The sequence below is a fragment of the Copidosoma floridanum genome, unplaced genomic scaffold (genome assembly GCF_036245765.1).
Source record: "Copidosoma floridanum isolate Cflo_tuat_1 unplaced genomic scaffold, Cflo_Japanese_pri ptg000030l, whole genome shotgun sequence".
NCBI lineage: Eukaryota > Metazoa > Arthropoda > Insecta > Hymenoptera > Encyrtidae > Copidosoma > Copidosoma floridanum.
In genome coordinates, this window is record NW_028321907.1 from 14,631,739 (window position 1) to 14,692,887 (window position 61,149).

A 61,149-nucleotide genomic window follows, 5' to 3' on the forward strand; every position below is an offset into this window, starting at 1 on the left:
CGCCAAACAGATGAATGCATCGCTTGTCGCCATCGTGACTGCTCGCCTTTCGCTTTCATATATGCTAGCATCCGGTCGACAAAAAGACACGAACGTGGTCGCATACAATACGCATATAACCAGTTGCAAGTGCAGTGTACAGCGACGATGATGACGCCCGCTTTGCAACCTTGAATAGATTGGGAGGTACCCTTTCGCCAATTCTTGCAAGCACGTTAAATACCAATGGCTCTCGATGATTCTCTGCAAGGACTGCCTCTGGCGCAGCGAGGCATACTACACGTTGTATATGAAAATTCCGATCTGGCTCTCAGTTTTAATTTATCATTCGAATCTCTCAAGCGTTTGTACGTAAATCAATATTGCACTTGTGAATGAGTATTGCCTTCACATGTTCTACATAAAATATGATGGTCAATTCATACCTCATCTTTTTACATATATGTAACTGCACACTACTTAGTAATATTTAAGAATACTTGACGTTGAAAAAAACTATTATTACGTTGATGTTTGCGAACAATATTGATTTTTTCATTAATTATGCTTCGCTTATACTAATAAAATAATTATTTGCATATAGTTCGTATGTTTTGGAGTCATAGTTTCTTAGAATTCATGAAAACTAAAAGTCGTAATAAAGAATTGTTATAGTAATGTGACATATTAAAAAAAAACTCCTGTCGAGGGTGAACGGGGCCTTTATACACGTTCGGGAGCTGTAGAGTAGCAAAGCTAAACAAAATTTTTATTGGGTCAAAATAAAGGAGAAAAAAATATAACATTCTTTCATCTTATGGGTATGATAAAGATTCTGGAATGCTCCTCCACAAATCCAAATAATATGAAAAATCCAAATCACAAGAGATAATGTACTGCATTAATGATTCAAGGAGACATTTAGGAACAGTTCAACTTTTATTAGCTAAGTTTCACCCAAGTTGTTGACAAGTGATAATTTTTTTTACTTTTTTACTGATTTATAAATTGTTATTTATTTCAATATTAATATAATAATACTAATATTTTTAGAATCACATTACAGCTCTCACTTGTGTTACTGAGAATGTGAGAAAGTAAAGCCCTAAATAAACGAAGTGGAATATCGCTTCTAATTTATTATAGCTAAGATTCGAAAATATATTTTGATAAAACTAGAATTTCGTAGCATGTTATTTTGTTTCTGAATTCAATTGCATATACGTTGAATAATAATCATCGTACACTAACAATGATACAGCTACTACTTATTAACTACAAAATGTTTGAAAAAAAATCTGTTTCTTTTTTCATTCCAAGTATTAACAACTTTCGTTGAAATGAAGCTAGATTGTAATCAAGTAAAGAACCAAATGGCATTAGAAGGGTTACAATTCAGTTGGGTCACAAACATATTTGACAGGGATACTATTATACGTAATTCAATGTAGAACAGAGGTACTGATACGATTATTTGTTTCCAGGTACTACTGCAGGCATCGTTGACGTGGGAGAAAGGTTTGGCTGTACCAGTACCTGTATCAGCGAAAAAAAACGATATTTTGGCTGGAACAGAATTTTTGTCAGTTTTTATTAACGGTGCTATGGCTCCACGACCGACACGAAGACGTTTAAGTCTCAGACGTAATACAACGGTTCCGATGGACAGTGTTCCTGCAGAATCAAAAAACGATGAGGCTAATATTTTCCGGATATCTCGAGTGCCACTCACAGTAAAGCCTACACCAGCCAGACCTCGAACAACTCCAGTTAGAGATGAAGGAGTACGTTACTATCCCATAAGTCATAAGTTCTTAGACAATAGACATCACAGTTTAGAGACTATAGTAGATGATTTAAATAGGCCTGGTGATATATCTTCAAAATATATTGCAAAGTCAAGTGATCCGGTTACGAAGCTAAGCTTTAGTAAAATGTCTAATAAATCAGCTAAACTTGTAAACCAAAAAGTAATAGGAGTAAGTGTTACGTCGACTGTAGAAGAGACTCCTTATAAGGTCAGAGTTGAACATTATGATTCAAATGATTTTTTAACCACTCGGCCTCCACCTGTAATGGCAACGACAAATAATGCCACCCCTGATCATCGGTCGTCTTCTACAGTATCCCAGACAAGGGTAACCTTTACATCTACTGGAGTTACGTCTACGCCTGCAAAACTAGTAACAGAAGAACTTAATAACATCGTTTCTGAGTCAAATAGGAGTGAATTTTCAGTTGAAGAAGGAGCTCCCAAAACCAGCTCACAGTATGTCACTATGGTCACATCAAAACCTATTCTCAGACAACAAACAATGCCCTTAGACATTCATCAGGATTCCAGAGACTCGGTTGGAAGTAGTAGCAACTCAGAACCTATAGAACAAAGATATGAATTTCCAGAACAAAATCAAGAGACGAAAGAAGTGAATCATGAACTACAAGAAGTTCATAAACCTTTACTGAGAAGTCAAGGACGTAAAGTAGGAAGGCATTTTGATGATACAACGTATAACCAACGCTCAAAAATCTATAACACTCGGCAAAATGGAAATGCTTACGACAATCAGCATCCAAAAGTCTTTAGTGAACAAGATAAAGTTTATGGGGAACCAGAAAAAGTGTATAGTGAGCCAGTCAAGGTTTACTCAGAACCTGCTAAAGTATACGGTGAACCTTCAAAAGTTTATAGTGAACCATCAAAAGTTTATGGTGAACCTGCCAAAGTTTATAGTGGCCCAGAAAAAGTCTACTCCCAACCAGCACAGGTGTATTCTGAACCATCAAAAGTTTATTCTGAACCAGCTAAAGTGTATGGGGAGCCATCAAAGGTTTACAATACAAATGGCCAGGCTGTTGGTGAGCCAGAAGAAAAAAACTACGAAGTGGACGAAGCTGTAAGTGTTGGAAGCAACGGCAACGTACATGGGCCCCAATCTTTCACCGAGGCTACGAACATCGATGAGGATGGACACAAAGTTGGTTACGTGGAGGAGGGTCGTAATTACCGGAAATATCGTGTGGAAGAGAGAACGCCGGATGGATTTATTGTTGGGGAGTATGGTGTTGTTAGTCATGATGATGGGACATTAAGAGGAGTCAGATATACTGCCGATGGAACAATCAATCCAAGACTCATTTATGACGCCCTAATGAAGTTCCTCGCGCTCTGATTTTATTTCATTATGAAAATCAGTAAACATGCAGTGATGAGAAAATAAAAGACTTTATAGGACAATTCTCAAATACTTATTGTCAAAGCATGTATTAAATACATCCAAGCTCAAGCCTTCACAGGATAGACAATGTAAAATACAAGATCATAGAGTATCTGTGACAAATTTTAATTTAATCGGAAGATTTCAATACATTTTATAAAATATTTTAACGAACTATCTTATAGAATCATGACAACACTTATAATACATAAAAATTGAAATAAGTAAATTGTACTTTACAAGATTATTGTACACGATTTATTACGAAAAATAGCTTATTCATGTAAAGGTTTTTGTTCAACAACTCTATAATGTTTTTGAGAAATACTTTTTTTGCAATTTTATTGCCATTGAGTCATCATGACTAAACGACTGATTCTTTTTCTTGTTTTCTAATAATTTTTATTTCTCTCTTGCCAACTCAACTGTCTCAATTTTTATTTTTAGTTTAAAATAAGTCAGTAGATCGCTAGATAGTTTTTTAGCAGTTAAAGTCCTTTGTAAGTTGTAAGTGAATTTTATTGTTACGGTATTTATAAAAAATAAAAAGACTAAACATACCTTCGATAGGTTTTTTACAATGATAAGTTTTTAAAAATAAATTTCAAAAAATGTAATCTATATTTATTGAGTAACTCAAAATCATAAAAATATTCTTTGTAATTAGTTCTAAGTATTATTACATAATTTTATGCGTACATGCTATCCAGATGATGTTTGTCAATGCTAATACATAATACATTTTTATACAAATGCTTCCGAATGTTTTGTATGTAGCTGATTATTTTATTTTATTTTATTATTATTATTTTTTTTTTTTTGATGAATTTTTAGTCATGGCTGTAACTGATCATCTAATAATAATACGTACGAAAATGATTCCAATAAAGGATCTTTCGAATACTTTTGAACTTATGAACACTCATTTATAAAAATAACTGTAAAATTTTTAATTGCGTACAATCAAATTGTGAGGCAGTTGAAATTTTTTTTAATGTAGCATAAGCAATTTCTTCAGTGACGAATATACAAATTTTGCACATACTACAGCGGCCAGAGTCTTCTGGATTTCTGAAAATTATTTAATAATTTTTCCTACCTCGCGGCATTTTTCATGACATTTGGATTTTTACTACACCCTTGATAGAAAAATATTGTTTTGCATGTAAGCGCCTTTCAACCAGGGCTACCCTTCTGGTTTCTTGGACCCTGTTTCTCAGATCTCTTAGACCAAAAATTAGCCTTGGTGACGATGGCGCTTCTGTAACGAAACCTACTATTCATAAGCCATAAGAACTGGCATATCAAAGACTAATATTTATTTTATTGATAAAATTTTTAATACATTCAATCAATTCCGTGATAATTTAATAATTGACAGAAATTGTTAATGAAATAGCTCCATTAAACAGTATCATAGTCCTATATTCGAGTGGAGACACGAAATCCAGAAAAAGTAGGCTCCGCCGCTACAAAAGAGATCGTGAACTTGTCACGACAGCGTTACTTTTGAATTAGCATGTCTTTATATTCGTGTATAGTTGTCACTGATGTTTAAAACAAATGGGTTTTAGGTCATGTTATTCATTAATGTATAAGTAAGTCTGTGTGATTGACTGACATTACCGATGACAGAAACTGCGTATCATTAAACAATGTTATCTTGATATGTAAGCTTTTTTATACATACATTATACATTTAAGAATAATACCTTTATTTTCAATTACCTCATGTGCTAAGATAGTTCCTTTTGTGCGATGCTGCTGAATGTTATCTTCTTCTCAACATAATCCTGACCACTTTGGATGAAGCTAAAGCTAAATTTAGTCGTTTGTTAATCCTTTTCACTCGTTTTACTGTAAGCAACTTAAAATAAACCAATGTTAAAAAAAAATTTAACATTCATATTCATTTTCATGTTTTGTATGATTATGTGAGTTTTTACCGTGCCTAGAGTAAATGTACATCTGTTATCGTATTATCTTATAGCGCGGTAACGTCAGGTGGCTAGTTTACGAAGTAGACGAAACCTCAGCGACCGCGCTACTATTTACTTGAGGATAATTATATACGCTTATTACCTTGTTATTGTACTTTATACGTTTTTCATATTCATATGGTCATCGAAGCGAAGGTGCAATGTGTGATACTTGTCATTTCTGTTTCACATGTCATCAGCATAAAATATAAATGATCATTACTTTTTTGCTCAAGCAGAAGTTTATTGTAATGTTAACGATAAAAGTGAAATTATAATTTATCGACCAATTTCTTTTCATCAGATTTACATTGAAGTCACTGCATCGGTCACTCGTCCGATGTTCATGCATTATGTAACAAATATAATAATTTTTTTTTTAATTGTAAAAAAAGCTCATTTAAGACAATAAGGGCGTACACTACCATGATTTTCAAAAATTATAATTCAAAGACAGAAAGTAAAAATTTAATTGGTCAAGTATTCGCATGTAAAGCGCTGCACTATATGCTGTCATTTTTCAAATGCACTTTTGTAATAAAATTCATTATTATAATATAAAATGATTTCTTTCACTTTATTCACCTTTGCTACCATTACATTTATGATTCAAATTCAACGTTTTTTTCATTAAGTATCTTATAGAAAACGTAGTTTGACGAAAAGATACAGATTTTGGAAACGATTTTTCAGTTTGGATACTAAATAGTTTTAAGAGTTAGTTTACAAAACAGCTAAAGTATCAGCTTTTTCAATGGCTTCAATTAAATGAAGTGGACATCTTGCGTTTCCATAATATATGCAATACTCCAAGACTAAGACACTTAAAAAAAATAGACACAAACATTAACATTAATGATATACGGTGACAAATAGTCATGAAGACGTTTTCTGGCTTGTCAAATGAATAGAATAAAGGTAATGAAATTCAATTCAATTTAGTAAGTATCCTACACTGATAGAAGTCAAAGTCTGCCTGAGCTCTGTGAGCTTGCTTAATTGTTCAAGATAATTTTATAGTAATCCAACGTACAATTATATCAAACTCTATGATTTTTTTTTTAGACCAAGTTTGCTCTGAAAATGAACTCTGTGCTCCATGAGCACTTATTTCACTAATAATCAGCGTAAATAATTTAATTAACTTTGTAATATTGACAAAACAGTGTCATGATGTTAATAACTCCAGTTATTTAATTGGCTGATAATTGTAAACCAATGTGAATGTGAATAGTGAGAAATCCAACTGATATCCTCACTAAAAGTATTCATAGACTCAAAACAGATCTCAGTTATTCAAACTGTAAATCATTAATGAGATCTATAAATCGTTGAAAAATAAAAAATAGTTAAGACCAACCATGTCTTTTTGAAAATAAGAATACAGCGATATCCAAGTTTCATTTGCATACGTTGGCAAAAAATTAAGAGAGTCACATCGAACGTATTTTCTGCCATATCCCCTGAACCAATGCTTATCCCATCTTGACAGTGTACACAAAGTTGCCTAGCCGCAGGCAATTCTTCGGTAACTGGGCTCTGCTTTTACAAAAGCAATGGGATTTCCCCTCACCATTTCTGAGTATATCCAATATTATTTCTTCTGTCTTGTTTTTAAGTTTATGCAAGCACAATTTGATTTTATAAATTTTTTTTTTATTGTTTTCGATAAATTGTCCTCTTACTTTCTATCTTGACTTTTGGACATACTAAGAAAATAATGCCGTACGGAGCAAAACTCTTTTGTACTCACCTGTGAACGACGATGAATAATTTATTTTGAACAAACATCTAATTGTACCCATCGTTTGGAAAAAAATCAAAAAACGTAAATAACTTCACTATTTATTGGTTGCAAAAAAAACATCTTTCATTATAGTTCATATTTTCCACGTAATAATAAAAAAATGTTTCTAATAAATATACCACTTTGTTATAACTTCAAAACATTAGCTATACTATTACTATTCGGCCTTGTATAATTATTAGTGCCCACGCCTTCAGTATATATAACAGTGAGTGACCTTCTTCGATGCTCGTATTGATACAGGCACTGAAATCAGGCTCTTCCGAATTGACTAGTAATTTATTTTGGCATGTACTCGTTTTGTATCTTGATGGCCTGAATTATACACTCACGGTTAAATGTAATGAAGATGCGCTAGTAAAAGGATAAACATTTTTCAATGCTTCGTACATCTATTTTATAAAGTTAACAACTTTTAGTTGTTGCCTTGATTAGATAATCACACGACTAACCCAACGATCGGCAATTATTTGTAGAAGTGACATTAACTTGCAGTGATTTACTAAATGTCAAATAAATACCCATTCTCTTGATATTTTATGTAGAATTCAGTTGAAAATAAAAATTATTGAAAAAATTTATGCAAGTAATAATTACAACACAAACAAGTAAGCTCCAACAATGCTGTCCACAACGAATCTAAAAAATTTTTTTGAAATCGTCTAAAAGTCTATCAAAATAAAATATCCGGTAAATCCCTACCAACGAGATGCGGTTGAAGGGTCTGCCTGGTAATAATATACACAGGGGTAGCAGCAGTGGTATAAGGCCGGTGAACTCGAAAGAGCTTTCTACCCCCTGGCTGTCGAGGGTTCGATGGGCAAAAGACAAAGGGTTTAAAATCAATTTGGGTGTTCTCACGGGCCTAAAGCCAGGGTTGTACTGGCCCTCTGCAGCCGAACGTGCTTTGACCGGTAAAGCAGGGATAAGGCTTTGCCGACTCTCGGTCGGATTACCCTCTGTTTCCTTGTAATCTTACGTCGTCGGCGACGAACCCTCACTCGATATAATACACACCAATCCAGCGCCTTAAGAGACGCCAAAAGCGACGTCGCTGTCGCGTAAACACAGCCACGTGCTGCCACTTGAGCGCGCCTCGTGCATTGTGCAAATGATTGAAATACTAATCCATGAGCTGGTGGGCCGATGTACTTTCACAAAATGATACATACATACATGTACGTATGTAACAGTAATAATCGTCTGAAATAGACTATTGTTGCTGCTACCCTTCTCATCTCTACTGTTAAAAATTGGATAAGTGCCAGTCCAGAATCTGCGTGTGTAAATGCGCAGTGTGGTGGCGTGACACTCTACGAGTAAAACAAATAAGGATGCGATGCGACTCCTCTCTTCATCCCAACCCTCTTAGCTACGTACTATAGTTCCGAAAGCGTTGGCGCGTGCATATGATGAAAAATAAGAGACAATGAATCTCCCTTGTGGATCACACGTGACTTTGCTTGGCCGAGATTTTTCGGCTTGACGCCGACTGCGCCCAATTTTTGTTGACGTTTCAAAGACGTATCTTTATTATTTTCAAGCGCAATTGCTCCAGGGCTTCGAAGTGACGGTCGATTTAAAGTGGAGTTATGGGAGTTGTCGTTAACGTTTTAGTGATGCAAACCGAGACTGTTGAGATAAAGCGAGTTTTTGACTGGTTGACAGCGTATTGCAGCTCGTACTCTGCCATGTTGTGATTTTTATATCAGCAACATAAAATTTTTGTGCATACGATAAGAGATGTCTACACATTATTTCGTGAATTTAATTTCACACAGTGTACTTGTTGAGCTTATTTGACAACGCAAGTTGGTATACTGCAGTTCTCTTTTCTATTTTTTAGATAAAGTTTGTCCAATGATTGTATTTTCATCTGCTGATCTAGAATCTATTTATTTTATTCTACACTATTGAGTATAAATGATATCTTCAAAACAAAAAACAATAATCAATTGGACAAACAAAAGATCAGTCTCCTACCTCGTAGTGCGGAATTGAAAACCGTCTTTGTAAATATACATCCTCGAGAATCAAAGATATCCCTCCACCTCTACCATCTTTCGGACCACCGTATAAAAGCATGTGCGTGTACACTGGAGCTGCGAATAAACAGGTATTATTCAAAGAAACAGGAGGGTAACACATTTCCATCAGGTTGTCTGGAAGAGAATAAAAAAAAAGCAAGTGATCTGGAGCTCAATGTGGTATATGTAAAAATACTGAGATAAACAAAAACATGAGAAGTATAAAGAAATAAGATGAAGAGTGTGAGAGAAAGAACTTGAGGGGGGTAGAAGGAGAGCCGCTAATGGAAATACAATGAAGAGGTGAACGAGGTTACAAACCAGAGGGGATAAGTTGGGGGAGTAGTCGAGTGGTCTCGAGAGAAAGAAATTAGTGGTGGATGCAGGTACGAAAACAAGCCTCACCTGTGGTCGGTGGTACATATTTATATTTATTACCCCTATTCTCTCACCTTTTCTGCATACTTGTGAGAATATACTATATAGGTGTGCTTTATTTTAATAGTATAGGATCACTTTATTTTTTTTTTTTATGTCTTCGATACTCTGAGTATATCTTTTTTATCTGTAAAAAATAGCTTGGAAAGTAAAATATGATCGTGATAAGACCCTGTTAAGTGTGCTAAGAATAAATGAGCTAATCACTGATACGTATTAGTAATTTTCTAGACTTTATGGTTTAGAAAACAATTAGGGAAATAAGAAAAATAAGAAAAAGATGAACAAGTAAAAATCGAGTGCTTTTGTTCTGTAAAAAAGTATAACACACTTAGTGTGACAAGCAAATCAATGGTTCAATTATTTCTCAGACGATTCTACAAATTTTTTTTTTAATGAAAAGTTCTCCTTACAAAACATACCTTTATAATGCACAAGAAAAAAGAAACCTTAGAAACCTTCACATCTTTAAAAAATCAAACAACAACCTAAGATCAAGTCTAAATAAAAGACACATATTCCTGAACAAAGTCTGACTAACAAAAGCGAGAGGTGCACGTGTGAGTCTTTCTTTGCTTGCCACTGACCTTCGCTAACCAGTTCTCTCAAGACACACAATTACCCTCTTCAGAATAATAGTTCTCGATCTCTGTAACTTTATTTTATCCCCATACTATTGTGTACAGCGTATACCCTCGTGAAGTTTGTAGTTTGTAACGCCTTGAAATTTGTCCTGCTCTTTGCTTGTATGTACAAAACATACGTACCTCTACTCGTCACTCTCGCATTCTAAATGCTGGGACACACAGATCTTCGATAACACATTGTTGATACATGCCCACAGTCCCGTATTTTTTTGCTTAAGAAGAGATTCATCCAGGTTTCACGTTTATTCTGATAGAATGTAGAATATAAAGCATTTATACTTAGTATACTCCAAATGTCACTGCACGTTTTTTTTGTATAGTCATTCACATAATTGTGAAGACATTGAGAAAGTAGTATTGGATACAGCATCTGAACGTGTGAGGGCTGTCCATGGATAGATCCGTTCTTGCAGATTAGCCTGTATTTTTTGCTAATGATTTTTTAAAGAATTTTGAAATTATTGCGTAGATTTTTTCACTATGGTACTATATTTTCTGAAAAGAAAGGAATCATTCAGTTTTAGAGGAGTGGCAATGTTTGTGACTATCATCGTAAAATTTTTCTTGTTTTGAAAGTGACTGATTGTGAGTAAGCAATAGATTTTACAGTTTTTGCACGTGTATGATATTATTTTCTCATGTTTTAATAAAGGGAGTCTAATGAGATTGGCGTTGAGACGAACGGAACGTTGCTCAACATTTTGATCCCTTGACAGCTCTTAACAGATCGCGTGCCCACGCATAAGAATCCACAACCAATTATTTTCTTTAACAATAATGTTAATTATGTGAAAGTATCAAGGTATACGTTTAGTGGTAATGTTGGTGCACTGGAAATATATTTTAAGTATTAGTTCAATGCAGTAGTTCTGGAAATTATACTGATTTTGTTTGAAATCATTAAAATAACAGTAGAAGTGCAGTTGTAGTGTTTATTTGAATAAAGTGATAGTATTTGTAAGGATTTTAGTGAATTTTAAGGACTCGTGTGATTAAGTGATATTCAAAAATCTTAATGTTTAGTCCTATTATTTGTAGCTTTATTAATACAAAATTATAAAAAATAGTTACAATGACAGAGTATCAAAAAATTGATCACCAGAGCTTTATTATTCAAACAACGTAATACTCTGGAATAACAATATCATGTGATATTATAATGTATTTCAATCATGTCTCTAAGGCATACATTAAAATTTGTATATATTCGGGGAAAACCCCCCTCCCACCTACTTTTGATTCAACCTTGCTTCGGAGTTTTTGACAGAATGGGTGTACATAAAAGAAACCAATGGAAGCATCTTATCACACGATCATACGTAATAAATAAAGTTGTCACTCAATTTTAGCTCCCGTAAAGGAAAAGAAGCAGCTAAGCTCTTCGTCCTGTCTTGTAGTCATATTTTATCAGAAAATTTTTCAAAAAGCAAGGTAAGGGACGAAAAGGGTACCATTTGCTCTAATGGAAAATGATTTGTCGTGCTGTGGTTCAAGTGTTAGGTAGCCCAACCACTAACGACGCCACCTCAAGGACAACAACAACGGAACGCGCGCCAAACGATTTGTCTCTGTCAACCTTCGACGCTAAATCCCCATCCATTATCATCTTGCTCTTCCACCCAAATAAAAAGGGAAGCGTGGCCTTCTTACGATCTTCATTATATTCCAAGATTCTCATCGTCCATCCGATGCGCTGATGTACATTGTTTAATTTTTCATTTGCTTATTTTTTTCTTTTTGTTGTCTTTCTTAGACAAAAAGCACGGTGGAGTAGATAAAAACTTTCAATTGAATGCCATGTAATATCATCCGTTACCCTTGTTCGATGAAAAAAAATCTGTTGTCTCATTCGAGTGGGTTGTAATTCAATGAAGGCATGTCCTATTTGAAGAGCGTCAGCCAAAAGAGGAGATCAAAACTGAAAAACTAAAGACACATGTCGGCCGAAAAGAAGATACGTAGACAAGAGCTCTCTTGTTTCTGTTATAATACTATAAAAATTAATCTAGTGGAGTCTGCTGAAACTTTCGATAAGTAGTAGTGTTTACCTGATAGTTTTAGCAATCAATACTAAAGAGTGTAGTTAGTCTAGTGGCTGTCACCCATGAGATTTCTTCTCTAGATAATTCCTGGATAAAACAGAATTGGCGTTGATTTTTAATTTAAATCTATCTTTATTTACAAATAATGGGAGCGTAATATGTAATTTACTGGTAATCAGTGTAATAAAAAGCTTTATAAAAGAGCCTCTTCCCATTAAATACGTTAAAGTGATAGTTAAATTAAGAAAGTCAAAACAACAGCTCATCGACGGAAAAAAGCTACATGCTGATAAATTACAAATTCACTGAATATTGTTATATAATAAGATTGATATTTTTATTAAGAATAATCATCATGTATAACATGTAGTCAAAGAGTAATAAAATCTACCAAAATAGTAGAGTAATCTGACTCAAGAGCAGGTTCGGAATTTGTACTCAAATGACGTTAGTAGACTTTACCAGAATTTTTTATAGTATTTATGCATCTTCTCTTTTACGTCCATCAGAATGACAGTAAGAGTGTATCTTGATGCACGACGTATGCACAATGACATCACGAGAGAACACGGAAATATTTCCCACAAGTTACAAAAGCAGAAAACATGCGGGTCAACGTCCTTCCTATAGGCACTGTCGAGTGCACGCAATCTCCTTTGTCTCTAGAGAGCAGACAAGAGATCATACTCTAGGACTTGTCTCTTGAATACTGCCGTGTACGCCCGTACGTTTCTAAGTACATATACTTACAAGCATGGAGACGTATTAATCGTTATGAAAAAATAGTGTTACAGGTAAGAAGACTACAACAGCTCTCGCAGTTCTCCACTTTCTCTTTGGCACCTTAAGCGATAGTAGAGGAAGCAAGGGGACGGTTGAACCGTAATTTCACATCGAGATATTTATTTTCATCCCCCCTTGTTAACCACTCACCCAGAAGAGTACTCGGGGTGTTCAGGCTACGGATCAAATATTTTTATCGTAAGGGTAAGAAGATAAGAAAAGGCAAGCCTGTCGTGCTATTGTACGGTCTGATTTTTTTTTGCTTTTCGTGCAATGTGTGTGGTACCTGATGTGTATCTGGCTGTACTCGAAATTTGAACTTAAAAAAAAAATAATAATGTATATGGACACTTGTTCGATGCGAATGATTTATTACTATTAAACAAATTTTCCTTGTAGATAGATTATTCACAAAATATATTTCACAATATATTATATATTTCAAAATATATATCACAAATAAAGATTTTCATTTTGCGAAGTAATTAGCTGAGAGACGAAAACCACGCTTGTTTCAAATTACAATACTTTCAAGATTAATGGTTAAACAGATACATCATAACACATATTCTTTGCATTTATTGATTAATGCAATCACTTTTTTCCGAAGAATCAAGCATTCATGATGTAACCTGTACATTATCTTCCATAGACCATTACCATAATTCAGTGCATTACTGTAGCTTAATTATCTTACAAAGACAACAAGTAAATATAGATCAATCATCAGCCCGAAAACCGCATCTAACTATTCTCAGCACGTTTCACCTCACTTGATACATATTATACTGAGGGAAAAACCTCGTGGATATCATCCCCTTCGCGTAACACACGCATCCCATGTAAAATGATGCACTCGTATGGTAGTTGGGGGTGGTGCTGATGCTCATGTGGGTTTCTCTCTTCCTTTTTCCCTCGGCGAAACAGGTAAAAGCTCGCTCAGTCATTGCCCTGCATGAGTAATGATGGAACGCGAGAGCTGACGCATTATGTGAGTTCTCATGGATTGTATGTGCGAACTGACAACCGTTCCGTGACGAGTTTGGCTAATGATTGAGACCCTCGACTATAGTGACTCAGAGCTTTGTTAATTAATCAGGTCACTTTTTACGGTGATTCTAAATTTTGGGGTGGCTTGTCAGTGTTCCGGAGTAGTTGTTAAAAACATTTTTAGTTGAATAGCCACTTTTTGTTTATTTTTTCAGCTACGAATGTTCTGAGTTAAAATTGTACGAGTGTAAGTACGAGTATTATAAATCCTACGAATTCTATCAAGTGATTTGTGATTATCATGGGATTAATTTTTCCTCGTATTTTTCAGTGAGCTGTAAATTTTGGTTTTAAAAATAGCAATGCAATATTTTTTGAAAGCGTAAAAGGACTGATGTATTCAAAAGACTACTATCTATTAGAAGCGTATTCAACTATGTAATACAGACCTCTAGAAGATCATAAATTAGAGCCAGGGATGTAGTCGTTAACACATACTTGAGCTCTGTGATTCTTATAATAAAACTATACCTACATGAACAAATATGAACATGGAGATTTATATAACGTTGACAATAATTTATAATTTTGTTGAACGATAAAATAACGTTAAAATATTTACATTTAAGGGTACAGTTATAGTCATTCAAAACTTAGTATTTGCACCAACACTAATGATATTTTGTAGTTAAATTAAACGTATACTAAATAAGTGAAGTATTACTACCTATCGTTGTTAACTGTGTTCACTTTGTCAAGACAACCGAAGATTATTATCTGGAGAATCCGGACAAATTTTTTTTTTTTTCTTAATGATAATATGAGATTTACTCAAGACATAAGTTGTGTATGTGCAAAGGATAAAGGATAAAAACAGGTAAAGTTACACTACATAGCCATGGTTAGCCAGGTTGCTCAATAGGCAGCATTTATAGTATTGTTTTTTTCACAATCACGTAATGCAGCTCAAGCTGTGAACTCCGAAATTTTTTCAAAATCAGTAAACCTGGGACACCCTTTGCATTTATGAGATGTTCATCGGGAAAAATTTCAAACTGGTACAATGGTTACGAAATAGGAACGGTAGCCAGCAGCCTTACTCATACAAGTTATTGTTATAATGTCATACTTAAGTAGTAGCCGAAAAATTTTATATTCGTATGGAAAATAATTACACCAGAAATGAGTGGCAAAGATTTTTCTCTATGCTAATATTATATTTTATCTAAAAATATTGGAGCTACCGAAAAAAAATTGATAATTTTACTACTCCAAAACCAAGTCGTTTCCATCTTAACTGTATAATCAGCAACAAGAATTTTACTAAGTATAAACGCTCCTAACAAAATTATTTAGCCTAAAAACTGCCTTGTGGAAATACCGTTGTGAAGCTTAAATTCTGTCGGCGAATTACGCACAATTTTTTAAAATATGATTTAACACGTGTATCGCGCCTCACTTCCAATTGGTCAAGTCGGGTACTGTGGGCTCTCTCTCACACACTGATTTATACTAGAGAGAGGCGTGGCATATTCACGATTTCTACATACATAGCAGAAAGGTGTTTCGCTGGAAGATCGAGTAAAACCTTCTTGCCGTACGATAAAAGAACAAAAATTAAATTGAAAATATATTCTTACGTTTAGAGTGATTAGGACTTCAGCTTAAGAAGCAACTGACAAAAAGCATAGCATCGCCTTTATCCTAAATAAACTGGAGCATTATCAGCCAAAGTTAAGGGGTAGAGAGCAGTAGAGACTCGCCCGGCATCAGCCAGACAACTATTAGCAGCACGCATGCGGGGGCGACGATGCTCCCTTTAGGCGGAGCTGGTCAGCCGAGGGCGTGGTGTAGCCGCAATGTCTGACCCCCTCTGCTTCGGCTTCGTGGGTTTACATGTGAACAGCAGCGTGATGTTATGAGTACGTGAAGAGACTTATACGTACACCTATGGAACTCTATAATATAGTACATACCGCTTGTCGTATTTAGTACACATGGCGTGCACGTAACGACAATGAGCTGGTCAAGTGGATTACACTATCAAAGTCAGCAAAGTTGTAGAAGAAGGATAAAAGATCTGTAATTATCGGCAACTTTATAGCTCTACTGTTCTTCCTCTGGGTGAAACTCTGGTGTATAACGAATTTATATCATAAAGAAGGATGAAAATGATAGTATAATGTATAGCTATGTTAATTGTTTATCCCCTTCAACCACTAATTTTTAATTTAAACGAATCTCAAATTAATCTTTACTTTTCATATTTCTCTGTTCTTGGACTTACTCGTCTGTGCGACTGAAAGTATAACACATCCATGATTTTAATCATAAAAAGTCACTTCTACAGCTTACGTGGAAAAACCTCGCTACGTCCAACATTAATAACCATAGACAGAATAAAAAAAAATCAAAAAGAAGGAACGAAAAAGAGAAAATGATCGAAGATCAAATTTCGTCACGTTTATTAAAAAGAATACAAGAGCTAAGCGAAAAATGGCCGGTGCCGCAAAACGCCTCCTCTCGTTCTTTTTCCCCTCGCCGATCTTCCAATACACTGGCTCAGTTCTCTTTTTGAGCAGCATAAATCGTGGGACGATAATGGAATTCTCAACGGGGTGTCTCTCATTCTCTTCCCCCTCCCCCATTGACGAATGTCACCTCTTCGCCGCTTATCTGTTGTAACTCGCGTCTCTTGTTCTGCATCTACTCTATACTACACGTACGTATGTATATGTGTACGATTGTACGGGGTCAATTTTCCGAGGTAGTGAAAGAGAGAGAGAGAGATTGCTACTACGTTGGCTCGCCTAACAAATGATTTAATTAGCGGTGATGGCTGAGCCCCTCGTGTGAACTTTTGTTCATCTACCCCCTCTTGAGAGTAGCAGCTCGTGTTCGATACTCGATTGTCCAGACTACCACTTCTGCTCTACTAGATTACCGTATCTCTGTTGATACAAATCACGAAATGCACTGACGTTTCTGCTGATGTTGGATTAATACTACGTACTTAGTGAGAGAACGAACTGACATTGAGACTCTGTTTTAAAGCTGTTTTTCATTTGACCGATAATTTTATGTATAATGCATTATCTAATAAGAAAACAGCATGATTTTAAGTTCTTAATTATTTTATGGTTTACAAGCGTTTAAAATAAAATTATCAACGATTTATCTTTTTTTTAAAATTAAAATAATAACTAAAAACTAAAGTACTTTAATCGAACAAATCTATAGAGGGCGGGACAAGAGAAACAACTAAAAAGGATGTTCATTCGCGAATTACCGATTACATATTCTGAATTCAAGTTACTATGATCAATATTCATCAAAACATTTAAATAAAAATCAGACTTTAGATGTGAGTCTCATCGAATACACACATATTCACAATAATAAAATTGTAATGGAAAATATTATTGTTAAGTCATACGTATGTTAAGCTGAATTTCAGATGAAACAATGTATTTTTGGTATGAATAGATCATAACTTGAAGTAAACTATTAAAAACGACGAATGATTATCGATAAAATCATTATAATCAATTAACCAGTTTACGGTTGGGTGATTAACACATAAAAAGTTGCGATAAGCCATGCTGCTAAGCAAGCTTGTGAAGAAGTGATATTTAATGATAATAATCGAAATTGCGATAAGCAACGATAAGTAATTGATTAATGTTTAATCATCGTATAAGTGGTAAACAATGAGAAGAAAAATAGTGATACAGTAATAATCAATGTTTGACCAGTAAAAAGTAATCATAAGCAATTAAATATCTCGTATCTGCTTGATGCATTCTTACATCATTGCAATATACTCTCAATAATTTACCAATTTTTTTGCACAAACCGCTATACAGTTAGAAATAAAAGATTAACCAACTCCACTCATTTAAAAAAAAAAAGGAAAACTGTGACTAGGCGCCCTACGAAAAAGACATAGTGTCCTCAAGAGGTCACTCTTCATACCTCACCGATACGTTACACCAGCAAGTGCGAATGACAGCTTAATTTTTTACTGCTGTGTGGTAGGTTAGAACAAGACCGAGCAAGGCAATTCGCGGCGGTGGTGATGACGAGCCGGCCAGTGCCACCGACCCCATAATATAGCATCGGAATACGTATACCTTCATAAACGACAAGAAAATCCCTAGTTCAGCGCTCTGAGCACGTACCAACGCTACTCTCGCCTCATATATATATATCCAGCCTCACCTTATGGACAGCTAAAGATTTACATATATTCGTCGTGGTACAGATCGATCGTACATGGCTGAGGGGTGATTCATCCTGGCTGACAGCCTATGTCGAACTCGCACAAAAGTGCACATACAAGGTCAAATTAATTTGCTTTGATTCTGTTTTGTTTTCATAAGTTTTTTTTTTTGATCAGCTGCAATAAGACTTGTACCAAAAATAACTAAAAAAGTATTCCATCTACGTCACGAGATAGAAGATTGGCATATTTTTCAATGGATCATTTTTACTTCAAGTCGTGGAAATAGTAAAACTTAAATTTTAATCATCAAATGTAACGTACTTATTTGTAGAATATTACTTGTTTTGCATCTTGTATATAAAGAGTACGTTTGGATCACGGATACGTTTAGTAGAGAGGTGAACATGTTATTATCAAGAAGATTAAGTCAACTATGTGGTACCAGTATTATAATAAGCTCAATACAAATATGAACATAGTATTCACTATAAAATATATCATAAGGTTAAGAAGTTACGTCAGTTACAATAATTTTACTTTGGTTTCACTACTATCTGTAAGAGATGATGTCCACTTTCCTAAGAGTAGAAACTCTGCCTCTGGTTAGGACGTAGTTACTCCATTCTTCGTAAGAGACGAATAGCAAATGCTTGCTGGCTGCAGGTGCATAACATTAATATTACAGAAATAAAATAGATAATCCATTTACTTTTTAGGCATTAATAATACATTTCTCAAAGATAGTGTACACTCTACATTAGAGAATAAATATAAGGCAAGTAAATACGTAGCCATGCTCCTACAAAGTATTATATTCTTTGTAAATATTCTTGTTGTTCTTGAAAAATTGTTATTTTTTATTTCCAGTTATGTAGTTTGAGTTTTTTTTAATGGAAACTAAAAAGATAGTTTTCCGTAAAGATAACATACAAGCTCTGTAAACTACATTCATTCAAGTGGTAAATTTAAATCTTGAAAAAAAAGTAAAAATTTCCGGCCCGTGATTTCAAGCACGGGAGAATGACTATAATTTTAATAAGTATCCTGTAAAAGCCTTTCTACCCCGTTTGCACGAATCAAACGGAACGTGACAAGATACAAGGAAATAAAGCTTAAGGAAAAAGCTTGGTAACGAGCCAAAGCCTGAAAAGGGTCGAGCGCCGTGCACAAACGTCAAAGAGCTGGGGAAAGCGCACGGAAAACCAAGACGGCGGCACATTGAAATCAAATCAGATTATCTGGCGCCACGATCCTGTAACTGCTGCTGCGGATTTTTCCTGTTCTCTCGCGCACTTTTACGTTTTGCCGGGACTTTATAGCTTCCAACGCTTTGCTGAGCACTCGAAAAAGACATTTCAAGCACGAGACGCATGAAGCTATTAAGATCCGCCTCCTTTTTTCCTTTGACGGGCTTTTTTTCTTACTCCACGTTTATAAGTGCATTCACATTACTACGTTTTTTGGCTGAAGCACTTTTATGATCCTTTTTTTTATCACCTGCAATGGAATTTCTCTCGCAAAATTTGTGTGGGAAAGTAAAGTTTTGGAATGAATTTTTAGCTTCTTAATCACCCGTTGAGATTTTGTAGCCTCTTTGGAATTTCATTTTTCTTTTAAGATAGATTTTAAAATTGCGGAACAAAAGAAAAGACCATTTTGGCATTGAGCATTTTATTAGTGGCATCAAGTTGCTACTCTAAGCTTTCATGTGAGACAATGAGCCACATCTCACAGCGCAAGTGCAGAAACGCACTAACATTAATAGTGGCACCTTGTACCGCACCATGCACGTAGCGTTTCATGGTGCAAGGTCTGTGTGTTAATTACAAAGAGGATTCAGGTGTGCAAGCACCAGGGCGTAGACATGGATTGTATAGTTTTCGATGTCTCCCCCTCGCGTGCAGCGTACCCACACGTGAACAGGCAAGAGCTACCTGCGCATGCACCTTCACCTTGAGACGACGACGCAAAAGGGCGCTGTCTTAGATGGGAGAAAAAAAAGGGAGAGGGGTACAGCGGGTGGTAGGAGGTGTGCGGCATTTGTGAAAAGGGAGTAACGAAATCTCTCCGTACATGGGTAAGTCGTCAAGGCGGGGTCTTTCTCCGGAAGCGCTTTGTGCCTCCTCGACGACGACGGCATCAAGACATCGTTACGCTACTCCACTGGGCGGGATCGCACCCTCAGATGACGATTCGTGCGCAGCGTAAGGGCAAGCAGAGAGAAGTCTATACTTCTTCCATCGAAAAGAAGAACTGCGTCAAAAGCCGACTCTCTCCTCCCGAGTACATATACTGTGTACACACAATATGCATGTATGTTCTTTTTATTTTAACGTATATGTGTATACGTTCGCGTATACTTTAAGATCTTGAAAGCAACTTGCGCGCTCGCACATTCACCTTGCGACGTGAAGGTTGATGACAGAGAAAAAATGGTGACGGCAAGTAATTCGAGAAAGACGACGGCGAGATGAGGATAGGGTAGCTGGAAAGAGAGTGCGGGCCCTCTCCTTTTTATTAGACGGGCGTAGTTTTTTCAGAGGACGAAGAGGATGAAGTACAAAGCACACACGGTTCACTGACAGCGACACTGTTGGTGCTCGTATACCCATATACTCGATGCGACAGTGGAGCGAGATGCGGGGGCAGTTCTTCTCCTGTTACGTCATCCTCGATGCTGCTACTGAGGACAACAACGCTGCCTTTCTCTCGTTTTCCTCCTTCATTGGAGGCTGCAAACGACCATTCAAAGTACTCCACTGCATACGTGCGCGTAGGAACATTATACGTCAAATGCGCCGAGCAAAAGCGTCCTCTTGGAGTCCCACTCCGACAGCCCCTTCTTGGAGGAACGCCTTCTCGATCTTCTCTTTTTCTTTGCCCTCTTGCTGTCTTTCTTTCTTTATGTTTCTTTTTTTTTCTTTTGGTGTCTTTCTTACGTGTACATAAGGGCACCCGTCATTTAGTACGTATAAGTGTACAAGATGGACTACTCTCATTCGCGTCACTTTGTGATTTTTCTGGTGAACATGCGATCGAAGCATGAGATTGGATTCTCCACGCTTCCCCTGTCCCTCTACCGCTTTTTAAAAGCGTCCACCTTCTCTTCATTCTTATATGCCGATCCTCTTTGCTTTCATTTACCCACTGTTAGCCTCTGCCTCCCTGATGCCGCTATTGTTCGCCAACAATGCCGAACTGAGATAATTAATTTTTTCGTGTGTATATTGTATGCGTATAGAAAATAAACAGCGATCGGGGCTTTATTTTCGTATGTTTCTCACATGGAGTAAGATAAGTAGAACAAGAGTTGGACCTGCATGCCTTTAAGAGTTCTTTTTTTATAATGATTGTGTAAAGTGTAATGAATTTTCATATCTAGAGAGATTCTTCACTGGAGTCAACCTATTGTAGCATAGCTCTGTCAGTAGAGTTAATATTTTATACAAGGAATAGTTCTCGATTTCGAATAGACACCCTTTTTTTACCAAAAAACGTTATTTTATTGTTTATCCGTTGTAAAAACAAAACAAAAAATATCAGACACAAGCCAAATATCTACGCACTATAGTTTACCTATAAATACGTCTATTCTCATGGTGGTAAAGTCGTGCTATGAAATTAACCCACATTTCACTTTTAACGCTTGACTGGTGCTTAGAACAGAAAAAATACAGCGCGCATGTTAAATCCTTCATAGAAACTAAATGATAAGCCAAACAAACGTCTTGTAGCAAAGTGGAAGAAAAAAGTAATGTGGGATCAATTTTCGAAAATGGTAGTCGTAAAAAGGGAGAAAAAAAATTACTCAATAATCGATTCTTACTTCTTTGAGCCATAACGTCATTAAACTGTTGTTACGTTAAAAAGAGATGACTGTGATGATAGTGTTGAAGAAGGGGAAAAGAGACCGCAACCTGTTGCAAAGCTCAGTTCACGCATGGAATTTTGTACGTACGTACATACAACGCGTGTATAACATTGTTTTGACGTAGGTATAGAAAAAAAGAACCATATCGATACACGCGCTTGTACAATTTTTCTCGGGGGTGGATGTGATATATGGTATACATGGTACATGGGAACTCACGAGCATATGGCTGTTCTGTATGCGTCGATGTATCGGGTAGCACGTCAGATCGTCAGTTCTTACAAACTATTCACTGTATACCCACACTCCCTTTGTTCCTCCCACCCGAAAAAAGCTACACCCGTAGGTAGATGTACCTGTGAATTGGGGGAGGACGAGCGAAAGAGAAGCGCAGTGAGAGAGGGAGAGAAAGCGTGGGTTAGTCTTTCTCGTTGTCGATCGGCACTGGCTGCTTTTTTGCCATATGCTGTTGCTACTGCGAGTAAGCGAGCATGCGTGAGTCCATGCGTATGTATGCTCATGAGAACTCGTTTCTCATCTCATATAAGCTCGCATGCGGCCACTCGTTACAGTTTGACATGGGAATTTTTCTTTCTATCGCGGGAGAGAAAAATGATAATGCTGATGCACTCGTCAGATCATAACGTACTTTGTACCGTAATACATTGTTAAAGAGATGAGGAAGCTGGTTTCCGGGTTTATTCGATTTTAATGGAGCATTAAAGAGCAGATAGGTTATTGATTGAAGCCTCTCGTACTTTCGTTTGATTTTAATAAATTTTTTTTTTTTTTTTTTAGTTGAATGATAATACTTTTGTATCCTTTTTGTACGTAGAAGATTATTAAGTTATTTTATAATTTGTTAGTAGTATAATGAGTTTTGTGGAACAATATTAATCTGTACTAAGCTGACCAAAAAAAAAACCTTATTACTTTTATAAGAAATAAAACAAGTTTTGTACTTCAGTGACTTATAATAATAATAATAATAATAATAATAATGATAATAATAATAATAATAATAATAATAATAATAACAATTATTATTATCATTAAAATTCTTATTCATTAGAAAATTATTTTTACTTTTGTTGTTACTACCGTTCTTATCACCGATGTTATTAAAATTATTGTTGTTGCTGTGGTTTTTTTGTTTTGTTACTTGTTTAGTTCTTTTAGTTACTTTTATTTGCATTATTTTAGCACTTGATAATTTTTATTATAATTATTCATTTTTCTTATTATGGGCCCAAAGTGCAACTGCCGCTTTGCGCCCTCGGGTCACACTTTGCACCCTTATAATCACATAAATCCCACGGATAGAAAAGTTTTTTGCGCTCTCCAGACCCAGAGAACTATTCTTCACTGGGGCCAAAAGTGATTTACTGAGCGAAAAGTGTGCCCACGGGCCCAAAATTGCACTTTGCTCCCTCGATGAGAAAAATATTATACGCGACTCAGGCATCAACGTACAACAACCGTGCCCTTCGGACACCCATGTTTGTATTTTGTGCCCTAGTGACCTATTGTACCATTTATTTGAACTGATTTAAATACCTATCTATTTAATAAAAAGTTAATCACATCCATCTCTGTTTTAGTACACGAGATATCCACTTATTCCTTAATTTATTTTTAGTTATCTTTAAACAATTCGCAATGTAATGAAAAAAAAACCAGTAGCTAAGTTGAGGAAAATGACTATTTTTTAGCACACCTGCGTAGAAGTAAATTTTTAAGTTTTTTAAAATGTTGTATGTAAATAATATGTACATAACAAAGTTTATACAATTCTTATAATTTCTCATAGAATTAATTATGTACAATATTACCATGAGATTTTTTATAAAAATCTCTTCGTGGTATAATCGATTAAAAATTGTTATCAAAGTTTTACGTATTTTTATAACTAAGTATGCACATAATCTATTTATGGAGCCGTTTATAATCCCTTCGTTATGTTCTTCTACGAAGATATAAGAAAATTTTATCATCAGAAAAAAAAATTGTGTTCCCTATAAAAAATACGCGCGTGTGCAGAAGACAAAAAGCTAAAAAATACATCGAATTTACTATCAGAAGCAACAACGACGCACCAGTATAATAAGTACATTGAATTCATGATGCGACAGCTGTCGCGAGTGAAAAATCGATGCCATGGAGCTTACGATGATACTGAACTAGAAAAAGAGGACTGCTACCGTTTCTGTTGGCACGCTAAATGTCCGTTAGTCGGCCGGAAGTTCAATGTTATTGAAATCAGGGTGGCATGCTGTCTCATTGCTGTAGGAACGAGTTGACGAAAAAAATGGGAAGTCCCTGAAAACGAGTCGTAACGAACTTTGGCCCTTGCACTCCTTGCACGGGTTAAACGAGCGAGGGTATCGAAGAAAAGAAGCTAAGACGTTTCGGTCGAGGTCAAGACGTTGATGACGAGGAGCGTCGCGACATGCTTAGCTGTATAGTGGTACTCACGGGGTGGGTTTTGCAAGACCACAGTCATATGGCGACATATTGTAGATTAAGAACGTGGGAAACTTGGGAGTTTGGCGATTTTTAAGCCACTTTAAACGATTTTTGTAAGTTTTTATAATCAATTGCTCTGCTTATCGACAGTTAATGACTCGGTTAATGACCAGATTGAAATACCGTTAACTTGTACATTTATTACCTGCTTAGCCATTGGTCCTAGCTTATTAATTAAGAGATGATAAGGTGATTCAATCATTATGCAAAATACAAACAATAAAAGGTTTTTTTTGTTTGAGTCAGTGAGAAATGCAGGTTGTGCGTTTAATCAGAGCAAGCTTAAGGGATCCCTCAGCCCTTGGGCCTGGCACTTATCTTAGTAGACTTGGTACGAAATCTATTATCAAGATTTGTATTTTCTATGCCAAAACTAAGGTTGATAACAAAAAGTTTGTTGAAAAATACTCGACGGAACCTTGTCATCATTGAGGAGTTTGTGGTGTTGAAACCTTAATCCTACAAGCAGGCGTAATCCTCAGGCTTAACGAGCATCCACGGCACAAAACGAGAACAAAAAAAAGATGAAACGGAGCCAAGAACCAGAATAAGTCGCAGTAAACTGTCCATGAGAACGTTAGAGAAAACGAAAGCAACAATAAGGAGTGCATCTTCGTTTAGTGGCAGCGCGCAGCTACACTCGGCAAAGCTGAAGAAGAAGGAGGCGGTTCTCGCAAGGGGGTGACAAGTATATTAGAGGAGCGTTCGCGCGCCCAGAAATCAGAGACTCCTTGCCCAGCATCAATGGAAGCTTCAGACTCCATTGGCTCTGTTGCTGGTGCCTACTTGTCTGTTACATTTGCCCCTGAAGACATCCATCCTGGGCGGATACATCCGGTCTCCGGTTACCCGCGTCCCAGGCCTTCTTTCTCTCTGTCTCTTTCTTCGCTATTCACTTCATCTCGTGGCACTCTCGCTCTCGTTCGTTCGTTAAAGAAATGAGAATAACAATAATGCCTTTATTGCGAGGAGAAAGAGACCGAAAAAATAAATGAGAGTGGCTCCGCGAGAGAGCCAGCTTTGGTGGGAACTTCTTCGAGACTCTGACTGTGGGGGCTTACAGAGACTGCATATGTGGAATAGAAACAGGTACACTTAAAGTCGTAGAGTTTCGAGCTGTTTTTCAAGATAGTCAAGATATTTTAGTAAAACTTAAAACAATACAATCTTAAATAAGTTATCAGTTAAAAATGTTTGCAGGTCAAGAAAATGGACTGAACAGATAAAACAGTAAGAAAACATGATCAAATAATGATGTGAAAGAGGAACTTCAAAATTTTACTTAAAATTATTATATTACTCAACAACGCAGCCCATTTATTAAAGTAACTTGTCACATTAGAGCCGTAGCTCTACGCAGTTAACTTTTATATTGAACTCGCAAGTAGGTGCATGAATTTTTACAAATCAGAACAAAAAAATTATGCACTACTGCTTAAGCCATGTAGTTTTTCACGGCATTTGTGAAAAATTGATAAGGTCCTTCTTTCAGAAAAAATTATCACCTCGAAATGTATCAAACCTCACTACTTTAAACAGAAGAGTATTACAAAATGTCCAAAACTCACTTTTTTCGTTCCTTATTATTTTATTACCTCTGAAGAACGTCTGTACATATTGGATATAAATATTTTAGATGAAATTTAGTAAAATAATGTCGCACTGTCACGTGGCTTTAGCGGGTTTTAGGCAGTCATTGATTTTTTTGGTTTTTATATTAATCAATAACTATTAAGACAGTTTAATGGTCTAAGAGCTGCCTTGAGGCTCTATTCTATTCAAAATTTAATAACTTTTTATTCGATTGATTACTAGCTGGATTCTACATTTTTATTGTGTAGTTAGGTAATGAATAAGCTGAAAAAGTTACCAGTAAATGAAAAAAAACATTATAAGAAAAATTTGTGTCTCTCAGGTTTATATAGAAAGCTACAAAAAAATGTCAAGTTACTAATCTAAAAGTAATAAATGTGTGACATTTCATACATTAAAAGGTGATTTTTTTTCCAGAAGGAAAATAATTTCTGTTTCAATTTTTACGAAAACTATAAGAAACTACATGATCAGTAGTAGGTATTAGATACTTTTTAGGGGATGATTTACAAAGAATTATGCAAGTACAAGCAAATTTTATATAAAAGATTACTGAGCCAAGCTATTTGTTCGTCACTTGATATGGTGGAGTCATTGTAAGAGATAGTCAAGTGTCATATAATTAGCTTACGCTGGATCAAGTCTAAATTTCAAAACAATCTGTGGAAGAACAATAGCATCCCTTAAAAGGCTAAAACAAAAATAAGATATTTTTATCCTCAGATTCAAAAAGTGGTCACTGTACGTTTTTCGAATTTACAAGACAAAAGGTTAACGCTAAACCGAAATCGTATGTTTTCGCTTTATTTCCATAAGCCGCAGTACGTCTAGTCGCCTCGACGCCCCTCTACGCTCTTTTCTGTCTTTCGCAGCCACATACCTCTTCGCCACCTTGTTAAGTCTCGCACTTATTTCCCCTTTCCCCACTTCCTTCCTTCCTTCCTTCCTTCTTTTCTTGATCTTCGAAGGCACAAATTTTTGCAAAATTGGGTTGACATTCTTTTCCGTCCCTATTATACAGCGAAAAGCTCTTTTTTTTCTTCCAACAGCTGACACGCTGACGACGCCAAGGTGAAAGAAAAACGGAGTCGCAGTAATCCCATGGGGCTATCATGCGCCTGACTGCTCGCGAACTATTGAGTTTGAATAATAAGGGAGGTGGAGAGAAGATGCAGCAGCACTAACTAAATGGGAAAGCAGGGCCCGGGGACCCAGCGCCAAAGTCTCGCCGCGTAATGGAGGATAAGCCGGGGGCTTCAGACTGACTCCACGACGCCGCCCGACTATATCCATCCCGGCTCTACTGTTGCTGCTGCGGTGGATTCCGCAGTTGCTTCCTTTTCATTATCCGATGCCCATAATGCAACCTTCTGTTCGCCTGAGCTTTTTGCCGCGGGCATTGTTGTGTATTAATGGCTTCTCTCGGATACTGTGTTTGTTTAGGCATGCGTTGTTTAACTGTTTTCAACGAGTCTCTCGATCTTTTCTTCCTTTTTTTCTTCTTTCTGTTTTTTTCTCTCCATTCGATATTCTTTTCTCGCTTTCGTTGCATATGAGTTTTGACTGATGTGCGTTGACAATCGACTTATTTAACGGGAACGAGTGTTTGTATTGATGGCTTCTTAAATTTATCTTTTATGTTGCGATCGAAATATTTACAATGGAAAGTTTCTTTTAACTTTTAAAGTAGTCTTTATTTTACAGTTCAGTCCGTTAAAGACAAACTCAAAGCTCTTTTAACTAACAGTTAACACTTGTGTCAACATATAGGCTATGAAGCAATATAAATAAACAATGGAGATGTAAAACTAGTACACAAAAGAACTATGCCTAATTTTTCTGGGTAAGCTGTAAGTAATTTATAATTATTTTGTTTATATATTTTTAAAACAGAAACAGACCAGCTCGACCATATCATCGGTCATTTACAAAATCTATACTTTTTTTCAAGAATGTTTATTGAAACAAATAAATAACTTTGCAAAGGATGAGAAAACATTTGAAAACATCCACGTATATGTGACATTTTTTTTATTAACGTTTCATCAAATAGATCAAGAGTCCATAAATTTATCAAAAAAATACAAAAACATTTCGAGCTGTTTTTCACTATTGGAGGTAAAAAAAAAAATTTGAGGTGGGTCACTTTGCTTTAGTTCTGCTCCTTCCTTTCTCTCGCATCGTCTCTTACGTTCCTTCTCTCCAAATCAAACTGTCAATCGCCAGTCATTCAGCTGTGATTATAGATTTTAGAAAAAATAATGATTCTCGTTTACAATAACACTGGCTGGAGCGCGCGAAAAGCTGAGATAGTGTACGAAACTTGAAAGAAAGAGAATAAAATCTTTCGAGATATTGGAGTCGAAACGACATTGACGTTGAAAGGTCTTTTTTGGCCCCGAAGAATGAAAACGAGGTCGAAGTGGGCTTTTTCTTTTTTTCCCTGCGTTTATGCACAGTGGAAAGGTTTTTCTTCAATATGGGAAATGTATATAAAGTCCCTTTTATGTAGTCACTGGAATAAAGATCGGCTCCAAGCTACAAATACAATGTGTGGAGTTACTTAGTGCTAATACGTTCTGTTTGAGGACGTAGTTCTTGGAATGTGTCTGCTGGTAAAGCTTCATGTTTTTGTACCTTTTATGGCGATTAAACTGGATGTTTTTGCCCAGTATTCATAGACAATAGCTCTATTTTTTTATCGATACAACCAAACAGCTGACAGCTGCAGTGTTATACTGCTCTAAGGACTCTATAAATATTTAAAAACGCTTTTTAAGCATCACACCAAGCTCTCTTCACGCTCGAGTCTCAATCGACCGAAGGTTTGCCTTTCCAAATTTAAATTCACCGAATTTGAATAATGGGATGCCAATTAGTATGCGTAAATCATCCCCTATGCGAATCTACATCGTTAAATCATACATGGTCAATAACCGCAGTGGTTCAGCTTGCAAAGAAGTTGCGAACGAGCAACAGTAACAGCAGAAATGGCAGCAGATGAGAGAGCTCGTGAAAAGTATGAGCGCTGACTTAATTGACCACACCTATAGGTGTTGGAGCAGTATTTGCAGCAAAGCGAGCAAGTAACTCGGGTTTGGTACAGTGGCGAAAAAAAAAACCGCGCCGAGGGAACCGGGTGTCCGCCAAGGGTGGCCCCAGCTTACGCATGCATTATTTCACGCGCTAAGGACGGGCTTTTCGAGTGCAACAGGTCACAGAAAAGAAATTAAGACGGAGCTTCATGAGATGCAGTGCTCACCTACTAGTCGATCAAGGCACGATGTTATATTTAGGGTGAACAACGACTCTCTTTTCTTTTTTTTTCCGAGAGTCCTTGGAATGCGAGAGACACGCGCATGTACACAGATTCTTAAGCCTAGATAGCAGTGTCACGAGGGGGAGAAAGGTTCCCGGCTTACCTGAAAACTAGCTTGGAAACGACGGTATTTTTCTTCCTTGCACTAAGTTTTCCCCCTTTTCTCTCCGCCAACGCCAGATCTAGTGCTGTATACGCCCCGATGATCCCTGAGTTCCGGTCCTCAGGAGTCCACTCGGCCTTATCTATTATAACCTATCGATCGCGTATCCGTACCTCGTGTATACCAGTCGTGGCTTTCTCGTCTGGCGACACGTGAGTTTTTGCAAAGCTGGGATCCCAAGCCTGTAATTGACCACCCGTGGACAACACACCCTTTGGGTGCGCATACGCTTATATAACCACTTTTGCTGTGAATAACATAGCTGGGGATTTTCATTATTGCCCTTTGTGTTGGAGCTTACGTTTTCTCCATGCGACATATGATTCTATTAGGACTGCAGAGCTCACTTTTTTTCTGTTACAGCTTCCTCGACGAGCCTGGGTTTTGTGCAAAGCGTAATGAGAGATCAAAGCTGCGGCATAATGATGCTATTATGATGCTCCGAACTCAAAGAAGTTCCGAAGAATATTCGGTATAAGAGTTAACCTTGAAAAGTAATTATTAAAAACATGTTCCAGCCAATACACATTTATTGGTTTTTTGACGCGTTGCGACTTCAATGCAATACTTTTATATATTTGGTTGGATATTAATAGACTGGGTGGTTGTTATGGGCATGAAAGATTCCAAGTTTGCTATAAATAAAAATATGCACTTAAAGAGTGATTTTAGAAGAAAAAAAAATTAAGCGTTAAAGTGAAGTCAGCAAATAAATTACGGAAAAATTCATACCGTAAAAATGACTATTTAGTAAAAATGAGCTAGGGAAATCGTATTTTATGTACGTTTAATATAGTTTATACTTCTGCCATATCTATCTCTAATTCACTTTGACCTAAACTGTTCCAGTACTATTCTTTTTTTTACATTACTAACCTAATTTACTTTTTTTTTCTTTTACCAATATCTTATAACTAGTCAATTTTGTTTCCTTCAAAAGTTTTATACTTAAATTTAACTAAAAATCTCGTAAATCAGCTCCTTGTCTATACAGTGCATGCAGTAGTGTTATAGTAAATAAAAATTCCATTGGTTGCAATATTTAAAAAACTGTTTCTCTGAACGTTCATACACACGTAAAGACGAATGGTGTAAATTATTAAAGAAGAAAGTTTTGTTTTAATTTTTAATCATCAAATATAATATTAAGTTTGCACCTTCCACTCTAAAAAAAAAAAAACTCTCAACTCTTATACAATGCATGAATTTCTTTTAGTTTCAACGAAGGCGAGAAGAATTTATTACAGAGGCAAAAAGAGAGGGATGAATTTTATTTACTGCTGAGCAATGATATCGCTTCAATAAGCTGAGACGTTAATTTTGACCGAGCGATTGAACGCGCTATGTCATAATCGGATCTTGGCTGCGAGCTTACTGGGGCCGTAGTGTAACGTTGGGGATACAAATAACAACTCCCAAATCACTATAACGCGTGCTCGGCTTACATCAAGTCTGCGTTTTCTATCTTCATCGCTGTTCATGATACCAAACTCAGGAGACTAAATAAACACGTTAGGGGTGGATATAATGTTTTCTTAATAGATGATACGGTATTTGTGATCAGAAAGAGGGTTAAAGTTTTTAATCGTTACATGAATTATAGCTGAAATTTTTTTCTGATCCACATATGTTCCATATTATTGCTTTTATTGCACAATGATCATTTTTTTTCTTAACGTCGTTATTAACAAAACATACAACAGAGTCTGAGTAATGAACGCAGAAATTGTGGTAGTGCAATGTATAGTTACGAATTTTTTTTTTTAATTTTCAATACGTATTTTGAGTAATATTACTTCAAAAGTTCTTATTATTAAAATAAGTGCTTATTTAAAATATCTAAATGATTATTCTAATATAGACAGCCTCTAGTATTGTAGGTTTGACAATACGTAGTTCGACAATACATACTATGTTATAGAACTCCATAATGGAGTAAAAAAATGTTTTGCTATTTACCAGATCAACATTTTTCATAACTCATTATTTTTTCATACTTAAATTTATAGTATATAGTGTATATAAGAATTTAAACTTGTAGTACGTTACTTAAATAACTGATATTTAAAATGAATCAGTATCTCCGATACTAAAGTTCTGAATTCATCCATAAAACTTATTGTCTCTTTGACAATTTCATTTCAAATAGTTTGTATTAATTAATTAATAATTTGTCTGGTTTTTTCATTAAAATACTTTTACTACTATCATTATATAGATCTTCAGCCTCAAGGGTTGTGGACAACGGTTTTTACAGTCGGCTCTTAGACTAATTGTGCCGTCCAGCATTTATTGTCTCGCCGGAAATGTGCCGGTGCCCACTGCGCAGTACGTGAGCGCGCATCGCTTCTTACCCTGTCGTGCATTTGATGCTACCTGCACACGCGTCTACCAACCGTCTTGGGGTTTTGGGTTATTAAAATTTATGACTTTAACTTACTTAATTATGCAAGTACAATTTTAGAAGTCACCTTTTGATGCAAAAGAAACCAAAAGATTTATCATCTTAATTTATAACAGATTTGAAAATTTGGAGCTTTTTTCTGTTTTGGTAAGCTCCCTATGTTTCTGTTTTTTTAAACGAAATTTTTTCGCCTTGCGTCGAATATTAATAGATTATTCACACTCTCTGTCTACACGTCTCAATTTCTTGTTGTGGCCGTGATCATGGTAATGGTAATAGCAACATCAGCACAAGAAGTCAAGCACGTAGCAATGTCTATGGTAGTTACAGTGGCAGTAGAATCTGCAACATCGGCGGTGCTTAAGGCCGTAGTCGTGGCTGTGTCTAATATCATTATCAGCAGTTGTAACAGTGATAATAGTATAGCATGATAGTGGCAATAACAGCATCAACACCATCAGTAATTTACATGGTCACGATCATTGTTGTAGCAGTGAAAAATGGCAGCAGCAGCATTATTATCGGTGACTAAAACCGTGACCAAGATCATGGCTGTAGACATGGCTGTGATCTGATAATACAGTTTCTATTTAAATTTGAGTAGAACATTACTTGTTACTAATTATAAAAATTTTTAGACGACCAAATCTCTACAAAAGGCGTTTCAATAGTCTGGGCCATGGTATTCTTTTATTAGTAGAATAACTCACACAAGAAGACGCATATGTAGAAGCAGAGGATATGCTAGACTTAAAAGCGAGCGGAAAAGAAGGATATAACTTTTTGGATGTATCCAACTATAGTTGCGTAGATAATCTTTTTGACATGTTGCGCCAAAGAAGCTAAAACGGTAGATACATGCACGGTCTGCTGAATATACATATTCGAGCTAAGTATCAAGTTCATCTTTCCTCATTGGCCTGTCTATAATATCTACTGTTACTTCTGCTGAAGTGTATTCTATACAGACGTAGACAAATTCCGGTTTTCGAACTATTGTTTTCCGCCGATATCGGGGCACGCTCTTCTTGTTTTTCCTCCCTATCTCTTTTTTTTTTATCTGCTCCCTCGTTTATTTTTTTTCTCTTCATAGCAAGGCTGAGAATTTTACCATCGGTGCAGAGAAAAAAAAGTTAGGTCTGTTTTTCTCCTTCCTTTGAGGTCGCCGCTGTATACGGTCGTATTTACGTGGTAGGCGCGTTTATGGGAGGGAAAGTGGCTGCATACAACGTACTTACGCAGCGAGGGAGGAAGTCCGCCGCGAAAATCTCACTCGTGCCTCTCTACACCCGAGTGCCTCAGGAGAGAGAGAGAGAGAGAGAGAGAGAGAGAGAGGGGCTTTGATTGGGCCTATTTTGACCGGGACGAGCTGCAGACAGAGAAAGAGGGTGCTTGTAAAGTCAGGTCAGCAGAAATCCTATTTCTGCTTGCCCAGGCCCGTGAGTGAGTGCTTTCGGATCTCGTTCCCGGCGATTATGGAAAATGGAAGTGCAGACCTGTTCTACCGTATACGCGGATCCTTCATTCACTGGTGGGTTACTTTGCGTGTGGAATTTCCAGCCACACCCATGCAGCGGTGTAGCTACTTATGCTGCTGCAAATAAAAAACTGAAAAGTAGTGATAAAATAATAGGAAGAATGTCGTCCTCGATTATTCTTTTCAATTCCCGATGGAATGAAATTCCGATGAATCAAAATAGCAGCAACATTAGTAGAATTTTTTCTCACCCTGGAATCCTTGTGAAAAGAAAAAAAAAATAATAAACTTCATCGACTTATCTCCTTTGCATACATGGCAGAGTAAGTTATGAGCAACAAAAGCTCTGAGGTCTGTACGCGGCTAAAAAGTCTTTATATACCCATTGAATAAACCTCTACAAGCAGACGCAAGAGGAAAAGAAAAGAAGAAAGGTATAGGTACATTCATGAAAGAAGAAGGGAGAGAGAGAGAGAACGAATTCAAGCCCATGAACAAGCACATCGCGGGGAAAAATCTTCTAGCGTAAGCGCGAATTACGTGGAACAACAAGAAATGTCCTCGCTGTGAAGCGAGTGATCCTAAAGCATCTTTCTTTCTGTGCCTCCTTGTTGCGCCTTAAGGAAGAAAGCAAAGAAATATGAAGCCAAAAAAGAATAGGAAAAAAAAAGAAATAAAAAAACACATGCATTTTCCTCGATGTGCACAATTTTCCAGGCGAGATGAGCCGACAAATGCTGTCGGGACGGCTTACAGAGCTAAAAGGTCGAGGTTGGAGCGCGCAAGCTAGCCTTGAGGGGAGATAATTCAAGATGGAGTCATGGAGTCAGGCGTCGCGTACACGGGCGCATCTGTTCCCCTGCACAATAGGTCGAGGGGGCTGGCCTCCCCCCCCTCGCTCTCTTTGCGGAATGATCTGGCCTCCGTTAGTATTTCTATATGCAAGCGTGATTTTCGGGAGGTTGTACTATTACTCGTGTTTATTAGGCCCACAATGATTCGTATGTTTGTAGATACATATACATATGAATATACCTGGCGAATTACGCCTCGGCGAATCGCAAAGGCACGGGGCTGTACGCGTATGTTCGGTTTTGAATGACCCTGAGGGTAATTTTGAGACACGCTTCGGGGGTGATCTCATTTCTATGGTTGTGTCTCTGCGTACCTCGAATCGTTCTGGTTTTTTTTTTTTGTTTTTTTTTTTTTTTTTTTTTTTTCGCTTCTTTCGTTTCGATGTTGTAAGTTCCTCGGTTAATTTTGTAGAGAGAGAACGCTGAAGTGGGTAGGACAAAAGCGAAGGATAAGTGTTTTTCAAGTATAGTTAGCCACATACAGTACGTTTCTGTATGTGTGAATATAGAGAAAGGTATTATAAATGTGGAACATAGTCTCATACAGTTGTAAATTGTTGGTGAAGGCATCATCTCTCATCGTCAAATGAATCGGGGTTGTGAAATTTAATTTCGGGCTCCAATTGCAGTTGTTGATTCGGACTGAACGTGTTTTATTGAATGAGGCATGTTATGGATAATTTGTATTTAATTTTTTTCTGAATCAATGATTTTGACTTTTATCAGGCTTACCTTTGACCCAATACACGCATACCTGACATTGTTCAAGTCGATAATATATATTTTCGAATAATTGCTATATCACGCAAAAAATTGGAACGATAAACATTGCCTATAAAACGTAGCAAGTTCAGAAATAGTAGTTTTCTTTACTGATGTGCATATTCTGTTTTTCCTACCTCGGGTGATTTTTTTCTTTTTTCTTTTTTTATATAATGATGTCTACTCAATCCTCGGTAGAAAAAATGGTGATTACCACTGATACGCATCTGGCCAGGGTAATTATAAAGCGTTGTTGGTATACGTTTGCTTAATTTTGGTCAACTTAATTCGCATACACAATATACACATACCTATTTTCAAAAATAACGTGAGACTATAAATTTAAATTACGCCTGAACACAAGACCAACAATACTATCGTCTAATATATTTCAGTCAGTGTACAAATGCAGTTTCTTTTCCATTTAGTACCTTAATGCTGTTAGTAGTTTTTTCTTAATATACTTAAGTGTATTTTTTACTCTAATAATAGATTATTTTGTAAAAATCATTCCACTAAAACGCTCTTTCAACAACATTTTATCGAAATAACAGACTCACCTTTATTTGCTTTTCTAATACTGTATATACATATACGCTCGCAAATAAAAGGGGGGTAACCTGAGTACTCAAAACCAGAAAAAGGCCCTCAACGTCCGAAATCAAAGACTCCCCACTCTCAACTGTGGCTGCATATTCCAACAGCCAATTGCCCTAGAGTCATCTCTCGAGTCTTATCGCATCCCTCGCACGTGCAATCATATCCGCACGGAAGCTGAAAAAGCACCAACTTTATGAACAAGGGGAAAAAAGACTTGAGGGGTTTGAAATACTATCTGCATAAACTCAATAGAAGACCAGAGAGAATCTGCCATTACGATCGTATCTCCGCAGCCGTCGTCACGCGCCGAGAAGAGCAATTCATTACGTGAATCCATCTAATGTGCCGCTTTACTCGCTCCCTGCAGGCGCATCCCTCGATTTGTACGTCCCAAACAAGATGAAAAAAAAAAAGGACAAACCAAGAGAGTCGATAAGTTTGCCAACGTTGTAAAGCCCGTGGTGCGCTGAAAGCAAAGAGTCGTCGGAGGGGTAGCGGCATACGGAAAGCAGATATAGAGAGAGGAGAGGCAGCGCATGCGCCCCCAGATTCCGATCCAAAGTAACCCCCGGCTCACAGTACGCGGAAGCAGTGAGCAAGGGCGGGCCTATTTCGGCCAAACTCCTAAAGAGGGGGACCAGCCACCAGCCAATGAGCTTGCGTGACGAGACTTGGCTTCTAAGGCATAAAGCTTGACGCTCCAGTATCCTGATCAGCAGTGCCAAACTTGTCTCTTGCCAAACAGGAACGGAAAGGCTAGCTGGCTTAATATAGTACAAGGACGAAGCTAATCACGAGAGATAATTCCAGGGATTCGTTTGGAGACGAGGCTGTCGCGATCTTTCGATTCGCTCTCGAGAATGACGAGGACCGACAGCTGAAGGGAGATCCGTTCGGCAGAGTTTTTTTCGTTCTTTTTTTTTGTTTTGCTTTTGTTTGCCTTTTGTACTTGCGGGGGAGTTGGGTTTGCTGAATTTACGGCTTCTGAATTTTACGGCTAGTGTGAGGAGTGTGTTTGTTGGGAGAGGGCGAGTGCACGGATTGTTTCATATTTACCTGGAACTGGGCCCCGCGGGACAGACTCTCGTTCAAGCTGGCCCGTGGACAAACGATGCAAAAGGAGGAGCCGAGCATGGGACAGTATCCGCATCATCAGGTGTCGTTGCAGATCAACAAGATGCAAACCTCGTCATCGAGTAAGTGTAAATATCGTTTCGATAACTATTAAATTTTATTCTTTTTTTTCGTGTCGATTACAATAAATGGTGGTTGACTTGATAAATTTGACGCAATGCGTATCCGAGAGTTTCTGTTGTTTAACATTTATTTTTGACTAAACAAATGAGAGTTTACTAATAAACGAATGCTTATTGACTGCAACGTTCAATGATATTTTTGGTAACGGAAGTACTACAGTTCAATATTCTTGTAAAATAAAACAGTTTTTTTTACCATGATATTGTAATATCAAAAGTGAGAAATAGTAGTTTTCCTACGAGTTTGAAAAGTCTCTGTTTGCGAGCCGAGAGGTTTGCGGCCCGAGCCGAAGGCGAGGGACGTAACGAGGTTCGTAAAGGAGACTTTTCAAACGAGTTCCAGAAAACTGCTTTTTTGCCCGAGGAAGTACCAGCCTCCCAAAACCACCCGAGGGCGGAAAAATTAGTTTTAAAAGGTATTAGAACATAATCACAATAACTAATAATTAATTTACTAACCTAATGACCATTGGAGTCATCAAATCAATTGAATAATCAAAGCGATTTATTACCGGTCCATTCTTATTAAATAAATGAGTTATTACTTTAAGATTAGCAGATTGTATTTTACAAATTGTTAAAGTAACATTCCTCTCGAAGAAAGTGTCTGTCTACATCTTGACTCAAATGTTAGACACACGTTTCAACAATCGACTATAAACTTTTTAAGTATAAAGTCCTAACTTTAAGTTAATGAAATATTTGTTTTAATCCTTCAATAAAAAAATTTTTACTTAGAATTGATTGGATCCTTTGAAATCTAAAAATTTCTTTAAAAAAAAAAACACCTGTTTATAATGATTAAATCTCAAATTCAAGAAAAATTATAGAAACATTTATCCTGTACCGTCATCCACAAGTTTTCTTTTGCATAATTTTTAAGTACTCATCAAGTACTGTAACATAATGCAGTGAGCATAAATAATTTTTTCTGCAAAGAATATTTTAAGTACCGATGAACTTTTAATATCACTTACAGCTTGTAAAAGGGGAAAGCAATAGGTAACAAGACTTGACAGCGAGCGACGCTCTATGTAAGTACAATATAACACTTTGAGAATCAACCTGCGCATCGTAGAGTCACTAATAGCTACTAGTGGTGTAGCATCAGACGCGCATTTCTCGCTTACTACAAACTTTACGCGCCTCTAACCATCTGCCGGCGGCTTTCTCATGCTCGAGCGCCCCGGCCGCAACCATAGCGGGGGTGTACTAATGACAATTCGTCGTTTCGTGACTGATCGCCCTCACCTTCCCATCTCTCGTTATCTCTATCTCTCTTTTCACATTCCCTTGTACCTATTTCTATCTGTTTCGCTCTTCTCCATCAAATGCCAAGTACTCGAAGCTGTCACGCGAGATCTTTGAACGGATATATACACCGATCGGTTTGCGTGGTGTGGGTGATGATGAGATATGCATGGGAATTCGTCGATAATAGATGGTGTGAACCAGAGGGGTTGCTACAACCGCTTCTCGGTACATGTATATACATATATATGACTCTTTGACGCGCGCAATCTTGATGCTAATGGTTTTCGATTTTTTATCTTTCCAAACACACATTTTGTAGAAAATATATTCGAATTTTTATGTGTCAAATAAAAAAATTGTTTATTCATGGTGATTTGGAATCTTTTTTTATCAATGTTCAATTCAGTCAAGTCAAGTTGATAGTATATATTTGACTCGTAGATATCACTTTCATTTCTTATTTTGAAAATTCATACTATCAATTTTTTTCATGAATAATATAGATTATTAAACAACAAAACTACACTCGTTGACTCAAGAAAAAAAATTATTTTTACACTTAATAAATATGACGTGCATCATCGCGTATAAAAACAAACCTAATATTATTCCAAAAACCGATGGAGATACAACCCCCACAATACAACGTTCTTTAAATCTCAGTCCGAGGACTGCTTTTCGGCTTCAAAAACAAAATCCTGGCCCGATCTGTACCTACCCCGTGCTATTATGTTGTATCTCATTCTTCTTTCAGCGCACAATGGGCTTGCTCGCATCATTCGCCAGCGGCTATTTTTTATTAATTTCTCGGTAATCGAAAGAAACGTGCGAGTAATATGAAAGAGGCCAAGGGTCTATCAGCTAAAACAACACAGCCAAGCGCTGTATATATCTTTTCGCTCTCAAAAAATAAAAAAAAAATAAAAAAAAGGAGGAGGGAGAAAAAGTGGATAATAATAACCAAACGGTTGGAGAGGTGGGCACTGCCAGCGTACGTATAACAGGCAGATGACGTATCGTACAATATGATGTGCGGGCCTGACTCATCCCTCAGGTATAGAACGGGTACAGCTCGTTATACTTGCGGGGTACGCTGTAGCACGTACGCTCTCTCGATCTTTCTGGGGATGCGTGTGCGTGTTGCACATGTCGCAAAATTCCCATGCCTCGGTGACTCGCTCTTCGCGGGGGGTAGATTTTTTTTTCTACCACTCCCTCGCGTGCGTTGGAGTGGGATACGCGTGACTGGGCTGTTTTTGGGGAGAAGGGTAATTATTTGATCGTTTACGAGTCTACGATACCGATGGCGATGATGTGAGGTAATTTGGAAAAAAAAAGGGTCGATTGGACGGGGGTACGCGAGGGTCGCTCTCTCTCTCTCTCTCTCTCTCTCTCTCTCTCTCTCTCTCTCGTGAGAATTTTCAACAGGTTGCAGTTGATTGTTCGATGAATCGGTCAACCACGTCAGTTGCTAAATTATTTTTTTATTTTTCTGATGATGAAATTCAAAGATCTAACGGTAAATCTCTATCAAAAAATTCGAATTATTTTCAACATACCGACCACATCTACATCCAATATATTTGATGTTACATAAAACATCCTGGAAAAATTTTCGTACTAAAAAATTAATAATGCTTCGTCGAACGCTTAAATAATAATAACAAGAAAAGCACCTCACTTGATATAGACTTATAGGTTGACTGACGTCGTAATTTATTATGCAGCCACGAGCAAGCGAGCAAGCGAATTGACGGCAGATGAGCAGACGTTCTCCACGTAATACATATGTAAGTAGGCATTGTGGCCGCAGCGGCGTAACGTAGCGAAGAAACGAGAAAACATTAATGACGGGATTCAATGTAACGCACACTTAGAAGGGCAGTTTTCCCCATAAGTGCAATTATAATGCCGGGCACGCCTGCACCTATCCCTCCCCCGCACGCGACGAAATCAATATAAATGGCTGGTGTGTCTCTCCCGAGAGAGAGCAAAAAGTCCAACCTGTCGCATAGCACACGCGCGCACTGCCCTTCCCTCGATCAGAAATAGGATGTACCTTTTTTTTCTCTTTTTAATGAAAGGGCACATCCAACTCTAACTGCACTGAATCACATCCGGTAATACATATGACCCCCTGTCTCGACTGCTGCTATCGCCGTACTCACGTATGTACTTATTTACTTATACAGAGTGTGTGGATCTTGAATTGCAAAACCATAAGTGCGTATAGTAGCACGTGTTGGTAACTGCATGTTGTGTTTAACACACCTTCTCTGCTGACTCGATGTTCTCTTTGCCTCTTGCACTTTTGTTTTCACTCCCTCCCTATATTTCCTTCTCTCGCTTCTAGTTCTATTGTTCGCTGTTCAGATTAGCTCGTTTGGGTGAGTGTGAAACACCTTTTTTCTATATACGTAAATTTTTTGAATAATATTTAAATCGTCTAGCTTACGAATAAAAGTTTTTTAATAAAATTAACAGCTGATAAGAATTAAAATTGTTATGTATTGTTATCGGAAAGTCCATATTAATAATTAAGTTTCACAGAACGGAATTCTATACTAAAACAATAAATGTATAATCAAACCATAGAATATGAAATGAAGCAAGATGATTTTGGCGCGTTCGCTTGAAAAACTGAAATACTAATTTGTAGCTTATGCATTCTTGAAGATACGTGATTTCTTAAATGTTACGTACATAAACTTTTCGTTGAATTTTAAACTTTATCCATTGACATGTCACTGGATACAATAATATGCGTTATAAAATGTGTTTTTAAAACATATAATGAAATTCAATGAATATTTTTCTAATAGTGTACGCACAAAACGCACGCACATGAACTTTGCCACAGCATTGGCTACTGATTCAGTCAGTATACGCTAATTATAGCAAGAGAGTCGCGCAAAAACGCAGGCTTCGATTGAAAACTTTGATACGTGTGCATTTGCGCAGGAGCGGAAAAAAGTTATCCGCAAAACGAACGTGCCGTAACGCGTACACAACACAACACGCACCGCATGCACCGTATGATTATTGTAAATTTTTCACGTCTAATAACAACGGCAGTAGCGGCACAGGCACACTTCCACCCCATGCAAGTGGGTACAGTTTTTGCATGAAAAATTCAGGACGCACATGCGCGTAAGCTTCTTTTCTCTACTTGTTCCCTCCCAGTGACGCCCATACCACAGTTACTGCGTAATTTGGTGTCTTGGGTGCGCTTTCCACCCACCATTATGCCACTCTCTCGAGCGCCACTGCATTCACGAAGGGTAGCTTCCTGCTTTTTCTGCTCCTTTGCTTCTTCTCTTTTTTTCTCTCCTTGCATGGTTTTATTTCCACGTTTTTTTTTTGTACATCAAATATTACAAAGTGGCAGTAATGAGGTACATCTCGTTACAGGATTCTTACAAGGCCTGCTTTTGTACATTATTCAATAAATATTATACTCAAGCTTTTCCTGGTAATGTGGTGCAGTACATTAAACGAAAAACTCTCTGTAGATCTTGAATTCCCACATAGCATTTTTTTCAATATTTATCTATGAAACTCCGTTACCGCGAAAAATTACACCGCACTTGTTAACAAATGCGTACATAATACAAAAAAAAAACGAAAACACTTTTCTTTTGCGGTACAAACTATTTTTCTCAGTCATTGTAATGCTTCCAGATATACATTGCTTTATCTTGATAACTTGTTTTGCCTATGAAACTCATCGCAAGGCACATTTACATACCTAAAGCAGAGAAAAAAAACTGCGTACAAAAACGCATGTCGAAGGGCTCGCTCGAGTAAAACTTCTATCGCTTCATCATTTATTCGTCAACACGCGCATAAGTGCATATTCGTTTTCGAGGGTAAATGCGTGCTCTGTGTATTACTTATGTGACTGATTCTTGCGGTTTTTTCCTACAACGAACAAAAAAAAACATCTGCGTCGTTTTTGTATATTTTATCCGTTTCGTGGATAAACAAAGTTTCATCGAACTTTCCTCTTTCGACGTTAATATTAATTTTTTCGAGTTCTTTATACTATATAATTCACTTTTGCTAATAAATTTACTTACATATAAGCAAAGTAATTTGTCACAATAATTAGTGAAACTACCGTCAATAAAGTCACATAACCCATAAAGTACATTTTTTTCTACAAAGATTTTCCATCGTGAAACCCATCAAATTTTTAATTTTTTCGACACACAACATTACCTATGAGTGCATTGTACATGCAATCAATCAACGGCGCTTTATTTGTCATGCAAAAATGCTAGATTCTCGTCAGAGTTAGAGTAAATCCCTGACATTAGGTTCATAAAGTGTTGACACTTATCTTTCGCTGCACAAAGCGAAAAATCGACCTCACCAATAATAACAGTTCACTCATTCTAAACCAGGGGAAAGAATTTTCACACACACAGTCTCTTGGTGCATTCATCCAAACAATGACCCTCGGCCGACACATTAGTCCTAATATCTCGAACAAGTCTTGGAATCCTCGGCATAGGGTACGCAAATGGTCTCTCCGGGATAGGCAAATCAGGAAGTTTTGAATAAACGTCAAACACTTCCTCAAACGTCACCCTCTCGAGCCTCAATCCAAACGTCCAGCCGTCTCTGAACGACGACTCAATAAAATCGAAAAGTCCCCTCCCGCAAGGAGAAAGAATGGAAACGTGCGAGCGTAAAAAAGGGAAATGAGGGAGTGAGAGCTGCTCATTCATTCGTTCGTTCTTTCCTTCATTCATGGTCGCGCGCGCGCTCGCGCTGGCGTTAATCTCTCCCTCCTAGCGTTCTGCTGAATGAGACGGTATTTTGAGTGCAGGGAATCCATTTGTGTACTCATGTACCATCAGAGAGGGAAAACACGCACTCTGCTAGGCTATAGTGCACGGAAAAACTGAATGGCGCACTTATTTGTAGCCAAAGTCGCAAACGAAACGAGAATTAGAGAGAGGGGGGCGAGAGATCCTTGAGATCCTCAAGAGTCCCCGCCCACGCCTGAACACGCACGTGTGTACATACGACGTAAACACACGCGGAGAGTTTGAGATATGGAAAAGTATACGCGTCTGTGTGTGTGTGTGTGTAGCCCTTCGTTTGTCCTCAGTAAGTAAGATGACGATGAATGGGGCGTTGAATGGACCGGATGTGGCTATGCTGCTGCTGCTGTGCTACTATGTAGGTAGTGTGACCCTTCATTGAATTTACAGGTACCTATAACGTGTATAACACGTATGTAACTAATGTGCAAACGAGCTGTTTGACGAACAAGTGAGCAGTGGCAAGTAACGTGATTCCCCATCTCAGTTTTGCCCTCCTCCTTTTTTATTGTTATCGTAGGAGAGAGAAAAAGAAACTGTGAGAAGACTGCGCTGGTTTGTCTTATATGCTACAATTTTTGTCAGAAAACTTTCTACCTATGTCAGATTTTTTTTTTTTTTTAACAATTTTTAGTACTCTAACTTGGGTTCCATCATTTTATAAATTTTTTGATACTTTGGAACAAAAACATTGTTTAATGTTATAGGAAAACTTTTTCATCCCTACTGATAATACATGACTAGTATAAAAAATTTATAGCAAAACAATATGTGACATAAATTTTTTTAAGAGATGAAGCTCACTATGAAGTACGTAAACAAATTTTTCAATAATTTTTCCAAAAACTTGGAAGTATCCATCTTTTGCCATTAAAATCTTTTTCGTTTTATGAATGTAGTTTATTAGGTTGCGTTTTATTTTTACAGAAAAATAGTAACGCACATTATTTGAATGAGTATCCATGCCCTAATAAGTAAATACGTAATACCGATTCTAGTTCTTTTATATTCGCGTAATACCATACCAACTTGAACATCAGAAACTCTCATATACAAAAAATACATATTCAACCATCTTTTGGAGAAATAAAAACTTTGGAAGACACTGTCCAAATCAACGCATACGTGTAATATTACATATTCAACAATTAATCTGTAGGTCGCATTCTGCTCGACGTGCCATGCAAAGTTTGCAGGGACCACTCATCCGGCAAGCACTACGGCATATACGCCTGTGACGGCTGCGCAGGTTTCTTTAAGCGGTCAATCAGGCGAAGCCGGCAGTACGCCTGCAAAACCAAGTCCGAGGGTGGCTGCATAGTCGATAAAACGCGCAGGAATCAGTGCCGGGCTTGCCGCCTCGCCAAATGCTTACAGGTTGGCATGAACAAAGACGGTAAGTTTTTTTTTACTTTCTACGTACCCGTTATAAATTTTGTTAATATATATATACATAAAAAGGAAAAGTCATCTAACCAAAATAAATATATTGATCAATGACAGCCGTTCAACATGAACGTGGCCCACGAAATTCCACCTTGCGACGGCAAATGGCCCTATACTATGGCTCCAAAGAGTCGGACATTATGCCGGTGGTAACTCCACCGATGCAAGCGGCTTTAGATCTCGTGCTGCCGAAAACTACGGGCATAGAAACCGGCGTCTCCGTAACCACGCCAATGATCCATCCAACTTTACCTGTCTACTCCACGATGAATCTTTACAAGGTAAGCGATGGTAACGACGTTCAAGTTCAATAATTAAATTTTTGCATTTTATATGAACAGAAAAAAATCAATCGATGAATAGGCGATAACAAAGCGTCATTGAACGTTACAGCATCCAATAAGCACGCCGACAATACTGTCGATGCCACGTGTCCCGGTCACGATAAACGACACGATCTGCGAACAGGCGGCGCGGCTGCTTTTCATGAACGTGACCTGGGCGCGAGACCTTAACATGAACTCGGGCCTCTGCATGGACGACCAGCTGACGGTACTTGAGGCCTCGTGGCGCGAGCTCTTCCTTCTAGCGGCGGCCCAGTGTGTGCCCACCCTCGACCCGTCACCCCTGTTGCCCGGGGGTCCCCAGTCCCTACCGCTGAGCATTGAGGCGAGCCGCTTCCGCGAGACCCTCGTTGCCTTCCACAGCCTCAACCTCAACGCCCACGAGTACTCGTGTCTGCGTGCGGTCGTGCTCTACAAAGCCGGCTTGGACAGCGAAGTGCCGAGTAGCCGCAGCAGCAACGGATCCATATCTCCCACGTGCTCCAAACTAAAGGACGTTGCTACTGTTGTGAGGCTTAGGGAGTCCGCCCAGACAACCCTGGGCTCTAGCATGGCTACCTCCAGCTTTGGAGCCATGAGGTTCAGCAAGCTCATTTTGATGCTGCCGATGCTTAAGAGTGTCTCATCCCCGGCAATCGAGGAGTTCTTCTTCAGACGGACTATCGGCCTTACGCCCATCGAGAAGATCATCTGTGACGTTTACACCAAATGATGAAGCTCCGTCGTCATCGTTGTTTTTTTTAAATTTTTGTTATTGTTACTGCTGAAATTGTTATTGTTATTTTTATTATTATTACTGTTGTTGTTGTTGTTGTTGTTGTTGTTGTTGCTGTTGTTGTTATTGTTACTGTCTATGGAGGGAGTACGTTTTTCATTGTGATCTCGGTAGTCACTTTTTCTCCATTTAGATAAAGATTCATCGTTTCTCGTAAAGTTAAACTTGGTTCTTTTGACTTTTCTTTCTCGAATTCTCATTTGAGTGAATATTCATTTTCTAGGATAGCTCTATGGTAGTTTCACACTTTTTTTATGATCTCACCAAGTCGTCACCGTAGCACACGTCATCGTGCGATGCGTCGAACTGTAACTTTACAGCTTGAACGAATGATTCACCGTACCTTTTTTATACTTTACCTTATTACAGAACGTAAATGTGTAAATAGAGTTTTAGTAGTCGGAATTTCTTTTGATTTAATTATTCTGTACTGTGGGACAAAGAAAAAATATAGCTGTGATACGCACATATCACAGGTTTCAATAAAGTTCTTCTTTTCAATAGGAATAAGAGAGACTTTGCATATTTTTTTAACAAAAATAACTATACGCACACGATATTAAAAAAAAGTTTCAAAGTGAATGATGGTCATGATGTTTTTGGAAAATATAAGGACATTGCTTTTTTACTGAAGGAGATTTTTTTTTTTTAAGTTGCAGAAAATAATTATCAAAAGATACGAAACGCTGTTTTTAAAATCGAAATATCACGGTTGTATATTACGAATTCGAGAAATTTTTTAGAAAACAAATTAAAAGTAATGTTTTGTATGTAGAAAATTGATATGTTAGTTGCAATGATGAAATATTAAAATAGTTTGTAAATGAAGACGATCACGTTTAGAAAATGATATACGGCTAGCTATAAGATTGTTGAACGAGGCTACTGTAAGATGATATAGATAACCATATACGTAAATGAATATTAATAAAATTAGTGGTATAATCATTAACGTAATGAGGTTGTTATTTAGAGTTGGTGTAAGTGATCAGTGGCTATACAAATAAAGCAACAGAGAAGAAAGTTGATTAATTGTAAGATTTATTTGAGGATTTTTAATATATTGTAAATAGGCCAGTTGTAAGAGATTAGGTGATAACATTTCTAATGTGTAAAATTAAATTTATATTTCAACTAACTTTGTAAATAAAACTATTCCAAATTACGGCACGAAGGTATAAGCAGTTGTTACAAAGATCAATAAATATACATTTTGTGTTTTACAAACATTTCAAAATTTTTTTTTTCCTTATCCCATAACTTCTATTATATGTGTATGCTTCTTGCATGCCGTTCCCTCAAACACCACTTGGGACGGAATTTCAAAAAGTTATCCCGCAGTCGGAACGTTTCAAACGACGACCTTCACCTTATTATCTCCTGTAGGAAAATTTTATAGCACCATATCCGACGAAAATACTGGAGATGCAATTCTCCTGTCATAAATTACGTGACTGCCGCCACTCCAGAACTGCCATCTACCAAAAAAAGTGAGCTCCTCCAGTGAACAGGGTACCGAAAACCAATCCATGCCGGCGTAAACCAAACATTGGCCCGACAAGCCGCACGTAGCAACGAGTCGATTGGAGCCCAAATTCCGAAAGAGGATAGCCTCTGACGCTGCCTCGAGTCAGGGGAAAAAAAATTAAGCTGAAAAAACCGAGAAGATATTTTCGACTGATGTCCGCGCCAGGGACGAAAAGAGGAAAGTCTTCTCCCCCGTCTATACCTGCGGGTAGAACCTTTGCGGAGGCACAATATGCAGCATTTTCACGGAGCATTTAATCGCCGCACAAAGGCCCGAACTAGCAGCTTCTAGTCCATTTTGGGGGCCAGCTTGTAATCACCAAAAACTAGAAAAGGAAAAGCTATAGAGAAGGAAAGAGGGAAAAAAACGACAACGAGAGCCACTCTCTATTGGCAACTTAGGGTTCGAATAATCATCTTCCGGAAGCTGTAAGCGTGTGCACGATGCAGCGTGTTTTTCTCTCTACGGTGCTATTGTAACTGTGATGCTGTTGGCTGTCGTTGACAGGCGTCGATTTGAGAGTAGCAGTAACCATCGGGGCTCTTTTGTAGTCGTTTGTCACAGCTACTTTAACAAACCAGTGCTGTTACGTTTGCCCCGTGCAGTGGATAAAATATCTGTATGAGTGTGCGTATGTGTGTATTTATTGATGGAAGAAACTTATGCCATTTTCATTATTAAAGGTGACGGCTTTTTGAACTTGATTATCGAGTAATATTTACATGAGGAGAGTTTTGGACCGTGGTTCGATTCCCGGCCAGTGAGACTTTTTCGAGCAAGAACCTCTGTGATTTCTCACATGTGCTTTTTCACCACGCAATGCTCCTCGAGGAGGGTTTAGGCGACCTTCTCGCAGCAAAAATTGCCTAATTTCCCCCTACCCCCTCCCAGTAATGGGAGGCCTCCCATCCCTCTTCCCTTCCTTCTTCCAAGTGTTAAGTGACGTAAAGCACTATAATATAAAAAAAAAAAGGAGAGTTTTGGTTCATCTTTTTTTTACCTTTGTTTTTCGTATGTACATTTTATCCATACGTACGTTAGAATACTTGACTCATCATGTTTTATTCATTAATATTTGTTGAAACTTGTGTTGTAAATTGAAATACCTCTTTCGTCGCAACAGTCCTTTTGACTTCAAAATTTTCACTTCAAAAAATCGGATATACTGGTACTTACGCTACGAGATCATAAAACAAGACTACTGGATATTCACAATACAAAACCTGCAATTCATCGGCAAGGTGCACTATATATGCGGGACGCACAGCTTGAGCTTTACATCGCATCCATTCATCGTAGCGTTTCAAGTATCACTTCTGTGACGCATGACTGGTTCCGTTGCTGGGCTGACACTTCGTTCCTCGCACCGATATACATACTTTTTTCCACCGTTCTAGGTTCCAATGCAGTAATTTCCCTTTGTACTAATCTAATGAATAATAAAATTACGTGACACCCTTACTGGATCACAAACAGTATGGGCAATTCGCATGCTGTTGTCCATTTGCAAGCTTTTTTAAATTGAATTCGTGTGTTTGGCACTAGACGCGTGTCACATTTTCTGCCTCATTAGATATATATCTTGAAATATGTTTGGTATAGTATGAGTTGCGTGTACAGTGATACACGCAAATACGGTTACCGTATCTGCAGTTATGACGTTGGAGAGAAAAAATGTGTGGGAGAAGTTTTTTTTAATTACTGCTCTTAAAATAGCTTGGAAGTGCCATCTGGAAGTAACGGAAAACGAATATACTGGCGCCTTGAGGCAGTCCCTGCAGTAAAAGGAATGGGAAAGAATCATAAAGTATCGAGCACACACATACACACGCGCGCATCTTTATGCGGTCCATCTCCGTCGGCAGAGGGTACAACAATTCTAAAAGGTGACGGCGCGCGCGCCTCGGCTTTTTGTCCTTTTACGCCAGAAAGAGAGAGCACCACCTGCTGTTCCCAGGCCGGAAAAGCACGGAGATCTGTCCATTTGCCGGTATTGTACACTGACAAATTATTCAGGTAAACAGGCAAGCGAGCCAGCCTCGTTGTCGTGTCCCTCTTCTGTGCATTGCTCTCATGGAAAAAAGGAGCCTCGTAAAGTTGTACGTCGCGATGTCATGGCAGTCAACTTATAACCACAATGATTGTATTTCCCGGGGCTGAAGTAAAAGCCATCATCGAAAGCCCGACTGACTGGCTGGCTCGCCGAGCGAAAAGTCAAAGAGAGACCGCCAGCCTCTCTCGCCTTTGTATGATTGTTGTCGGACTTGTCGTCGAGGCAGTGCGGCTGATTTATTGTGTCTTCGTGTACTTTTTGGCTTTCACTGCCTAACTTTCTGTATCATAGACGCTGCAATGCATCACGGAGTGGTGTTTGGACTTTTTTTCCAATTATTCGGGGCCAATTAGGGTGCAAGTGACCGAGGTGACCGTACATCTTGCTAATGAGATATTTTTTTTTTAATTTTTATTGCAAACAGACAGTTCAAATGATAATTATTACTTTTGGGTCAAACAAATTAATAATTTATCAAAATCATCTTATCTTTTGCAAAAAAAATCACCATACAATAATTCGGTAGAATTTTGACGTATCCCATCTTTCATTGTCAATCGACTGCATAAACGGAAGTTCTGCGTAAATACAGTTTATCTGTATATACGTTTCATCATCATATCGTATGTGCAGTGCGAAAAATCGAGTTATCGAATAATCGTCATTGAAAATGAACGAGTAAATATTTACAAGGTGTACAGAGTATAACAGATCCCTAGTAGCCGATCATACGAATAAATAACCAATACACGTGTTACAGTACTACTGCTACTGCTGAGCAAAGAGCATTGACTCTTGTATAGCGCAGATTGAAAATAATCGCAACGGCGGGGGAATCGTGCTCGCGCGTGAATCCTATCAACGTACGATCGGACCATCCAAATAAATCCCTGGACATGGCTTTTGTGACATTTCCCCCGTCTACTCGTTACCCAGCGCGTATATATGTACATACATATACGCTGTGTATAGGGTTACATAGTCGACGGTACGCCAGTAATTAACATATCGATTTAATAAAACACTCAAGCGCCGCTCCCTAGGCCGTATGTCAGCAATTAGCTCTGGGATAATATACTTATGCAGACGTGGACGCATGTGTGTACCATATATAGGTACTCCCGTCGTCGTCTTACCCACCCTTAGGTGATTGTAAGGGGTCTAGAAAATTGCAGGCTCGCGCACACAAGTACCATCTACCTCCCCTTGATACGAACAACAAAGAGAGGCGCTGCTAAAGAGGCTGCGACGACGACGTAACTCACTCTCTCTCTCTCTCTCTCTCTCTCTCTCTGTTGCGCGTTGCATTCGGCGATAAGTAATATTTGTGTATACAGGGTCGGGTTTCCGGTCGAGTGAATAATTACTCTCTCTCCCTCTCTCGCTCTCTTTCTCTCTCTCTCTCTCTCTCGGAAGAGACGATGAACTATAGGTACAAGCCAAATAATAATTTGTGGTGGGGGAAGGCACGACGACAAACAGCAAATTGTGAGTTGGAGGGAGAGCGAATACAGGGTCCATTGTCGTTTTTATTATTCGCAGTGGAGGAATTTCTACACTCGAAGTATAATTAGGGGTGAGGAGGAGGAAGAAGGGCCTTTCATACTCCAAATCGACAAGTGGTTCCCAGTAATATATACGCGCCCACTGGGTGTCGATTAGGATGTCCATGATCAAGCAGCTGATCGGCACTTTCTTAGCTTTCTTTTTTTTTTTTTTTTTATTATTTAGTCACCATTTCATTTTTCTCTGCTATGTATAATTTTTTTCCAAATTTCATGAAATAATCATAATGCTATCGTGAGACCACAGCTCGTATAGGTAAGCCCAGGTATTTATTGACTATCATCGATTAGCTATAGACCATATTAAGTTCCTTCATCCTTGTTGTAAATAAATATTTTGGACTGAATTTTTAATTCTCTTTTTTTTTGACACCTGATCTTGTTTCATGTTTATACATTAACTTCTGTAGATGAGACTAAAATACGTATATAAGACGAACGAATGGAATAACAAAATAAATACTAAGATTCGCCATACATGTCAGAACCACGATTATGGTATACAAGAAATATACATGAAATATATTTTTTGTGGTTTTTTTCAAGAACTACAGGACAAAATTAATTTTTCGTTTAATTGATACAACATATCGAAAAATTTGTATAGACACACGACTTGTAAGACACGTGTTATACTCTATTTTACTTATGAAATCATGCGAAGAATTTCACAAACTAACATTTTCCTACTGGTGCCCAACTAACCAGGGCAAGGACGAAAGGTCTCTTGGACCTTCCTTCACAGGTCCCTCAACAAAGTGCTATTTTAACGAAATCCTTCAGAAAATTTGCAAACGTAAAGAGAGCTTTTCAAGGAAAGAACAAGCCACATAATTAAACCAGTGAGATGATTTTGAAAGCTCACACGTGAACCAAGAGACCGATAGAACCTCGTGGCAATAACAATACCTCATCGATACGCCATGAAGCTTATATATGTACACAATACACACAGAGGAAAGAGGCTTTCGCGTTGCGCGTAATTACATCTACACGTAGTTGACAATGGCAGTGCTCGAATGGCTCATGCTACCCCTTTTTGTGTATGTGAATGTGATGTGTATGGTTATAGGTTGATTCGTCGCCTCTACAATGGCTCGTTCGACTACCAATGCAAGATGACGTCTCGCATTATATTATTGCTTCGAGAGGACGATGTATACGAGCACGATGGCTCTTGATAATAAAAACAAAAGGAAGTGAAGGACAATCAGTGGACAATCAGTGGACAACAAAACAGAAAGCGCACGAGCCAGGCGATCGGCGGCTGTTATAGTCAATTAGAGAATTTTAGAGTGCATATATTCTTTACCCAATATTTCGCAAGCTCTTTGCAACTTGTGCCATCGTTACATATTTTAAGGGGGTTCCATAACTTTGGTAAAGAATATTTTAAATAACATGAGTTGATTATAACTCACCATTTAATTATTTGAAGATAACATTGTACTTTTTAAATATTTTCATAATATTCATACATTTATATTAACTCATCGAAAACATTTTCTGAAATTCTATGTAAACTGTATCCGATATGCTATGTCGAAGAAATATTTTTCCACCATCTAAAAATTTACATTTAATTAATTCAATAGACTTATCAAAACTTTTATCAAAGCTTCACTGTAGGAAAATTACGACACTATGGTATAAATATCTAAGTCAAGGCAGACATCAAAATATAAGGCAAAAATATTTGCACGAGCAGATTTCGTCCTTGTCTCCCTGAGACTCTTTTCTCTTATTTTGCGTCAGGAATTTAATAAAGCATAAAACGTTAGCAATTTTAAGTGGTTTGAGTGAGAGACAACAGGGTGAGAGAAAGAGAGAGGGAGAGTATTATGAAAAGGCGCATATACGTTAAAACGTCGTGTCTCGCACGCCAAGGTAACTATGTATCTAAAGTGTACACTCCAGTACTTTTAAAACTTGTATAAGCTGCACGTCCTTGTGACAATCAGCAGTAGCAGTAGCGAGTACCCCTTCGTAGTCTCTTCACCTAACACTTCGCTCCACTTTTTTCCCTCATCTCGACGCCCGTATATCTACACTTGTGTCCTCTACATTGAGTAGCTAACATTTTTTTTCGTCTTGGTAATATCTAGTTTTTTTTTTCATGTTATTCAAGTTCATGAAATAAAACGTACTTAACTGAAAACATGAAAAAATTTATAAACGCATAAACATTTCCTTAATATTTATCTGGAAAAATAAAAATTAGTTAAAGATTATTCAAAATAATAAATAACGGCTAAGACCTTCAAAATGAACATTCCCAACACTTAATTAAGCCAAACCCGGCATTCAGCACGCACTTCATAAAGCGCAGATTTTCCTACAAAGCGAGCTCTCGCAAGTCCCCCACAGCGTGAGCACATGTTGTGTTATAGTACATGACGTGTAACCATACACAGCGACCCCCAACGAAATCATCAGCCAAATTCATTATTCGAGCCGAGCGATTAACTGCGGCCCACTTTATACACTAACTATATCTATACACGAAGAGATAGTCGCATGGAAGCTTGGCCCCTTTTCTCGATAATAATTTGTTCGAACAATAAGCCTTGCATCGTCGTCGTCGGGTTCACTCTTCGCGCGCATCAGTGTCATAATGATGAGCTCCCTTACACTGCTACTCCCTCTTTTTTTCGGTCGCTCTCTTTGGGACCCCTCGATTTTTGGCAGCTCTTTCTGGATAAGCGACGACATCAGTTATACGTAATCTATTCCCATCAGCGTCGCGCCAGTGATATAATGGATGTGTGCTGCAACCAAAGGTCCTTTTCTCGTACAACAATGGGGGAGAGCTCGAGGCGTGTGTACAGAGAAAAGAGGAGAGAGCACTCTCCGGCACCGCCTGACCGATGTAGTATATCAGTTTGAAGTCTGCGTGCACGTAGGGAAAAACATCGGAGGTCCCGTGTTTTTCGGGGAAAAGAGGGAGGTTTAGAAGACAAAAGGATGTTGCCAGCTATATCTGTATTACGCGTATACGGAGCAAGCAAGGATGCTTGATTCTTTACGGGAGGGTTCGGATGCTTTTTGACAGCACTGAGGGTGCAGATCAGAGATCCTTCGAAACTCTTGAGCCGATTTGTTTTTGGTTTTTAGTGACTGACCGCATTGTGTGTATGTGTATACTTTGTCGTACTGTATTTTTAAGGATTCGTAGAATATATATATATATATATATATATATATATATATATATATACACTTTGACACCAATTTTAAAATAGATCTTTCGTTTTATTTACATAAAATGTTTCTTGTAGCTAATATTTTTGACATTACCATGTTACCTACGAAAATTATGAAAGTAATAGTAAAAGGTATTATTATTTTTTACTTTATCAAGTTACTTTGAAGAATACCGCGCTTCTATTTACTTTTAATTATGGCTCTTGAATTTCATGTTATAATATCAGGTTCTTTTACATCGATTTCTATCTTAAGAAAATGTTAAACTGTAGGAGATTACTGTTTTTTGGCTTTTTTATATTTAAACTTCTGGTCACATTTAACTTTAAAAAGAAAGAAAAAAAAATTTATTCATCAGGCATTAAGAGCGATTAATTTTCGAAAAATATAAAAGGTCGCCAAGAAGCTAAAGCTCAGACATATCCATTCAAAGTCACAGACACTCTCCCTGTCGAGTCATTTTGAAAGAGCAACAATCCGTCTTCTTCCCTCCCCTAATCTTCCAATGATCTAAAGAACCTATACGCAAGAAATGATAATAACGTCCGAGCTAAAGTCTATCCACGTGCGCAATGAGCCGAAAACTTGATGACAGGAAATGCCTTTTTTGTTTCAAAAAATGTATATAAATCCACGAGACAAGAGAAAAGTTACTCTAGACGACGCCATTTAAGCGCCTTTGCGTGCAGGGGGAGCTCCCGCACTTACTGTACTGAAGGTATCTCGGGCGTCTAGGGATTTAGAGAACTTCTTGGCGGTCGACGACAGATTACGAACGCTGCGTGTGTTACTTTTATCCTCGAAAAAAGTTCGAATGCTTATAGAAGAAGTAAGAATCGATGAGCTCTGGGCTGGCGCGTAATCTGTTTTCTTTCTGTAAGGTTGACTTCGACTGTTGACACTGATAATGAGCGGGAGCTTAGCTTCTGTTTTAGAACTCAGAGTCGGTGCGGATGTCGCTTCACAACATAGAGTAATTCATTTGGAAAAACAGAGTGCACAATTGTTGTTCAGAACTTCCTAAGTTTTATACATTTTTATTATACATATACTGTATTCTACATCTCATTATAGAATTTTTTTATAAGGATAATTATTGAAATCGTTATGTTTTCTACCTGATTATTTTTTCCGCATGACATACTGATAGACAATTTTCTAGTTTAATACAAAAACTGACAAACAAGTAGTACTGGCTCATAGTTAATAGTACCACAAATGAAATAGCAAAAGCATAATACTTTTCGTGGGCTTTCCTGGGATGTTATGTAAATATATAAATATACTGCCGATTAGTTGTTGTAAATCATCACAATCAGCAAGTTAACTAGTATCAATACATCAGCGAAATCATAATAAATATGTATTCTCAAGGTAAAGCGTTCGAATAAACCTTGAGTTAAAAACGTGGGCCAACAAGTCACATCGAATCTCAGGTATACATGCTCACATGTATTATAAAAAAAGAGGCTTCAATAAAAGTGAATGCGCGTAGCTATTTACTATTTACAGAGGAAAAGAGAAAGAGCGAAAAAGAGAGACGGGGCAGAGTGAAAATCTCGAAAGAAAGAAAGAACGCGAGACAGAAAAGAAAAAAGCCTCGCCTCACTACAAAACAGGGCATTAGGTTCAAAGAGAGAGGAATCTCTCCTTCGCATATCCTTGTACATTGCACATGGACAATAATGCGCACGATCCGTATTTATACTTGTGCTGCACAAACGCTTGCGCCTTGCGCCTCGTGGCTGCTTGAATCAAGGAGAAGCCTCCCTTCGTATATAATGGGCACACACGCATGTAGTATATACGGCTTTGAGAATCCGCGAGCCAGTAAGTCTCGGGATATCCGTCTATACAGAGGGATAACGTATCGCTGACGAAAGAGAAAGAATAAAAAAAGAAGGCTCGCCTTGCGTTTGGCTCCGATGTTAGCCTCTTGCACACAATGGCTGACTTTCGGGGCACGTAAGGCAAAAATCAGAAAGCTAGCTTCATATATACATATAGGTACGTACACTCCTGTGCGAGTCTACATTGGTAGAACCGGCTGCTGATGTTGGCCCGCATATGCAAGTACGTTAACCATATACACATGCTCCATCCGGAAGAAAAGGGCAGGATGATTGGCCCCTTCCCCCTTCTCCTCCCCCTGTACCGCACCTCTATCTCTTTCTTTCTCACTCATGTTTCCCCTTTGCTCAGATGGGTTCGGAAATCACAGTGCCCAAGAGAAAGAAAGATATAGAGAGAGAAACTGGAAGAGGGAGAGATAGAAGCGCCCAGCTGTCAACTACGTGCGCCGTGATTGGCTGGGGAAGGATAAGTCACGGCCATCTTGAATTTTTCCTTTCGGCTTGGAGCATGTATACATGGCATACAATGGGTGTGCGTTTACATATACGTATACTCGTATTGTTGGCAAAGTAAAAGCCAAAGAGAGCGAGTGGCAGAGAAAAGAGGGATGGAGAAAGAGGGAAAGACTCATGTGCCATCGTGACGCCGACAGCTCTGGATAACGCATAAGACAAACAGGAGCATTTCGTATGTGCAGGGGTGCCTATAAGAGGTTGATGCAAGGAGATGATTAACTTTAACCTACTTTCATTCAATCAATTTTTTTCGTCAAGTCAGATTGTATCAGGATTGTATTTTGCGATGAAAGAAGGTTAAGATGAAAATGTAAAGAAAACTTTGGATGCTTACTGATGCTTTGTCATAGATGATGCTTCTTCTAATAATATTTATGTTAGACACGCTTTGCAGATTATTATTGGGACTACATTTTATTGTCCAACTTGAACACCACACTATCCAACAAAATACAGATTTTTCTGGCTGTTTTTTGACTCTGAATCTTTATAAACTATAGCTAAATCTTTGCAATCTTTGTTAACTTTTCCTCCAAACGCCACACAATAAATAAGTAAATGGACAAGTAATAATGAAATCGAGAATAAAATTATTCTAATAAGAATGTATGCGATGCAGTGTACTCTAAAATTTTGAAATGAACGAATAAATAAATTTCAAGATAATTTGTTGTTTTATATATTTATGAACTTAAATAAAAAACAGATTTTTACTTGATTGTTTCTACGAAGGCAACGAAAAAGTGGCTGAAACTCCAAATCATTTTCGTAGTGTAAACTTATTTCATTTCAATTAATTCTACATTTTAATACAATTGAAAACCTGCCAAAAAAACGAGGTGATAATGCTCTCATCAATTACGCAGTGGATAAAAAGGCTCAGTCTGGTGACAATCAATCTTTGAACATTTTCTGTGATAGTGATGACAAATAAAATTTTGGGATTCAATACTAATCAAGTTATATAATAAGTTATTTTGATATTTAATGGAAGAATATGATGCTATTTCAGAAATAAGTGTTTAAAATTCAATCAACTGTAAAATTTTTTGATTATGCCACGTTTTACGAAAAGAGTTTCTCATCCATTCGAAGAAACGTAATAGAAATAATTGTGAATCGTTGTTAAAAAAAAAGTCTACAGAAGTAATTTATTTCTACTTTTGAAATAGTATTTTCCCAGCACCGAGTAGAAATTTTACATGGAACAAAGATGTCCCCGGAAATACCAACTGAAAAACAAAACCCAAAATTTTTGGGCAAAAATTTCCATATTTGTTCGTGGAATCAAATCCAACAAACTGTGCCTTCACAATTAACCAATTCTTCAATCACGTTTCAATCGCTAATAACCTTTGTTTAAGTTTACCATCTATTTTGTCATCCTTTTATTAAAAATATAAAATAAATATAAAAGAAAAAGATATTGTAGATTACTATTGACAAAAAAATGTTAAGTGCGGCGGCTCTGTCTCTCGCATCATCCCCATACATGTTCCTCCCTCTGTTTGTAATATAAATTCATGCGCGCTTTCAAGAGGCAACGGCGTTGGCCCAACGCTGCTGCTGCTACGTAATTCGCATTTATATACAAAGTTGTGTTGGATAGAAATGTAATGCGCGATCACGGCGTCAGAGCTAACTGAAACTCCGAGAGGTAGAGAGAATAAAAGGGATCTGAAAAAGAAGGACAGCAGCAAAAGAGCAGATCCAGTCACGCACGTAGGCATATGCCTCGCGAGGGAGGACAAGAGATGTGTGTACTGCATGTAGAGAAGGGTTGGCGAGTACAGACGAGTGCCCCCAGGATTAAGTGCAATTATCGAACGTTCGCACGATTATAATTCTTACCATGTATATATATATATATTCTGCGGCTCACTCGCAGTCGATCAATTTTCGCTTTTTCTCTCTACACGTATGTATGTATGGCCGAGTGTATGGCTACAGCTTCTGTGTCTTGGCAAACAGAAACGCAAAAATTCAATCTAGCTACGAACGATGGTTTTCTGTATTATAATGTATACCCATACGCGACCGTCCTTCTGATGGTCTCTTCGGTTAGTCGTGCCTTTCATTTGATTGATTAATACATGGATTCATTGAGTTTGTACATATATTTGATTGCATGTGATTTTTTTTAAGTGTTTGGACGGTACAAATTTTTTTCATACCAATAATATGCCTAAGCTTTGAGGTATTGAAAATTACAGGATTTATATGACTAATGTATATTTACACAAAAAGATTTTTTGAAAAAATTCATTATCACGTTCTCATTAGCTCAATCCTAATTAAGTAAGATTTTGTAAAAAAAAAGTTAATTAACACATTTTACACATGCGGAGTAAGTGGTAAAGATTTAGAAGATTTAAGATTCTTAAATTTGATGTAATTTTACTCATTACATAAGAGGCTCATAAAAATTTAGGGCCAAAAATTAAAGGATAGTGGAGTTTAAAAGCTCACACCATAAGGTATTCCAGGTTATAAAGCTCACTTTATAAGATGAGGGAAAATTACGTAAGTAATTATTGTATGTTTTAAAGTTATAGCGTCAATTTATTGGGATTATGTTGCTTTGATTATGTGATGAAGGAGATTTCGATAAAAAGTTCATTTAATCATCTAATTTGGAATATTAAATTCTTACTCTATAAAAGTTACAAGCTTTTTTTACTAAATTTACTAGATTAAAAGATGTTAATCTTAAACATAGTATGTTTTTGAAGGATTAAAAGCTTAAGATCTTTTGCTATGAATCACGGAGTTTTTAGATTTTTGATATTTAGTTTACATAATTGGGTTATTTTTTTGGAAAAAATAAACTCATGACGTGCTAGGAAAGTAAGAAACTTGGATTCGATTTCAGTGTTATAGTAGTTTATGTAAAATTTAGGACCACCAACGTTTTTTTACAGTTTTTAACGTCAACCAATTTTGAAGAACTACTCGTTAAAGTTTGGATTGATAACTGCATCCATAAACGCTTGTAATAATTCGACCATTATATCATAAACAAAGCCAACCTATTGCCAATACGTAGCTAATATCCATTAAAGCTTAGGCATTTACAATTTCAGCTAAAAAATCAAATAACCAAGTAATTTGTTTAATTATTTTGTAGAAATACTCATTATCAAAACTTCTATGAACATGATCAGCACAGCTAGTTAGTGCTAATGCTACTTACATTTGGGATAATCTTGTGGTGCAGTGGTTGGAGACATTTATTAATAAATTTTGCATGCGGACTTACGAGAATACTGGATATAATCATATGTGTATCCACCAGCCAATCGCGTATTATGTTGCAAATGCATGCCGAGACCCAAGAAATAAGAGAATACTTGAAGAATTATGAAACGAGCTGGCCTCACTTTATACATACATGGGTCATTTTACGAAAATCGAAATATTCTGAAGACTGAAATGGACAAAGACTAAAAAAAAGTTTTGAATTTTACTAATATTTTTCTTTCACTGTTAGTGACAAAAACGAGTCATCATTTTTTTTAGCACCGCTAAAAAAGAATTTTCCCATACTAACGTTACGGATAGCGTTACGGGCTCTTAGTACAAACAGGAGAGTTACGATCTCTGATAAAAACGTCATAAAATCGAGATTGTAATGCGCCAAATAAAAATTGAGGTTCGCCGTACACTTGCATCATGTACGTGACAGCTGTATTTCAACACGCACTTTGCGTAGAACTGCTGAGTTTGTTAAATTTCGGTCCAGCAACTCAAACAGCACCAAAGTCTTGAATAAAACCTTCTCTTACTCATATTATTTAGTCTCTTTTTTTTTTGCATCAAACTAAAAGAATAAATATTTTATGATTTGAATTCTGTTTTACCATAATCAGAAAAACTCTATTGAATGTTAAAAAAAGTTTACAGATCAAGATCTCCTTACACGACATTATAATTGAATGGGATATGAAACAGATGATTTTTGGTAGAATGACCCATATATTTTTCATGCACATACTTATACAAAGAAAGTGCCTTCGATCGCAACGCATTCACCTCTTTAGCTGATGTAATTGGGGTTGGTCACTGGCGGTACGCCTTTTTATGTGGCGTCTATGACTCCCATCCGTGGAAAACCTGTTGCCATACTTTCTCTCGAATCCTGTTATTTCTCTGCATCATTTTTTGCGCCGTCTAACAGTTGCATGTTACTATTGAATAATGAAAAATTACCTAAATAATGCAAAATTTTATTCATTACATTGTTTTTAATAAACTTTAAAACATGTGACATGTTTATTTATCTTACAATGTACTATTTAACCATTTAGAGAAGTTTGCAACGTACAGGGATTTTTTGAATATAATCTTAGCATTGTCATTAACGTACATGCGCAAAAAGCCCCAAACAAGACCTCATGTTAGGTCTCATCGAATAAAGTACTAGTCTTTGGCAGCGCTGGTTGAATAATCACCGCACAAAGTAGTTGAGATCTTAAGCACACCAGCTTCTATTCTCACCATTCAATAATCCTCTCAATTTGCCTAAAATCATCCCCTCGTCCATCCATCCATCCATCCATCCAAACATGTACACATCATCATAATCGACGACTCGCGCCCCGTCGCGTGATCTTATCTAATTGGGGCTTGAACCTTATCTGTGCTACCTCCCATACACCATACTGTGATCGAGAGCACGCGTCCTCCGATTTTATCTCTGAAATCCTTTCCATTGCCTCGACCACTACCACCACCACTACTACCACTACGACTACTTTTTTAAGTGTATATATATCAGAATAGACGCCTTTCAACTATGACAGAGAGTCCGCTGGTAGGT

General features: G+C 37.5%; 2 protein-coding genes across 2 annotated transcripts; both read left to right on the top strand.

The window, feature by feature from the left end:
• The first annotated feature begins 1,319 nt into the window (after window positions 1-1,319).
• LOC106639580 (uncharacterized) lies at window positions 1,320-3,255 on the top strand. The gene is made up of 2 exons (XM_089596830.1): window positions 1,320-1,382; window positions 1,464-3,255. Exons 1-2 carry the CDS (start codon window positions 1,320-1,322, stop codon window positions 3,150-3,152), a joined length of 1,752 nt encoding a protein of 583 aa, XP_089452956.1. The 3' UTR covers window positions 3,153-3,255.
• A 4,437-nt stretch (window positions 3,256-7,692) lies between these two features.
• Window positions 7,693-45,548, top strand: tll (nuclear receptor subfamily 2 group E member tailless). Its single transcript, XM_089596831.1, is given in 7 exon segments — window positions 7,693-7,897; window positions 8,018-8,121; window positions 25,154-25,369; window positions 36,732-36,900; window positions 44,206-44,442; window positions 44,550-44,746; window positions 44,868-45,548. Coding segments are annotated over 7 exon segments (1,809 nt in total).
• Window positions 45,549-61,149: the final 15,601 nt, after the last annotated feature.

Excerpts from the sequence above, each read along its gene's own strand:
- LOC106639580 (XM_089596830.1), top strand. The coding sequence starts at position 1,320 with ATGAAGCTAGATTGTAATCAAGTAAAGAACCAAATGGCATTAGAAGGG. Across the intron at positions 1,383-1,463 it reads AAGGGTTACAATTCAGTTGG|GTACTACTGCAGGCATCGTT; the intron begins GTCACAAACATA and ends ATTTGTTTCCAG.